The 72089-nt window shown below is 48.4% G+C and overlaps 3 protein-coding genes across 3 annotated transcripts in view; 2 read left to right on the top strand and 1 right to left on the bottom strand.

The window, feature by feature from the left end:
* The window catches only part of LOC143793543 (uncharacterized), a 122835-nt gene extending 116566 nt beyond the window's left edge, over positions 1-6269 (bottom strand). Inside the window, exons 1-4 of the mRNA XM_077280605.1 lie at positions 6136-6269; positions 5223-5369; positions 4730-4909; positions 2480-2603 (exon numbers count right to left, since the gene is read on the bottom strand). Coding sequence (XP_077136720.1) covers positions 2480-2603; positions 4730-4909; positions 5223-5312 — 394 coding nt within the window. The 5' untranslated portion in view covers positions 5313-5369; positions 6136-6269. The remainder of the gene's footprint in view (positions 1-2479; positions 2604-4729; positions 4910-5222; positions 5370-6135) is intronic.
* Positions 6270-14773: 8504 nt separating this feature from the next.
* Positions 14774-17298, top strand: LOC143793581 (gastrula zinc finger protein XlCGF66.1-like). The gene is made up of 4 exons (XM_077280657.1): positions 14774-14845; positions 15452-15598; positions 15915-16094; positions 16902-17298. Exons 2-4 carry the CDS (start codon positions 15509-15511, stop codon positions 17034-17036), a joined length of 405 nt encoding a protein of 134 aa, XP_077136772.1. The 5' UTR covers positions 14774-14845; positions 15452-15508; the 3' UTR covers positions 17037-17298.
* Positions 17299-42723: 25425 nt separating this feature from the next.
* LOC143793574 (uncharacterized) lies at positions 42724-69543 on the top strand. Its single transcript, XM_077280647.1, has 4 exons — positions 42724-42798; positions 42903-43000; positions 43123-43240; positions 68093-69543. The coding sequence occupies exons 3-4, from the start codon at positions 43174-43176 to the stop codon at positions 69058-69060; spliced, it is 1035 nt and encodes a 344-aa protein (XP_077136762.1). The 5' UTR covers positions 42724-42798; positions 42903-43000; positions 43123-43173; the 3' UTR covers positions 69061-69543.
* The last annotated feature ends 2546 nt before the right edge of the window (positions 69544-72089 follow it).

The following is a 72089-nucleotide window of genomic DNA, read 5'->3' as shown; positions in this document are numbered from 1 at the left end:
ACCAATCAGCGACGGCCACAGTCTGCCGCGAATTCTGGAATCATCATTGTCCATATACTACGGGGACATGCATATTCTAGAATACCCGATTCATTAGAATCGGGCCACAGTCTAGTATATATATAATTGTCTAAGGTGTACTTCCGTCTGTCTGTCCCGGATATTCATTGGTCACGGCCACTGTCTGTCATGGAAATCCAAGTCACTGATTGGTTGCGGCAAAACAGCCACGACCAATCAGCGACGGGCACAGTCCGATTAGTCCCTCCCTACTCCCCTGCAGTCAGTGCCCGGCGCCCGCTCCATACTCCCGTCCAGTCACCGCTCACACAGGGTTAATGTGTTATGATCTGGTGGCCAAGGAGCAGCATGAGACGTACTCTGGAGAAGGTGGGACCTGTACTGACCGTGGACCCTGAACCTAACACCGCAACTAGAAGTAGCCGTGGAATGTACCTGTCACTCCCTAGACATCTCGACACAGCCGGAGGGCTAAATACCCCTAGAGATAGAAAAGGGAAAACTATCTTGCCTCAGAGAAAATCCCCAAAGGATAGGCAGCCCCCCACAAATATTGACTGTGAGAGGAGAGGGAAAAAACATACGCAGACTGAAATCAGATTTTAGCAAAGGAGGCCACTTCTAGCTAAATAGAAAGGATAGGACAGAGTACTATGCGGTCAGTATTAAAACCCTAGAAAATATCCACCACAGAAAGTACAAAATCTTCACAGCTAACTAAAGGCATGGAGGGTATATCTGCATCTCCAGAGATACCAGCTTGGCTAAACAAATCCTTATACAGACCAAGCTGGACAAGACAAAAAAAAACATGGAAAATAACTGAACAATAAGGCCACAGCATGTGGACAGCAAAATAAAGGCCAGAACTTATCTTTGTTGAAAAGAACTGCAAAGCAGAAGAGACCAGGCTGGGATGTGAATCCTCCAGGAACAATGGACAACTGGCACTGACTAAAGGGTGAAGCAAGACTAAATAGCCCAGTCAGGATTGCAAAACGTGGAAACACCTGATGAATGCTGCGATCCAGAGACAGCAGCACTACCACTTATAACCACCGGAGAAAGCCCAAGAGCAGAATTCACAACATAATGCCAGTGGTAACAGACCTCGTTATGCCGCGGGTAACTCACTCCGTTACCGCCGCTATTAACCCTGTGTGACCAAGTTTTTACTATTGATGCAGCCTATGCAGCATCAATAGTAAAAACATCTAATGATAAAAATAATTAAAAAAATAAAAAATCATTATATACTCACCTTCCGCCGCCTTTCCCGCTCCTCGCGACGCTCCGGTGACCGGTCCATGCAAGCGGCAGGTTCCGGTGCTAAGGATGGTATGCGAGAAGGACCTGCCATGACGTCACGGTCATGTGACCGCAACGTCATCACACCCTGGGACCGGAAGCTGCCGCCTGCACCGCACACAGGCGACAGAACTACAAGGGGCCCTTTTTTAACCTGTGACATACGTGGCTGGGCAATATACTACGTGGCTGTGGTGTATACTACGTCACTGGGCAATATACTATATAACTGGGCAATATACTACGTAACTGGGCAATATACTATGTGGGCTGTGCAATATACTACGCGAACATGCATATTCTAGAATACGCGATGCGTTAGAATCAGGTCACCATCTAGTGTATGTATATATATATTTTTTTGTTTGTTTGTTTGTTTTGTTTATATATGTTTTCTTTTTTTTCTTTTTTTTTTCTTCTCCTCGCATATGTAAAAAAATTTTTTAAGATTGAATATTATTTTTTTTTTTATCTTTGTCCCACTATGGGACAATCATTGTTTTCCGGCTGAGCGCTTGTATAACATGGGGATGCAGCAGCATATCCATGCTGCAGAAACTGACAGAGAAATTTGCTCATCATGCACTGGGCATGACCAGCAAGTTTCCTAGGTCTGGTGACCCAGACGTCGTCATGACAATATTGGGTCACCATGGCAATCCTCTGTCAATCCTCTGCCAGCTCCCAAAATGCTGCGATCTCGTTGCATCGCAGCATACAGGGAGGTAAACTCCAGCAGTGCGTGACCGCTACTGGCAATTGGTGCCGGGTGTCTGCAGTCAGAATCAGCTGACACCCGGCGGTGATCGCCCGCGCAGTGTGTGCAGGAGATCACAATGATGGAATAATCTGTCCCTGGTCAAATAGGCCCAGTGCACATGGGCGGAATATTACGTCAGATGTCAGAAAGGGGTTAAATGGACTCTTGATGGCGATCAGCCAATAACTACTGATTAGACAATTAGAACGACAGAGGAGAAACCGCGACTCACAGATCAGAAGGAAATAATCAGGGAAATGAAAGCTGTTGTCAGACGGAGAAAATGTAGAGAAAACCAGAGCAAGTCTGGAGAAAACTCATCTATTATAGGACGACGCCGGAGAGACGTCATCACATCCACCGGAGCCAACAAGGAGCCTCGCTTCTCACCTCGTGGTGTAAGAGGCCGGAGCTCCTCCATCATCACGTCCTGGTACCGATCCTGGTGTCCTTCTAGATACTCCCACTCCTCCATGGAGAGATAGACAGCGACGTCCTGACACCTTATAGGAACCTGACAACAGCCACACCGTCATCACCCAGAATCCTCCAGTGCTGTATAATGTCCCAGCAGTCACCTCTCCTCTCATAACCCAGAATCCTCCTGTCCTGTATAATGTCCTAGCAGTCACCTCTCCGCTCATCACCCAGAATCCTCCAGTGCTGTATAATGTCCCAGCAGTCACCTCTCCGCTCATCACCCAGAATCCTCCAGTGCCATCCTGTATAATGTCCCAGCAGTCACCTCCTGCTCATCACCCAGAATCCTCCAGTGCTGTATAATGTCCCAGCAGTCACCTCTCCGCTCATCACCCAGAATCCTCCAGTGCAGTATAATGTCCCAGCAGTCACCTCTCCGCTCATCACCCAGAATCCTCCAGTCCTGTATAATGTCCCAGCAGTCACCTCTCTGCTCATCACCCAGAATCCTCCAGTGCTGTATAGTCCCAGCAGTCACCTCTCCCCTCATCACCCAGAATCCTCCAGTGCCGTCCTGTATAATGTCCCAGAAGTCACCTCTCCGCTCATCACCCAGAATCCTCCAGTGCTGTATAATGTCCCAGCAGTCACCTCTCCGCTCATCACCCAGAATCCTCCAGTCCTGTATAATGTCCCAGCAGTCACCTCTCCGGTCATCACCCAGAATCCTCCAGTCCTGTATAATGTCCCAGCAGTCACCTCTCCGCTCATCACCCAGAATCCTCCAGTGCTGTATAATGTCCCAGCAGTCACCTCTCCGCTCATCACCCAGAATCCTCCAGTGCTGTATAATGTCCCAGCAGTCACCTCTCCGCTCATCACCCAGAATCCTCCAGTGCTGTATAATGTCCCAGCAGTCACCTCTCCGCTCATCACCCAGAATCCCCCAGTCCTGTATAATGTCCCAGCAGTCACCTCTCCGCTCATCACCCAGAATCCCCCAGTGCTGTATAATGTCCCAGCAGTCACCTCTCCGCTCATCACCCAGAATCCCCCAGTCCTGTATAATGTCCCAGCAGTCTCCTCTCCGCTCATCACCCAGAATCCTCCAGTCCTGTATATTCTCCCAGCAGTCACCTCTCTGCTCATCACCCAGAATCCTCCAGTCCTGTATAATGTCCCAGCAGTCACCTCTCTGCTCATCACCCAGAATCCTCCAGTGCTGTATAGTCCCAGCAGTCACCTCTCCCCTCATCACCCAGAATCCTCCAGTGCCGTCCTGTATAATGTCCCAGAAGTCACCTCTCCGCTCATCACCCAGAATCCTCCAGTGCTGTATAATGTCCCAGCAGTCACCTCTCCGCTCATCACCCAGAATCCTCCAGTCCTGTATAATGTCCCAGCAGTCACCTCTCCGGTCATCACCCAGAATCCTCCAGTCCTGTATAATGTCCCAGCAGTCACCTCTCCGCTCATCACCCAGAATCCTCCAGTGCTGTATAATGTCCCAGCAGTCACCTCTCCGCTCATCACCCAGAATCCTCCAGTGCTGTATAATGTCCCAGCAGTCACCTCTCCGCTCATCACCCAGAATCCTCCAGTGCTGTATAATGTCCCAGCAGTCACCTCTCCGCTCATCACCCAGAATCCCCCAGTCCTGTATAATGTCCCAGCAGTCACCTCTCCGCTCATCACCCAGAATCCCCCAGTGCTGTATAATGTCCCAGCAGTCACCTCTCCGCTCATCACCCAGAATCCCCCAGTCCTGTATAATGTCCCAGCAGTCTCCTCTCCGCTCATCACCCAGAATCCTCCAGTCCTGTATATTCTCCCAGCAGTCACCTCTCCGCTCATCACCCAGAATCCTCCAGTGCTGTATAATGTCCCAGCAGTCACCTCTCCGCTCATCACCCAGAATCCTCCAGTGCTGTATAATGTCCCAGCAGTCACCTCTCCGCTCATCACCCAGAATCCCCCAGTCCTGTATAATGTCCCAGCAGTCACCTCTCCGCTCATCACCCAGAATCCCCCAGTGCTGTATAATGTCCCAGCAGTCACCTCTCCGCTCATCACCCAGAATCCCCCAGTCCTGTATAATGTCCCAGCAGTCACCTCTCTGCTCATCACCCAGAATCCTCCAGTGCTGTATAATGTCCCAGCAGTCACCTCTTCGCTCATCGCCCAGAATCCTCCAGTGCTGTATAATCTCCCAGCAGTCACCTCTCCGCTCAGCAGCTCAATCATCTTGTTGCTGAGCTCCAGGATCTTCTTGTTCCTCTCATGTAGCAGGGAGTGCGGGGGAGGCTCTGTGATGGGGCCCGGGCTCCGCCCTCCTGACTCCTGGAGATGGATGATGGGAGTCACACCGTCCCCCGGTGTCTTCCTCACTATTGTGTAATCCTGTGTATGGAGAGAGACACTTAGGGAGAAGATTCCTTCCCGACTCCAGATCTGACAATCAGTAGAAATCCCGGGATCAATAACCGTCTCCAGTAATCTGGGGCCATAACCGGGAATATTATCCCCCTCCGGACAGACATCCCGGCCCCTCTACAGCTCTTATAGGGAATCCCCATGACAACTCCTCCGGGCAGAGAGCTCCACACAATCACTGCTCTTACAGGAAAGAATCCTCTCTATTCTGGATTTCCTCCTCCCGATGTCGGAGTTGTCACAGAACACAATAAAGCTGATAGAAATGTAGAGGAGTTACCTCTCCGCTCAGCAGGGAGACGATCTCCAGGGCCAAGTGGAATAATCTTCTGGTGGTCTCATCCCTGTCCTCGTCCATCCTCGGGGTCATTCAGGAGGAGGAGGGATGAACACTGGATCACCTGGAGGGATCTCGTCCTGCCGGCGTCTTCATGATGAAGGAGAAGATGGAAATCACAGGGGACGAGAGAACGACAAGCACTAAATTCTGCCAAATATCAACATTACTGATGAGCGACTGTATTCGTTGCTCTAGTGACCTCTGAGTATTTGTTATTGCTCGGAGATATAGTTTTCATCGCCTCAGTTGCACGATTTACGGCTTCCAGATACGCTGAATACATGTGAGGAATGCCTGTTTGTTAAGGAATTCCCACATGTATTCAGCGTATCTGGAAGCCGTAAATCGTGCAACTGAGGCGATGAAAACTATATCTCCGAGCAATAACAAATACTCAGAGGTCACTAGAGCAACGAATACAGTCGCTCATCACTAGTCAACATTTATCAGGAAGAATCCGGAGGAAAAGACACAAAACTCCACCGCGGCCTCCTCCGCCGATCTGACCGCTCATTATCAGCCTCGTAGGGGGAGGACGGTCACCATGGTAACTACACCTCCAGGAGAGGACGGTCACCGTGGTAACTACACCGCCAGCGGGGGATGGTCACCGTGGTAACTACACCGCCAGCAGAGGCCGGTCACTGTGGTAACTACACCCCCAGCGGGGGCCGTGAGATGAGGAGGAGACGCTGCACACCCCCCATACAATGCTGCCCGTCCCCAACACTGAGGAGCCGCAGTCACACGGAGCAGGAGCCTCCACAGGAACAGCTCTGATCTCACCCCACACTCTCCTCTCACAGATTTACCACAAGCACCAAAACTCCACCAAACCCTCCTGTAATCTCACCGGAATGGCGGGAAATCTGCTGCTGGCTGACACCAGAGAACACGAGCTGCACACAACCAGGACGGAGCTGCTGCACTGAGAGCGGAAGGACCTGTGGTGACGTCACCGTCATGTGATCAGGGGGCGGGGCTCAGGGCAGAAGTGGTGAAGGAGCTGTGGTGACGTCACCGTCATGTGATCAGGGGGCGGGGCTCAGAACGAAAGTGGTGAATGAGCTGTGGTGACGTCACCGTCATGTGATCAGGGGGCGGGGCTCAGGACGGAAGTGGTGAAGGAGCTGTGGTGACGTCACCGTCATGTGATCAGGGGGCGGGGCTCAGGACGGAAGTGGTGAATGAGCTGTGGTGACGTCACCGTCATGTGATCAGGGGGCGGGGCTCAGGACCCGTGGTGACTGTTGCTAGTGCGGTCTCTGCATAGTTACTTGTCGGTTGTGTCGTTGTGTTCGGTATACGGCGCCGGTTCCTGACGTTATTTCTTTTTCCGTCTCTTGTGAGTAAATTGTTGCTGGAGACGAGTGAAGTCTTCTGCGGTTAGGACTGTATGAGCCCGGTCAGTTCTCCTGATAACTGCGGTCCTGAGGACTGGTGACTGTGGGGAATCAGTAACCTCAGAGGCGCCGCCCTCGTCCCTGTGTGTGATATAGTGGAACACTGGGAAGGAATGGGAGGAGCAGGGCTGCCACTAGGAATTTCGGGGCCCCATACTGGCAACATTTTCGGGGCCCCCTTGAGACTCCACCCAGGCTCCACCCAGCCCCGCCCCCACGCTCCACCCCAGCCCCGCCTCCACCCCAGCCCCGCCTCCGCGCTCCACCCCAGCCCCGCCTCCACACTCCAGCCCCGCCTCCACGCTCCACCCCAGCCCCGCCTCCACACTACAGCCCCGCCTCCACCCCAGCCCCGCCTCCACACTCCAGCCCCGCCTCCACCCCTCGCACTGCCCACAGCCCCACCGCTCTCTCTTGGAAAATCTCCACTTCTCCCCTATCACACATGAACAGTTCCCATCACCAGATCACACATAGAACCGGCAGATTTTGTTCTGGACAAAAGATTATTTAAGCCGCCACCATAAGAGTAGTGTCCACGGTCAGGAAACGCTCCGTGGGTTCGCAGCGTCAAACACGCAGCGTCCAGATGTTCCAGCATAGTGGGGGGATTTTATGAAATCCCGTGTCCACTATGCGTGGTAACACGCACCCGGCGGCCCTGCGGCTCCGGACACGCTGCGCGTCTTTTAACCCCTTCATGACCGTAGAATTTTCCGTTTTTTCCGTGTTCATTTTTCGCTCCCCTTCTTCCCAGAGCCATAACTTTTTTATTTTTCCGTCCATTTGGCCATGTGAGGGATTATTTTTTGCGGGACGAGATGTACTTTTGAACGACGTCATTGGTTTTACCATGTCGTGTACTAGAAAACGGGAAAAAAATTCCAACTGCGGTGAAATTGCAAAAAAAGTGCAATCACACACTTGTTTTTTGTTTGGCTTTTTTGCTAGGTTCACTAAATGCTAAAACTGACCTGCCATTATGATTCTCCAGGTCACTACGAGTTTATAGACACCTAACATGACTAGGTTATTTTTTATCTAAGTGGTGAAAAAAATTCCAAACTTTGCTAAAAAAAAAAAAAAAAAAAAAGCGCCATTTTCCGATACTCGTAGCGTCTCCATTTTTCATGATCTGGGGTCGGTTGAGGGCTTATTTTTTGCGTGCCGAGCTGGCGTTTTTAATGATACCATTTTGGTGCAGATACGTTCTTTTGATCGCCCCTTATTGCATTTTAATGCATTGTCACGGCGACCAAAAAAACGTAATTCTGGCGTTTCGGATTTTTTTCTCTTTACGCCGTTTAGTGATCAGCTTAATGCTTTTTTTTTATTGATAGATCGGGCGATTCTGAACGCGGCGATACCAAATATGTGTAGGTTTGATTTTTTTTTATTGATTTATTTTGATTGGGGCGAAAGGGGGGTGATTTAAACTTTTATGTTTTTTTTATTTTTTTCACATTTTTTTTATCTTTTTTTTTTTTACTTTTGCCATGCTTCTATAGCCTCCATGGGAGGCTAGAAGCTGGCACAGCACAATCGCCTCTGCTACATAGCAGCGATCATCAGATCGCTGCTATGCAGCAGAAAATCAGGTGTGCTGTGAGCGCCGACCACAGGGGGGCGCTCACAGCCACCGGCGATCAGTAACCATAGAGGTCTCAAGGATCTCTATGGTTACAATACTGAAGCATCGCCGACCCCCGATCATGTGACGGGGGTCAGCGATGACATCATATCCGGCCGCCCGGCCGGAAGCTTTAGTTAAATGCCGCTGTCTGCATTTGACAGCGGCATTTAACTAGTTAATAGCGGCGGGTGAATCGCGATTTCACCCACCGCTATTGCGGGCACATGTCAGCTGTTCAAAACAGCTGACATGTCCCAGCTTTGATGCGGGCTTACCACCGCGGAGCTCTGCATCAAAGCAGGGGAGCCGACATCGGACGTACTATCCCGTCCGACGTCAGGAAGGGGTTAAGATCGCAGCATGTCCGTGTTCCTTGCGGCGACGCTGCACCGCCGTAAGGTATAACACAGGGCCCTATGCGAGGGGTGCAATGATGCCGGATGTGTGCAATGAACACATCCGACATCATCGCATCCCAGAAGGGGGCGGGGCTTAGCGCCGAGCGGGTTTGCTGTTCCGACCAAACCGCCGGCCATCCTGATCGTGGACATATACCCTAACACGGTAGACACTTTTGGCCGGGCCTTACTCTGCTGTAACCTACTAAATATTTGTTAAAATATGCAATACAATTTAGGTATATTTTTATTTTTCAGTTTTTAAAATGACCAATAATATCACATACAAGGAACAAATACAACACCATGACCAGACACCATATTATTACCACATAGTGACCAAATAGCACATACAAGGGACAAATACCACCGCACCATGACCAGACACCATATTACCACCACAAAGTGACCGAATACTACAATACTGATCAGTAATTAAAAAAAAACAATACTATCACCATAAATGCCATTATACACAGGAGATCTGTACTTAGTATGCAGTGTCTGTGTACATGTAATACAGTGATCACCAGTGACATTATACACAGGAGCTCTGTATATACTGTATAGGTAATCCAGTGATCACTGGTGACATTATACACAGGAGCTCTGTATATAGTATACAGTGTATAGTGTCAGTGTATAGGTAACACTGACTCACCAGTGACATCTCTAGGTGAAGTCCTTCATCTTTCATCCCGCACAGACCGCCATCACTTCTTCCAGCCAGGACTCGTCTCTACAGGAAATAATACAGTTATCTCGAGCTCCGCTTGCAGAACACATTACTTAATTTTTCCCAACTTCTACATTACACCACATGAAGAAAAAGAGGCGACATAGTATCACTCTGCACAGTAACAGGACCGCCCCCCACCCCCCCCATTTAAAACAGTATACTCAAAAAATAAAATAAATAAGTCAAAGCAGTAATAATATCCCTTAATTAGCCCCTATGGAAATAATATCCCCATCCTAGCCCCCCGTGTATCTCATTCCTGGCTCCAGCCATATGTTCTCCCATCCTGTCCCCATGAGTATCCATCCTGCCCCATATGATGTCCTCATCCTGCCCCATCTGTCTCCATCGTATCCATCCTGACCCATGGTCCTGCATGATCTGTCTCCAATCCTGCCCCCAGTGTCTCCAATCATGCCCCCATGTCTTTCATTCTGCCCTGTGTCTCCAATCATGCCCATATCTCCGTTCAGCCCCCAGTGTGTCCAGCATCTCTGCCCCCAGTGTGTCCAGCATCTCTGCCCCAGTGTGTCCAGCATTTCTGCCCCAGTGTGTCCAGCATTCTGCCTCCAGTGTGTCCAGCATCTCTGCCCCAGCATGTCCAGCATCTCTGCCACAGCGTCTCCAGCATCTCTGCCCCAGCATGTCCAGCATCTCTGCCCCAGCATGTCCAGCATCTCTGCCCCAGTGTGTCCAGCATCTCTGCCTCAGCATGCCCAGCATTCTGCCCCGAGGCCCCCTGGATCGTCGCTTTTAAAAAAAAAAATCACAAGTTCTTACCTGGCCGTGCTCCTGCAGCGGGCAAAGCTCACTCCCTCCACGCAGGTGAAGCGTGCACTCGCCGGCGGCTGACAACGATGTCAGACGCCGGCGATGTGTGCTCTGCAGCTCAAGTCAGCTGCCAGCCTCCGATTGGCTGGCAGCTGTTAACTATTGACGTGCGGGCGTGGGCCTGCACTTCAATAGCGTTCCGCAGCCCCTGTAGGGGGCCCGATGAGCAGAGGGGACGGGGCCCGATGCGGGCCCTGTCTTCCCACCGGGCCCCATACGCCAGTCAGGGCAGTAATGCCCTGATGGCGGCCCTGGGGAGAAGTATCTGTAACTGGGAAGGAATGGGAGAAGTGTGTGTAACTGGGAAGGAATGGGAGAAGTGTGTGTAACTGGGAAGGAATGGGAGAAGTGTGTGTAACTGGGAAGGAATGGGAGAAGTGTGTGTAACTGGGAAGGAATGGGAGAAGTGTGTGTAACTGGGAAGGAATGGGAGAAGTGTGTGTAACTGGGAAGGAATGGGAGAAGTATGTGTAACTGGGAAGGAATGGGAGAAGTATCTGTAACTGGGAAGGAATGGGAGAAATGTGTGTAACTGGGAAGGAATGGGAGAAGTATCTGTAACTGGGAAGGAATGGGAGAAGTGTGTGTAACTGGGAAGGAATGGGAGAAGTATCTGTAACTGGGAAGGAATGGGAGAAGTATGTGTAACTGGGAAGGAATGGGAGAAGTATCTGTAACTGGGAAGGAATGGGAGAAATGTGTGTAACTGGGAAGGAATGGGAGAAGTATCTGTAACTGGGAAGGAATGGGAGAAGTATGTGTAACTGGGAAGGAATGGGAGAAGTATCTGTAACTGGGAAGGAATGGGAGAAGTATCTGTAACTGGGAAGGAATGGGAGAAATGTGTGTAACTGGGAAGGAATGGGAGAAGTGTTTGTAACTGGGAAGGAATGGGAGAAGTATCTGTAACTGGGAAGGAATGGGAGAAGTATCTGTAACTGGGAAGGAATGGGAGAAATGTGTGTAACTGGGAAGGAATGGGAGAAGTGTTTGTAACTGGGAAGGAATGGGAGAAGTATCTGTAACTGGGAAGGAATGGGAGAAGTGTTTGTAACTGGGAAGGAATGGGAGAAGTGTTTTGTAGCTGGGAAGGAATGGGAGAAGTGTGTGTAACTGGGAAGGAATGGGAGAAGTGTGTGTAACTGGGAAGGAATGGGAGAAGTATGTGTAACTGGGAAGGAATGGGAGAAGTGTTTGTAACTGGGAAGGAATGGGAGAAGTGTTTTGTAGCTGGGAAGGAATGGGAGAAGTGTGTGTAACTGGGAAGGAATGGGAGAAGTATCTGTAACTGGGAAGGAATGGACGACAGACGCCACAGCAGGGGCCGGCCCCGGAGTGCGACAGACGCCACAGCAGGGGCCGACCCCGGAGTGCGACAGACGCCACAGCAGGGGCCGGCCCCGGAGTGCGGCAGACGCCACAGCAGGGACCGACCCCGGAGTGCGACATGCCACAGCAGGGGCCAACTGTTGTGAATTCCGTTCTGGAGCTCCCTCCTGTGGTTGCTAATGGTATTTTTGTGAGATCTGCCCTTGGGCTCCCTCTGGTGGTTTCGAGTGGAACTGCTGCTCCTTTAGGTAGCTGTAGCAGCTACCTTCACTAATCGCCTTGCCTGGGTTTGTTATTTAAACCTGCTCTGGGCTTTAGTTCATGCCAGCTGTCAATGTTCTTGGTTGGATTTGGTTCTCTCCTTGGATTTCTCATATGGCCTGTCCTTGTCAGCAAAAGATAAGTTTTTGCTAGTTTTTGTTTGTCCATTTGCTTGGACTCTATTGCTCTGCAAATATGTCTCTTTTTGTCCAGCTTGTCACTATGTCATATTCAGGCTAGCTGGAAGCTCTGGGAAAGCAGATTTGCCCCTCCACACCGTGAGTCGGTGTGGAGTTCATTTTTGTAAACTCTGCGTGGATTTTGTAGTTTTTAATACTGACCGCACAGTATCCTTTTCTCTCTGTCTATCAAGTTTAGTATTGGCCTCCTTTGCTAATATCTGATTTCATTTCTGTGTACGTCATTTCCCTCTCCACTCACAGTCAATATTTGTGGGGGGCTGTCTTTCCTTTTGGGGTTTTCTCTGAGGCAAGATAGCTTTCTATTTCCTTCTTTAGGGGTTGTTAGTTCTTAGGCTGTGAAGAGGTGTCTAGGGAGAGTCAGGAACATCCCACGGCTATTACTAGTGTTGTTGTTAGGATTAGGGACTGCGGTCAGTAGAGATACCACCTTCTCAGAGCTCATCTCATGTTGCGTTTTAGCCACCAGGTCATATCAGTGTGGCCTCTTAACCACCAGGTCATAACAGCCGACCCTGGAGTGCGACAGACGCCACAGCAGGGGCCGACCCCGGAGTGCGACAGACGCCACAGCAGGGGCCGACCCCGGAGTGCGACAGACGCCACAGCAGGGGCCGACCCTGGAGTGCGACAGACGCCACAGCATGGGCCGACCCCAGAGTGCGACAGACGCCACAGCAGGGACCGACCCCAGAATGCGACAGACACCACAGCAGGGGCCGACCCCGGAGTGCGACAGACGCCACAGCAGGGGCCGACCCCGAAGTGCGACAGACGCCACAGCAGGGGCCGACCCCGGAGTGCGACAGACGCCACAGCAGGGGCCGACCCCGGAGTGCGACAGACGCCACAGCAGGGGCCGACCCCGGAGTGCGACAGACGCCACAGCAGGGGCCGACCCCGGAGTGCGACAGACGCCACAGCAGGGGCCGACCCCGGAGTGCGACAGACGCCACAGCAGGGGCCGACCCCGGAGTGCGACAGACGCCACAGCAGGGGCCGACCCCGGAGTGCGACAGACGCCACAGCAGGGGCCGACCCCGGAGTGCGACAGACGCCACAGCAGGGGCCGACCCCGGAGTGCGACAGACGCCACAGCAGGGGCCGACCCTGGAGTGCAACAGACACCACAGCAGAGGCCGACCCCGGAGTGCGACAGACGCCACAGCAGGGGCCGACCCCGGAGTGCGACAGACGCCACAGCAGGGGCCGACCCTGGAGTGCGACAGACGCCACAGCAGGGACCGACCCCAGAATGCGACAGACACCACAGCAGGGGCCGACCCCGGAGTGCGACAGACGCCACAGCAGGGGCCGACCCCGGAGTGCGACAGACGCCACAGCAGGGGCCGACCCCGGAGTGCGACAGACGCCACAGCAGGGGCCGACCCCGGAGTGCGACAGGCGCCACAGCAGGGGCCGACCCCGGAGTGCGACAGACGCCACAGCAGGGGCCGACCCTGGAGTGCAACAGACACCACAGCAGAGGCCGACCCCGGAGTGCGACAGACGCCACAGCAGGGGCCGACCCCGGAGTGCGACAGACGCCACAGCAGGGGCCGACCCTGGAGTGCGACAGACGCCACAGCAGGGACCGACCCCAGAATGCGACAGACACCACAGCAGGGGCCGACCCCGGAGTGCGACAGACGCCACAGCAGGGGCCGACCCCGGAGTGCGACAGACGCCACAGCAGGGGCCGACCCCGGAGTGCGACAGACGCCACAGCAGGGGCCGACCCCGGAGTGCGACAGGCGCCACAGCAGGGGCCGACCCCGGAGTGCGACAGACGCCACAGCAGGGGCCGACCCCGGAGTGCGACAGACGCCATAGCAGGGGCCGACCCCGGAGTGCGACAGACGCCACAGCAGGGGCCGACCCCGAAGTACGACAGACGCCACAGCAGGGGCCGACCCCGGAGTGCGACAGACGCCACAGCAGGGGCCGACCCCGGAGTGCGACAGACGCCACAGCAGGGGCCGACCCTGGAGTGCAACAGACACCACAGCAGAGGCCGACCCCGGAGTGCGACAGACGCCACAGCAGGGGCCGACCCCGGAGTGCGACAGACGCCACAGCAGGGGCCGACCCTGGAGTGCGACAGACGCCACAGCAGGGACCGACCCCAGAATGCGACAGACACCACAGCAGGGGCCGACCCCGGAGTGCGACAGACGCCACAGCAGGGGCCGACCCCGGAGTGCGACAGACGCCACAGCAGGGGCCGACCCCGGAGTGCGACAGACGCCACAGCAGGGGCCGACCCCGGAGTGCGACAGGCGCCACAGCAGGGGCCGACCCCGGAGTGCGACAGACGCCACAGCAGGGGCCGACCCCGGAGTGCGACAGACGCCATAGCAGGGGCCGACCCCGGAGTGCGACAGACGCCACAGCAGGGGCCGACCCCGAAGTACGACAGACGCCACAGCAGGGGCCGACCCCGGAGTGCGACAGACGCCACAGCAGGGGCCGACCCCGGAGTGCGACAGACGCCACAGTTAGTGTCTGCTGCTCTTCTGCTAAAAAGGGGCTGTGACGTCACTGTCACGTGATTAAATGCCACTGACTGAACTCAGAAAGGAAGAGCTGAAGGACCTGTGGTGACTTCATCATTATCAAATATCCTTCACCATTTATAAGCTCCACCCCCTGATCACATGAAAATGACGTGATCACGGGTTCTTCAGCTCTCAGCGCAGCAGCTCCATCCTGGTTGTGTGCAGCTCGTGTTCTCTGGTGTCAGCCAGCAGCAGATTTCCCGCCATTCCGGTGAGATTACAGGAGGGTTTGGTGGCGGTGCAGTTACCATGGTGACCGTCCCCCGCTGGCTGTGTAGTTACCATGGTGACCGTCCTCTGCTGGTGGTTTAGTTACCACGATGACCGTCCCCCGCTGGCGATGTAGTTACCACGGTGACCGACCCTCGCTGGCGGTGTAGTTACCACGGTGACCGACCCCCGCTGGCGATGTAGTTACCACGGTGACCGACCTCTGCTGGCGGTGTAGTTACCACGGTGACCGACCTCTGCTGGCGGTGTAGTTACCATGGTGATGGTCCTCCGCTGGAGGTGTAGTTACCACGGAGACCGACCTCCTCTGGCAGTGTAGTTACCTCGGTGGCAGAGTAGTTACCATGGTGACCTTCTTCTGCTAACAGTGTAGATACCCCGGTCCCCCGCTTATGATGTAGTTGCCACGGTGACCGCCCTCCGCCTCCGAGGCTGATAATGAGCGGTCAGATCGGCGGAGGAGGCCGCAGTGCAGTTTTGTGGCTTTTCCTCCGGATTCCTCTTGATAAATGTTGATATTTGGCAGAATTTAGCGATTGTCGTTCTCTCGTCCCCTGTGATTTCCATCTTCTCCTTCATCATGAAGACCCCGGCAGGACGAGATCCCTCCAGCTGATCCAGTGCTCATCCCTCCTCCTCCTGAATGACCCCGAGGATGGACGAGGACAGGGATGAGACCACCAGAAGATTATTCCGCTTCGCCCTGGAGATCGTCTCCCTGCTGAGCGGAGAGGTAACTCCTCTACATTTCTATCAGCTTTATTGTGTTCTGTGACAAGTCCGACATCGGGAGGAGGAAATCCAGAATAGAGAGAAGGATTCTTTCCTGTAAGAGCAGTGATTGTGTGGAGCTCTCTGCCCGGAGGAGTTGTCATGGGGATTCCCTATAAGAGCTGTAGAGGGGCCGGGATGTCTGTCCGGAGGGGAATAATATTCCCGGTTATGGCCCCAGATTACTGGAGACGGTTATTGATCCCGGGATTTCTACTGATTGTCAGATCTGGTGTCGGGAAGGAATCTTCTCCCTAAGTGTCTCTCTCCATACACAGGATTACACAATAGTGAGGAAGACACCGGGGGGCGGTGTGACTCCCATCATCCATCTCCAGGAGTCAGGAGGGCGGAGCCCGGGCCCCATCACAGAGCCTCCCCCGCACTCCCTGCTACATGAGAGGAACAAGAAGGTCCTGGAGCTCAGCAACAAGATGATTGAGCTGCTGAGCGGAGAGGTGACTGCTGGGACATTATACAGCACTGGAGGATTCTGGGTGATGAGCGGAGAGGTGACTGCTGGGACATTATACAGCACTGGAGGACTCTGTGTGATGAGCGGAGAGGTGACTGCTGGGACATTATACAGCACTGGAGGACTCTGTGTGATGAACGGAGAGGTGACTGCTGGGACATTATACAGCACTGGAGGATTCTGGGTGATGAGCGGAGAGGTGACTGCTGGGACATTATACAGCACTGGAGGATTCTGGGTGATGGGCGGAGAGGTGACTGCTGGGACATTATACAGCACTGGAGGATTCTGGGTGATGAGCGGAGAGATGACTGCTGGGACATTATACAGGACGGCACTGGAGGATTCTGGGTGATGAGCGGAGAGGTGACTGCTGGGACATTATACAGGACGGAACTGGAGGATTCTGGGTGATGAGCGGAGAGGTGACTGTTGGGACATTATACAGGACGGCACTGGAGGGTTCTGGGTGATGAGTGGAGAAGTGACTGCTGGGGCATTATACAGGACTGGAGGATTCTGGGTGATGACCGGAGAGGTGACTGCTGGGACATTATACAGGACGGAACTGGAGGATTCTGGGTGATGACCGGAGAGGTGACTGCTGGGACATTATACAGTACGGCACTGGAGGGTTCTGGGTGATGAGTGGAGAAGTGACTGCTGGGGCATTATACAGGATGTCACTGGAGGATTCTGGGGGATGAGCGGAGAGGTGACTGCTGGGGCATTATACAGGATGGCACTGGAGGATTCTGGGTGATGACGTTGATGGCGATGTCATTGTCAGGTTCCTATAAGGTGTCAGGACGTCGCTGTCTATCTCTCCATGGAGGAGTGGGAGTATCTAGAAGGACACCAGGATCGGTACCAGGACGTGATGATGGAGGAGCTCCGGCCTCTTACACCACGAGGTGAGAAGTGAGGCTCCTTGTTGGCTCCGGTGGATGTGATGACGTCTCTCCGGTGTCGTCCTATAATAGATGAGTTTTCTCCAGACTTGCTCTGGTTTTCTCTACATTTTCTCCGTCTGACAACAGCTTTCATTTCCCTGATTATTTCCTTCTGATCTGTGAGTCGCGGTTTCTCCGTTGTCGTCTTCATCAGTCTTGAGTCTTCGTTCTCGGCGGCTTCTTTCAGAATCTTTCTCCTTCCTTAGAGCATCGGTCACATTTTCTCTGCAGATGTCCCATCCTTCTGTCCATTCTCTCCTGTGAGTTCTTTCGGTCCCTAAGTCTGTTGTGGATTGTTACTCAGCAGAGTCGGGGTTAATTTACTGAGCACTATTCCCCCTAATCCACTGTCGCTTGTCCGTCCCTCAGAATCGGTGCAGGCTCAATGTTGCCATCAGTTGTGGTCGGCGTCCGGCTCCTCCCTCTTTGCTGACACTTGTGTCTCCTTCCTTGGTCTTCTTCTTCATTCTCTCTCTTCTTCTTTGTGACAAATCACTTTCTCCGTTCTGCGCACAAAGTCCTGGATAAATATCGGCACCGGACCGTCCCTCAGACCTGTAAACACGAGTCGCTGTCCTGACATAAAGATGGGACGTGGTGGAGCCGATCACCCGTCAGTCTGACATGGAGGCTTTCCAGCCGTTCTCCGGCCTCCGCGTCTATTCACCACTCGCTCTGCAGGCGTAGAAGCACAGAACTTTCTGTACTGGAGGAGAAGGTCGGATCACAGCGCACACTTTTTTTGTGACACGTGTGTGCTTCCCGCAGCCGTGGTGCTCTGATCAGTGTTGCTGATCACAGTTATTTAAAAGTGGAGCAGCGTAAAAAGAATGAATAATAGTGGTCATTACTGAGAAGCTTTATAATGTAGCCCCTTCCAAGAAGAGCTCATTTCAGCTGAGATAGTTTGTATCTCTAATCTGCCATTATTGGTCCAAATTAATATGAAATATAATACACTGTGTGCAGAATTATTCAGCAAGTTGTATTTTGATCACATGATACTTTTTATACATGTTGTCCTACTCCAAGCTGTTCAGGCTTGAGAGCCAACTACCAATTAAGTAAATCAGGTGAGTGCATCTCTGTAAGGAGGAGGGGTGTTGTCTAATGAGTGACATCAAAACCATATATAAGGTGTGCTTAATTATTACTCAACTTCCTTTCCTTTGGCAAAATGGGTCAGGAGAGCGATTTGACGGCTCTGAAAAGTCCACAATTGTGAGATGTCTTGCAGAGGATGCAGCAGTCTTAAAATTGCCAAACTTTTGAAGCGTGATCACCGAACAATCACGTGTTTCATGGCAAATAGCCAACAGGGTCGCAAGAAGCGTGTTGGACAAAAAAGGCGCAAAATAACTGCCCATGAAGTGAGGAAAATCAAGCGTGAAGCTGCCAAGATGCCATTTGCCACCAGTTTTGCCATATTTCAGAGCTGCAACGTTACTGGAGTAACAAAAAGCACAAGGTGTGCGATACTCAGGGACATGGCCAAGGTAAGGAAGGCTGAAAAACGACCATCTCTGAACAAGAAACATAAGATAAAACGTCAAGACTGGGCCAAGAAATATCTGAAGACTGACTTTTGAAAGGTTTTCTGGACTGATGAAATGAGAGTGACTCTTGATGGGCCAGATGGATGGGCCAGAGGCTGGATCAGTAAAGGGCAGAGAGCTCCACTCCGACTCAGATGCCAGCAAGGTGGAGGTGGGGGACTGGTATGGGCTGGGATCATCAAAGATGAACTTGTGGGACCTTTTCGGGTTGAGGATCGAGTGAAGCTCAACTCCCAGATCTACTGCCAGTTTCTGGAAGACAACTTCTTCAAGCAGTGGTACAGGAAGAAGTCGGTATCGTTCAAGAAAAACATGATTTTCATGCAGGACAATGCTCCATCACATGCCTCCAACTACTCCACAGCGTGGCTGGCCAGTAAAGGTCTCAAAGAAGAAAAAATAATGACATGGCCCCCTTGTTCACCTGATCTGAACCCCATAGAGAACCTGTGGTCCCTCATAAAATGTGAGATCTACAGGGAGAGAAAGCAGTCCACCTCTCGGAGCAGTGTCTGGAGGCTGTGGTGGCTGCTGCACGCAATGTTGGTCGTAAACAGATCAAGCAACTGACAGAATCTATGGATGGAGGCTGCTGAGTGTCATCATAAAGAAAGGGGGCTATATTGGGCACTAATTTTGGGGGGGTTTTGTTTTTGTATGTCAGAAATGTTTATTTCTAAATATAGTTATAGTTATATTGGTTTACCTGGTGAAAATAAACAAGTGAGATGGGAATATATTTGGTTTTTATTAAGTTGCCTAATAATTCTGCACAGTAATACTTACCTGCACAAACAGATGTCCTCTAAGATAGCAAAATCTCCACCCCAACTTCCAAAAATATTAAGCTTTGATATTTATGAGTCTTTTGGGTTGATTGAGAACATAGTTGTTGATCAATAATGAAAATAATCCTCTAAAATACAACTTGCCTAATAATTCTGCACACAGTGTAAATACGATGAGTCAGAGCAAAGGAAATACACACAGCCAGTGTCTGTCCGTGTCCGATCCTTGTCTGGTCTCAGATCCCGGTCACAAGTCTTTATTACAGCCACAGAGATGAGAGAGTGGGAGGAACGGCTTCTTACATCACATTACCTGAGAGAGAAGAGATTTAAGTTGGGAAAAACAAAATCGTAAATTATGGATTCTGTCAAAATTCCTTTCTCCCTGGTTCTACCCAGATTACTATACTTTCAGAGACAAAGGATTGTGTAACACTCAGACCCCTCTATATAGAGACAGCCCCCTGTGTTATTGCTCTTATGAATAACACTTATAAAGCGAATGCTAAAATGCAGAATTATCCGAGAGATATACAGGAAAGATATATATCTTTGTACCGTGTTAGCCAGTAGATAGAATAATATGTAGAATTGAGAGTCCTCAGTGGTTGATACCTTTTAATGGCTAACTGAAAAGATGGTAACAAATTGCAAGCTTTCGAGACTACACAGGTCCCTTCATCAGGCAAAGACTAATGCAAGTTCTGAAGAATCACATACTTATATACAGCACAGAGAGAAAGAAGGCAATAGATAATTCTGCTTCACGTCACATCTCTTATCATTATGTGAGAGGGATAGCCATAAATATTGGAACAGTTCATAGATAAGGAAAGCTTAATGTTTTATGGTCCTCTGAATGGTCTGGTTCTATGTTGTGATGACCCCAGAAGGTCTGAAGAGCAAATTCCTTAATTGATGTAAAAAGACATCCATGCGAAACATTAATTCCTGTACTGAGTGTGTCAAAGGGCCTCATGAGTTTATACTCACAGACTTTTCTGTCTTACTGAGATTTGAAATTACCTTTTAAAACAATATTTAGAATTGAGAGTCCTCAGTAGTTGATACCTTTTAATGGCTAACTGAAAATATGGTAACAAATTGCAGCTTTCTAGACTACACAGGTCTTTTCATCAGGCACAGACTAAAAGAAATTCTGGAGAATCACATATTTATGAAAAACACATCACAGAAAAATAAAAACATGGATAAGACAGGTGACATGAAGCAGAATTACCATGGGTGATAAACAGTTATGTCCGTAAATATTGGACAGTTCTTAGATAAGGATTGTTTTATTGTCCTCTGATTGGGGTTTGGTTCTGTTGTGATGACCCCACATAGTTTGAGTGGCAAATTCCTTAGTTCCTTAGTTGAGGTAAAAAGACATAAATCCATGAGACACATTCATTCCTGCACTAAGAGTGTCAAAGATCATCATCAGTTTATATTCCCATACTTTTCTGAAACTCTGAGATTTGAAGTTACCTTTTAATACAAGTGATTTCATGTCCATAATGTTATGATCCGGGAGACAAATGTATTGCCACAGGTAGATCCATTCTTTTTTCTCTTATTGTGTGGCGGTGAGAGTTCATCCTTGTTCTCAGTTTCTGCCCTGTCTCCCCCACATACAGACCCCCAGTTGGACATTTAGTACAAATAATTAGGTACACCACATTAGAAGTGACGCAGCTGAAAGTACCTGGGATCTTGTAGTCCTGATGTGAATTGGGGATCTTTATCTTGTCCGTGGTCATTATAAATGGACAGGTTTTACATTTTTTCTGATTGCAAGGAAAGGTTCCTGCAGCTGTTGGAGAGGACAGGGAGCTCTTGACAATGATGCTTCTTAGATTTGGGGGCTGCCTAAAACACAGTAGTGGGGGGTCTGGAGGATTGTAATCGGCATCTTTTTGCAGTAAAGGTTGTAACTTCCGTGCAGCTCCCCTTAGCACCTCCAGATTTGGATTGTAGGTAACTACTAGAGGTACCCGGTTATTTTCTTCTTTAGCTTTGTAATGTAGCAGGTGATTCCTTGATATTCTGGTGGCTCTTGTAATCTGGTTTTCAATTGTTCTTGGATGGTAGCCCTGATTCAAAAAGGTCTTTCTGAGGCGACCAAGGTGTTCATCCCTGTCCATGGGGTTGGAACATATAAGATTGTATCTGATGGCTTGGCTGTAGACAACAGAGTTTTTTTATGTGTTTTGGATGGAAACTGTCCCATTTAAGGTATGTTGGACGGTCGATTGGCTTCTGATACAGGGATGTCTCTATTTTATTGTTCTGCAGCTTAATGATGGTGTCCAGAAAGTTAATTTCAGTGCAGGAGTAGTTGAGTGTCAAGTTGATGGTGGGATGAAATTGATTAAACTGTTCATCGAACGTCTTTAGCTGTGGCTCAGACTCCGTCCAGATGATTAAAATGTCATCAATGTAGCGGTAGTAGGCCAGAGGCCTGATGGGACATGAGGACAAAATGTCGCTTTCAAGCTTAGCCATGAAAAGATTTGCATAATGCGGGGCCATTTTACTTCCCATTGCTGTGCCAGTCTCCTGTAGATAAATCTTCTTGTCAAATTCAAAGTAATTGCGGGTGATTGCTTGCAATTTTTTCAGTTAGCCATTAATAGGTATCAACTACTGAGGACTCTCAATTCTAAGAATGTTTCTATCCACTGGCTAACACGGTACAAAGATACATATCTTTCCTGTATATCTCTCGGATAATTCTGCATTTTAGCATTCGCTTTATAAGTGTTATTCATAAGAGCAATAACACAGGGGGCTTTCTCTATATAGAGAGGTCTGAGTGTTACACAATCCTTTGTCTCTGAAAGTATGATGACGCTAATGTGGCACCCCAGGAGTTCAGGTACCACAGTGGTATTGCCTTCCTCTCGGGGAGGGTAATGCCATGCCTGGAGACAGGAGGAATCCCTTTGGTAGGTAACCGTACATGCAACACATTCTGACTCCAGGCCAGCAGGGGGAGCTCTACACCCGACTTGAGGGGAGCTTTTCTCTGCTCGGGAAGAGGAGTCAGTTGCTAGGCAGTTACAGTTGACAGTTGGTAGCAGACAGTGAAGCCTGGGCCTCTCTAAGCTGAGCGCAGAGACCGGGCACCGGGAGCCTGAGGTCGTGAGGAACTACAGGTCCCATGGCAGAACCGGAGGGCAGGAAACTAAGAGGGACTTGCCTACATAATACCTGAGGTACAGCAGCAATCAGAGTCCGGAGACACCGTGGACACAGACCCCAAAGAGACAGCTCAAGTTGCCTACCGTGCAGGTACTGTCCCTGGACAGGGGATGAAAGAGGGCCTTGTTAGACAGCTACAGGCAGCAAGGGACTACAGACCAGTGCATAGTGGAAGGCTCCCAAACTGACCTGTCAAGGGGATTTCCTTACTAGCCTTCAGGCTGCCTGGACTCCATCTATACTGTACCTGTTGCCGGTACCCCGGACTGAGGCTGCTTATCACCAGTAAACCAGGTAAAGACTGCAACCCTGTGTCCTCCACTTATTTGTCAGCATTCACCATCCCTGCCAAACACTCCAGGAGCCCTGGGGACACCGCTTCACCTGTGGGAAGCGACACCATCTCTGCTGCAACACCATCACCCCAGAGGACCCCTTTAAGCAGCGTCGGTCACCTCTGACCAAGAACCACAGGTGTCGTCACGAACTTTCATTATTTCCACAACCCCTTTAAAGACCATCCTTTTTACTTGGGCGCCCAGGTCCACAGACCGGGGTCGCTTCCACTGTGCCCACTCCTTTAAGTGCAACCGAGCCCGGTACCGAGTACCCTACGGCCCTGATGGGCGACTCAACTTGGCGTCACGAACAGGATAGACCGACCCAGCAAGCAGGTCTTGTGCGCCTAAGAGACTGTGCTTAAAAGAAAGACTTTATTAAGTTGTATGCCAGAGACTTTAATGGGTTTCTAAAACATCGCCATCAAAATATCGCCATAACTGCGTCACCATAACTGCCGCCATCACTGCGTCACACGATGGGTGCACTTTGTTTTCAAAATAACCGCCAACAGCCGCCAGAAGGAGTGCCGTGAGGAGCGCAGGAAAGAGGAGTGTGCCATTTTGGGTGGAGCCTTAGGTGAGAGCCGTAAGTGAAGACGCTGCAAAGCCCTGGACAGAGGACCGGGAGAAGCACCCAACCGCACACGGAGGGACCGCTACAGACTCCAGAGGAGAAACGCCTCTATAAGGTTAGCAAGGGGACATGTCTGACCCGGGAGGAGAATTGGCGGCGGTCGCAGCCGCAGCCCCATCATGCCCCCAGGCCCTGCAGTGGACGCAGCCGCAGGTCCCATAATGCCACCAGGCCCCGCAGTGCTCACCGCACCTGCCAGCCGGCCGGACCCCACCGCAGTAACCGCTCAACTAATGCCGCTATCCATGCCTTATATACCTGGAGCGGCCTGGCTGCCACAATATTCAGGGGAGTCACATACACTGAGTGACTTTAAGGAAAGGCTCTGCAGCCCACTGAAGTATATCCCCTGACAGAGCATCAAAAGATCAGCATCCTAATTAGCCTACTGATTGGCGCAGTCCTAAGAGAAGTAAAATCCTGGCCGGATATGGAGAAAGGAACTGTTAAGCAGATATTTGCCAAACTTAAAAACACTTTTGACACCCGCACCGCTGCAGAAATCAAAATGAGGTTTTTCGGGTGTAAGCAAGGAACACAGGATAGCATACGTCACTATGCCCTTAATCTCCAGGAGGCACTACAGGCCATCAAACAGGTTGACCCTAACAGCGTGCAGGATGGGGACAGGCTCTTAAAGGAACAGATCATTGAAGGGCTCCTGTCCAACACCCACAGGACTCGGTTATGCATCCTGGCCTTGCAAAACCCTGACCTGGACTTTGCACAATTTAAAGACAGGGCCATCCTGGTGCTGCATGAACCTCAGCCCAGCCGCACAGTGCCCCCTAGGTGTCCAGCCCTCACGTACCACCAGGAGGTGGCACCCTCTCCATAGGTCCCCGTTGAGGCCGACACACAGATCCTGGATGATGATCCCTCCACAGAAATGCGCCTCCAGGTCCAGGAACTGACTAATAGCGCAGCAGCACTAGCTAAAACCGTGCAGTCACTGCCAGAATCCCCAAAGGACAAAATCAACCTGGCTTCCAGACCGGAGGATGTCCCCTGGTGACAGCAAAAGAGGATCTCGCAGACCAGAGGAAGAGACGACGACCGCTATCATTAGGACGGACGACCCATCTGCCGCCACTGCAACCATGCAGGACACATCGCAAGGTTCTGGCATTTAAACGAGCGACCCCTGGGGCAGAGGGCCAACCCCCAGGAGTAAGATGACCAGGCCCACAAAACTGGCGAGCCAAGTACGTCGGAGGATGACCTGTCCTCCCTATTGTGATCGACGGCATCCCAATGAACGCTTTACAGGACACCGGCTCTCAGATGACGACTATGCCTTACATCCTTTATAAATGGTATTGGGCTGACACAGACATTACCCATGGCCCAGATAGTGATTTGACAATAGTAGCCAGTAATGATCAGCCTTTGCCACAGGTGGGATACAAAGAGGTCACCATTAAGATGGGGCCGGTAGAATTGAAGGCCCAAGGATTGGTGATTGTTGATATTGACCGACGTGAATGTAACCCCGTGATGACCATTTGTACTAATGTCATTGAAAATTGTCTTGCAGAGGTTATTGTCTTGTTACAACAGGTGGCCGAAACTGCTGGTTCCAGTGAGCAGAGAGTCCTGCAAAAGGATATCAGAGCCCTGGTACAGAGACAGCAGGTAGAACTATCTGGTGGAGAAATTGGCAGAGTCACAGTGAGTGATCCAATCCCCATTGCAAGTGAAATGTTAATATGGTGTAGCAATAGGCCTCAGAGGTAGAGACTACCGGGCCCTGGTAGAACCTGTGTATTCAGACAGTAGGCCCACAATCCTGACAGTAGACATCAACAATCCTGGTTGATGTCCGCAAGGGGAGAGTACCAGTACGCGTCCTTAACTGTGGAGAGAAGGAGATATTCACACCTGGAGATGGCAAAACTAGGTGCCTTGGAGCAGCGATGGATGGCCTGGTTGTCCAACTATGAATTCACTATCTAGTACCGTGCAGGGCGCAAGAATGCAAATGCCAATGCGCTGTCTAGGATGCCCCTTTTACCAGAAGTGGGAGAAGATCCGGAAGCACTTGAAGAGACTGAGTTACCAGCAGGTACTGTCCCTGGACAGGGGAAAAAGAGGACCTTGTTAGACAACTACAGGCAGCAAGGGACTATAGACCAGCGCGTAGTGGAAGGCTCCCAAACTGACCTGTCAAGGGGATTTCCACCTGTCTTCAGGCTGCCTGGACTCCATCTACACCTGTTGCCGGTACCCTGGACTGAGGCTGCTTATCACCAGTAAACCAGGTAAAGACTGCAACCCAGTGTCCTCAATTTATTTGTCAGCATTCACCATCCCTGCCAAATACACTGGAAGCCCTGGGGATACCGTCTCTGCTGCAACACCATGAGCTTCTGACAATGATGCTTCTTAGATTTGGGGGCTTCGTAAAACACAGTAGTGGGGGGGCTGGAAATATGGATTGTAATCGGGCAGGCATCTTTTTGTAGTAAAGGTTGTAATTTCCGTGCAGCTCCCCTTAGCACCTCCACATTTAGTAGTCACCTACAATCCAAATCTGGAAGTGCGAAGGGGAGCTGCACGGAAATTGCAACAAGTACATGGGGGTGTAGATCTCCCAGATCAAGTCCACAAAACCATACAGTGCCATGCGAACATCAAAAGTATGGTACAAAAAGCCGGCCGTGCCCATTGTACAATGCTTTTGTGCTGCTCCGATCTGCAGCCAACACGGGGAGCTTCGTTCAGTTTCAGGAGGTAGTCACCAAGGCCCTAATGTTTGGCAGTCAGGAAGGTGAAGGTCCCAGCACTTCTAAAACTGATGGAGCCTGTAATGTCCAGGGCATAATGTTTCTGGTGAAGATCTCTAATCTGCAAGGAATGGAAGATCACAGAGAAGGTGCAGAGTATGCTCCAAGAGGGGAGTCCGAAAGGACACAACTTACCATTGTGAAACCCCCCTGAGAAACCGGGCCTTTACATTAAAGATTGCTTCAAAGTGAAACACACGTCCGCAAATTGATAACATTGGGTTTTACCCTGTTGACACTTTTATAATCTGATGTATTCCGCACATCTTACACATAACACCACATTATAAATCCATACACCAGTAACACCAAAAGCGTTATCATCATTACTATATCTATGCCTCTAGATACTTTTCTTGAGGGGTCTAGTTTCCACAATGGGGTCACTTGTTCCCTATTTAGGTTCATCAGGGGCTCTGCAAATGTGACGTGACGCCCGCAGACTATTTCATTAAAGTTTGTGCTCAAAAACATCTGTCCTTTCTGAGCCCTGCAGCATGTCCAAACAGTAGTTCCCATTAGATATAGGCTATCTGCATACTCTGGATGAATTGCAAAACTCATATTGGGGTCCAATTTCTCCTGTTACACTTGTGAAAATGAAAAATCTTGTACTAAAGCAACTTCTTTGTTGGAAAATTCTATTTTTTTTTTTCATTTTCACAGTTCAGCGTTGTAAAAAAAAGTGACGTGGTCCCCACCCAAAAAACGGTTTTGTAAATTTTGTTGGAAAAGTGAGAAATTGCTGATAAAATTTTAACCCTTTGTAATGGTTGCTTCGGTGATGTAAGCTCAGGAAAGCATAATACAGCACATATTGTGCCGAGAGAGTCATTAGGGCATTCCAGGGCCAGGTTTTATGAGCAGTCATAAGAGATGGGTGGGAATGACGGCTTACATATGCCAGCCCCAGGGCCGTGGTTTGGCAGATAAAATGGAGACCGAGTGTCTCATGCATGGTCTGTGACTGGAGGTGTGGAAGGCCATCTTTTGTTTAACCAGGTTTATGGCGTTAATAAACCTGACTGGACATTTTTATGAAACCGCTTCCTGTGCCTGCCTCAACCGCAGCTGACCGAGTGCAAAACCCTGCACCTTATAACTTCCTAACAAGAAAACATGATTCTAAAATGATGCAGATGTAAATTAGACATGTGGGAAATGTTATTTATTATATTTTATGTGACATGACTCTCTGGTTTACCCCTTCTACGTGATATGCCGGCTCCCTGACTGTGATGCGGGCTCACATGCCGAACCTGCATCTTTGCCGGCAGATTATGGCTGATTATCTTATGCCTCTTAAAGCCGCGGGTGGAGCTGAGCTTTTCGTGTGACTCTTAACCTGTCAAATGTCGCTGTTAATCCCTGACAGTGGCATTTACTGTGCGCTGGCAGGGGGTGCGTCGTTCCACCCCATGACTTGTCGTGACAGTCGGGTGTCTGCTGAAGACCCTCGGCGCCTGTCATTACAATCCTCCTGTGAGAGCGAGCCCATGGCCGGCGTTCATAGGCGATATGAATATCATAAGCAATCAGACGATTGCAGCTTAAAGTCCTCTAAGGGAACTATTCAATACGGTAACAAGTGGAAATTTTTTTTAAAAAACAAATAATGAAGAAAAGAAAAACCCACACACTCAAATCACTCCCGTTTTGCCCCATGGAAAATAAATCAATAAAAAATACACATATTTGGTATCGTTGTGTTTATATAAAAATATAAAATTAATTCAATAATCGGTCAACGACATAATGAGAAGAGAAATTGAAACATTGCAATAAAATGCAATAAGAGGTGATCAAAACATCGGATCTACTAGTTATGGAGCGAAACGTGCTGTCTGAGCCTGATCGGGTGTTATCCTAGGATCTGGCAGTGCTCGGATATTATGTTCCAGTCCCTGCGGCTGCATGATTGGCAGCTGTTAGACAGGAAACCCCCACACGTGTTGTCTAACAGTCGCAAATCATGCAGCCGCAGGGACTGGAACATAATATGCGAGCACTCCCAGATTCTCGAATAACACCCGATCATGCTCAGACGTTACCCGAGCACGTTTCGCTCATCACTGGTATCTACCCCAAAATGGTATCAATAGAAACTTCAGGTCAGTGCACAAAAAATAAGCCCTCAGCCAGCCCCATGTCCTGAAACATGGAAACGTTGTGGTTCTTGGAAAATGGCGACCAAGAAAGAGATTTTTTTTTTTTTGTAACGGATTTCAGAATTTTTTTTTAATAGAATCATAGAATGGTAGAGTTGGAAGGGACCTCCTGGGTCATCTGGTCCAACCCCGTGCTCAAAGCAGGATTCACTAAATCATCCCAGACAGATGTCTATCCAGCCTCTGTTTGAAGACTTCCATTGAAGGAGAAATCACCACCTCTCGTGGCCGCCTGTTCCACTCATTGATCATCCTCACTGTCAAAAAGTTTTTTCTATTATCTAATCTGTGTCTCCTCCCATTCAGTTTCATCCCATTGCGTCTGGTCTTTCCTTGTGCAAATGAGAATAAAGATGATCTTTCTACAATGTGAGAGCCCTTCAGATATTTGTAGACAGCTATTAAGTTTCCTCTCAGTCTTCTTTTTTGCAGCTAAACATTCCCAGATCCTGTAACCGTTCCTAATAGGACATGGTTTGCAGACCAATCACCATTCTGGTCGCTCTTCTCTGAAAGTGTTCCAGTTTGTTGATGTCTTTTTTAAAATGTGGTGCCCAAAACTTGACACAGTATTCCAGATGAGGTCTGACCAAAGAGTAGAGGGCAATAATGACTTCACGTGATCTAGACTGTATGCTTCTGTTAGCCCTATTCCTCCCATTCTGTATATGCTTTTTTTATTTGTATTGCCCAGATGTAGTACTTTGCATTTTTCCCAGTTAAAAATCATTCTGTTGGTTGCTGCCCACTGCTCCAGTTTATTTATATCTTTTTGAATCCTCTCTCTCTTCTCTACTATTAGCTCTCCCTCTTAGCTTTGTGTCATCAGCAAATTTAATCAGTGTACTCTCAATCCTTCATCTAAATCATTGATAAAGATGTTGAACAATACAGGGCCCAGGACAGAGCCCTGTGGTACCCCACTTGAGACATTCTTCCAACTGGATGTGCAGCCATTTACGACCACTCTTTGGGTCCGATCACTAAGCCAGTTATGAATCCACCTAACTGTTGCCTTGTCCATTCCATACTGAGCCATTTTTTCAATAAGGATGGTGTGAGATACTTTGTTAAATGCTTTGCTGAAGTCAAGATACACTATATCTACTGCATTTCCCTGATCCACCCAGTCAGTGATTCTGTCATAGAAGGAAATTAAGTTAGTCTGACATGACTTATTAGTTGCAAACCCATGCTGACTCTGTTTAATCCCTTCATTCTTATCAAGGTACTTACATACATGTTGTTTAATAATTTGTTCAAAGATCTTTCCTGGTATAGGCGTCTGTTATGACCTGGTGGGTACGGAGCGGTACTGAGATGACCTGGTGGGTAAAACCAATCATGGACTTGCTTAGAGGAGGTAGCAGCTCCACAGACAGTAATCACTGATATGACCTAGTGAATACGGAGCAGCACTGAAATGACCTAGTGGGCAAAACAAAAGTAGTACTAGCTTTGAGGAGGTGGTAACTTTACTGACCGCAATCCCTAATCCTAACACCAACACTAGAAATAGCCGTGGAGCGTACCTAACTCTGCCTAGACGCCTCTGCACAGCCTAAGAACTAGCTACCCCTGAAGATGGAAACGGAAAGCTATCTCGCCTCAGAGAAACCGCCAAAGGAAGATAGCCCCCCACAAATATTGACGGTGAATGGAGAGGGAAATGACAAACTCAGAAATGAAACTAGTTTTTTTTTAGCAAAGGAGGCCAGTACTATCTAAATAGACAGAGATAGAAAAGGTTACTGTGCGGTCAGTATAAAAACTAAAAATCCACGCAGAGTTTACAAAAATAACCACCACACCGACTCACGGTGTGGGGGGGCAAATCTGCGACCCCAGAGCTTCCAACTAGCCGGAATATTTCATAATGACAAGCTGGACAAAGAGACATAAATTGAACTGAACAAAAGGTCATAAGCAGGGAAACACCCAAAAACTAGCAGACTTATCTTAAGCTGGAAATGGAGTGGCCAACAGAGAACTTCCAAGAAAGGACAGAATCCACAGGAAATACATTGACAGCTGGCATCCACTACAGCCAAAAGCCCAGTTAAATAACAAGGCCAGGAAACCGATTAGTGAACGCAGCTGCTAAGTTCCACTTGAAACCACCAGAGGGAGCCCAAGAGCAGAACTCCCAAAAATACCATTAGCAACCACAGGATGGAGCCCAAGAATGGAATTCACAACAGTACCCCCCCCTTGAGGAGGGGTCACCGAACCCTCACCAGAGCCCCCAGGCCGATCGGGACGAGCCAAATGAAAAGCATGTACCAAATCGGCAGCATGGACATCGGAGGTAAAAACCCAAGAGTTATCCTCCTGGCCATAACCCTTCCACTTAACCAGATACTGAAGTTTCCACCTTGAAAGACGAGAATCCAAAATCTTCTCCACCACATATTCCAGCTCCCCCTCAACCAACACCGGAGCAGGAGGGTCAACGGAGGGAACCATGGGCACCACATATCTCCGCAACAAAGATCTATGGAACACATTATGAATGGAAAACGAAGCTGGAAGGGCCAAACGAAAAGACACCGGATTGATAATTTCTGAAATCCTATAAGGACCAATAAAACGAGGTTTGAACTTAGGGGAAGAGACCTTCATAGGAACATGACGAGAAGACAACCAGACTAAATCCCCAACCTGAAGCCGGGGACCAACGCACCGACGGCGGTTAGCAAAACGTTGAGCCTTTTCCTGAGACAATGTTAAATTGTCCACCACATGAGTCCAAATCCGCTGCAACCTGTCCATCACAGAATCCACCCCAGGACAGTCCGAAGGCTCAACCTGCCCTGAAGAAAAACGAGGATGAAAACCGAAATTGCAAAAAAAAAGGCGAAACCAAAGTAGCTGAACTAGCCCAATTATTAAGGGCAAACTCGGCCAACGGCAAGAAGGTAACCCAATCATCCTGATCAGCAGACACAAAGCATCTCAAGTAGGTCTCCAAGGTCTGATTGGTTCGCTTCGTCTGTCCATTTGTCTGAGGGTGAAATGCCGAAGAAAAAGACAAATTAATGCCCATTCTACCACAAAAGGACCGCCAAAACCTAGAAACAAACTGGGTACCTCTGTCAGACACAATATTCTCCGGAATACCATGCAAACGAACCACATGCTGGAAAAACAAAGGAACCAAATCAGAGGAGGAAGGCAACTTAGGCAAAGGTACCAAATGGACCATTTTAGAAAACCGGTCACAAACCACCCAGATGACAGACATCTTCTGAGACACAGGAAGATCGGAAATAAAATCCATGGAAATATGCGTCCAGGGCCTCTCAGGGATAGGCAAGGGCAAAAGCAAACCACTAGCACGAGAACAGCAGGGCTTAGCCCGAGCACAAATCCCACAGGACTGCACGAAGGAACGCACATCCCGTGACAAAGAAGGCCACCAAAAGGACCTGGCAACCAAATCTCTGGTTCCAAAGATCCCAGGATGACCAGCCAACACCGAACAATGGATCTCAGAAATCACCTTATTAGTCCATCTATCAGGAACAAACAATTTCCCCACAGGACAGCGGTCGGGTCTATCAGCCTGAAACTCCTGAAGCACCCGCCGCAAATCAGGGGAGATAGCAGAAAGAATCACCCCCTCCTTGAGAATACCAGCAGGCTCACGGACTCCAGGAGAATCAGGCAAAAAACTCCTAGACAAGGCATCAGCTTTCACATTCTTAGATCCCGGAAGATACGAGACCACAAAATCAAAACGGGAGAAAAACAAAGACCACCGAGCCTGTCTAGGATTCAAGCGCTTGGCCGACTCAAGGTAAATCAGATTCTTATGGTCGGTCAAGACCACAACACGATGCTTGGCTCCCTCAAGCCAATGTCGCCACTCCTCGAATGCCCACTTCATAGCCAACAACTCCCGATTGCCGACATCATAATTATGCTCAGCAGGCGAAAACTTTCTGGAGAAAAAAGCACACGGCTTCAACACAGAGCCATCAGAGCTTCTCTGAGACAAAACAGCTCCTGCCCCAATCTCAGAAGCGTCAACCTCAACCTGAAAAGGGAGAGAAACATCTGGCTGACGCAACACAGGGGCAGAAGAAAAACTACGCTTAAGCTCCTGAAAGGCCTCCACAGCCGCAAAGGACCAATTAACCACATCCGCACCTTTCTTGGTCAAATCGGTCAGAGGTCTAACCACAGTAGAAAAATTAGCAATGAAGCGGCGATAAAAATTAGCAAAGCCCAAAAATTTCTGAAGGCTCTTCACAGATGTGGGCTGAGTCCAATCATAAATAGCCTGGACCTTAACAGGGTCCATTTCAATAGCCGAGGGAGAAAAAATGAACCCCAGAAAAGAAACCTTCTGAACTCCAAAAAGGCACTTAGACCCCTTCACAAACAGTGTATTAGTACGAAGAATCTGAAATACCATCCGGACCTGCTTCACATGAGTCTCCCAATCATCGGAAAAAAACAAAATATTATCCAAATATACAATCATAAATTTATCCAAATCCTCCCGGAAAATATCATGCATAAAGGACTGAAATACAGATGGAGCATTAGAGAGCCCGAAAGGCATCACAAGATATTCAAAATGGCCTTCGGGCGTATTAAATGCTGTTTTCCATTCATCACCCTGTTTGATGCGGACCAGATTATACACCCCTCGAAGGTCAATCTTGGTAAACCAGCTAGCCCCTTTGATCCGAGCAAACAAATCAGAGAGCAAAGGCAAAGGGTACTGGAATTTGACCGTGATCTTATTGAGAAGGCGATAATCTATACAGGGCCTCAAGGAGCCATCCTTCTTGGCAACAAAAAAGAACCCCGCTCCCAACGGTGACGAAGACGGGCGAATATGCCCCTTCTCCAAGGACTCTTTTACATAAGTCCGCATAGCGGTATGCTCTGGCACAGACAGATTGAAAAGTCGACCCTTAGGGAACTTACAGCCAGGAATCAAATTAATAGCGCAATCACAGTCCCTATGAGGAGGTAGGGAACTGGACTTGGGCTCATCAAATATATCCTGGAAATCTGACAAAACTCAGGAACTTCAGAAGAAGGGGACGAGGAAATTGACATCAGAGGAATGTCACTATGTATCCCCTGACAACCCCAACTAGTCACGGACATAGATTTCCAATCCAGCACTGGATTATGTACTTGTAACCATGGAAACCCCAGCACAACCACATCATGCAAATTATGCAACATCAAAAAGCGAATATTTTCCTGATGTGCTGGAGCCATGTTCATGGCTAACAGTGTCCAGTACTGAGGTTTATTCTTGGCCAATGGCGTAGCATCAATCCCCCTCAAGGGAATAGGACTCTGCAACGGCTCCAAGGAAAAACCACAGCGCTTGGCAAATTCCAGGTCCATTAAGTTCAGGGCAGCGCCAGAATCCACAAATGCCATAACAGAAAAGGACGACAATGAGCAAATCAGGGTAACAGACAAGAGAAATTTAGGCTGTAAAGTACTGTTGGTAACCGACTTAGCAACCCTCTTAGTTCGCTTCGGGCAGTCAGAGATAGCATGAGTAGCATCACCACAGTAAAAACACAGCCCATTCCGACGTCTGAACTCCTGCCGTTCTGCTCTCGTCAAAACTCTATCGCATTGCATAGGCTCAGAACTCTGCCCAGAGGACACCGCCATATGGTGCACCTCCTTACGTTCACGTAAGCGCCGATCAATCTGAATGGCCAGAGACATTGATTCGTTCAAACCAGCAGGCGTGGGAAACCCCACCACAACATCTTTAAGAGCTTCAGAAAGACCCTTTCTGAAAATAGCCGCCAGGGCATCTGTTATGACCCCAATGGCAGAGGGTCTCAGGAATAATGCTAAGTCAGTAAATACAGAAAACCAGCTCATAGGGCAGTGGTCACTGGGCTGACCATATAACTAATCCTAGCACCACAAATACCAGCAGCCGGGGAACGTTCCTACGTTGATCCTAGACGTCTCGCGCCAGCCGGAGAGCTAACTACCCCTAGAAGGGAAAAGAAAGACCTTTCTTGCCTCCAGAGGAAATACCCCAAAAAGTTGGATAGAAGCCCCCCACAAATAATAACGGTGAGGTAAGAGGAAAAGACAAACATAAGAATGAGCTAGGAATTTAGCAAAGAGAGGCCCACTAGCTAATAGCAGAATATAGAAAGATAACTTATATGGTCAGCAAAAAATCCTATCAAAAATATCCACACTGGAAATTCAAGAACCCCCGAACCGTCTAACGGCCCGGGGGGAGAACACCAGCCCCCTAGAGCTTCCAGCAAGGTCAGGAATCACATTTAGTACAAGCTGGACAAAAATGATAGCAAACAAATAACCCAAAAAACAAAGGAGCAAGACTTAGCTTAATTTAGCACGAACCAGGACCAGCAAACAGGAGCAAACAGAATGTGTCTGATAACACCGATGCCAGGCACTGGACTAAGGTTCCAGGAGGTTTATATAGCAACACCCCTGAAGTAACGACCCAGCTGGGTGCAAACAGAGGGAAGGAAATCCCAGAGTCATATCACTAGTAACCACTAGAGGGAGCCAAAAAAGTCTAATTCACAACAGTACCCCCCCCCCTTAAGGAGGGGTCACCGAACCCTCACCAAGACCACCAGGGCGATCAGGATGAGCAGCGTGAAAGGCACGAACCAAATCGGCCGCATGCACATCAGAGGCAACCACCCAGGAATTATCCTCCTGACCATAACCCTTCCACTTGACCAAATACTGAAGCCTCCGCCTGGAGAGACGAGAATCCAAGATCTTCTCCACCACGTACTCCAACTCGCCCTCAACCAACACCGGAGCAGGAGGCTCAGCAGAAGGAACCACAGGCACAACGTAGCGTCGTAACAAAGACCTATGGAACACGTTGTGAATGGCAAACGAAACCGGAAGATCCAAGCGAAAGGACACAGGATTAAGGATTTCCAATATCTTGTAAGGACCGATGAAGCGAGGCTTAAATTTAGGAGAGGAGACCTTCATAGGAACAAATCGAGAAGACAGCCACACCAAATCCCCAACACGAAGTCGGGGACCCACACCGCGGCGGCGGTTGGCAAAACGCTGAGCCTTCTCCTGTGACAACTTCAAGTTGTCCACCACATGATTCCAGATCTGCTGCAACCTATCCACCACAGAATCTACTCCAGGACAGTCAGAAGGCTCCACATGTCCCGAGGAAAAACGAGGATGGAAACCAGAGTTGCAGAAAAATGGCAAAACCAAAGTAGCGGAACTAGCCCGATTATTTAGGGCAAACTCAGCCAACGGCAAGAAGGTCACCCAATCATCCTGATCTGCCGAAACAAAACACCTCAAGTAAGCTTCCAGAGTCTGATTAGTTAGCTCAGTTTGTCCATTAGTCTGAGGATGAAAGGCAGACGAGAACGATAAATCAATGCCCATCCTAGCACAAAAGGATCGCCAGAACCTGGAAACAAACTGGGATCCTCTGTCAGACACAATATTCTCAGGAATGCCGTGTAAACGAACCACATTCTGAAGGAACACAGGAACCAGATCGGAAGAGGAAGGCAGCTTAGGCAAAGGCACCAAATGGACCATTTTTGAAAAGCGATCACATACCACCCAGATGACAGACATACCCCGAGACACCGGGAGATCAGAAATGAAATCCATGGAAATATGTGTCCAAGGCCTCTTCGGGACAGGCAAGGGCAAGAGCAACCCGCTGGCACGGGAACAGCAAGGCTTAGCTCGAGCACAAGTCCCACAGGACTGCACAAATGACCGTACATCCCGTGACAAGGAAGGCCACCAAAATGACCTAGCCACCAGATCTCTGGTGCCAAAAATTCCCGGATGACCTGCCAACACCGAGGAATGAACCTCGGAAATGACTCTGCTGGTCCACTTATCAGGAACAAACAGTCTGTCAGGTGGACAAGAGTCAGGTCTACCAGCTTGAAATCTCTGCAACACACGTCGCAAATCAGGAGAAATGGCTGACAAAATAACTCCTTCTTTAAGAATACCAACAGGTTCTGTGACTCCAGGAGAGTCAGGCACAAAGCTCCTTGAAAGAGCATCAGCTTTCACATTCTTTGAACCTGGTAAATACGAGACCACAAAGTCAAAACGGGAGAAAAACAATGACCAGCGGGCCTGTCTAGGATTCAAGCGTTTAGCAGACTCGAGATACATCAAATTTTTGTGATCAGTCAAGACCACCACACGATGCTTAGCACCCTCGAGCCAATGACGCCACTCCTCAAATGCCCACTTCATGGCCAGTAATTCCCGATTGCCCACATCATAATTCCGCTCAGCAGGCGAAAACTTCCTAGAGAAGAAAGCACATGGTCTCATTACCGAGCAACCAGGGCCTCTCTGTGACAAAACGGCCCCTGCCCCAATCTCAGAAGCATCCACCTCGACCTGAAAGGGAAGTGAGACATCAGGCTGGCACAAAACAGGCGCCAAAGTAAACCGGCGCTTCAACTCCTGGAAAGCCTCCACGGCTGCAGGAGCCCAGTTAGCAACATCAGAACCTTTCTTGGTCATATCCGTCAAAGGTTTAACAACGCTAGAAAAATTAGCGATAAAACGACGGTAGAAGTTAGCAAAACCCAAGAACTTCTGAAGACTCTTAACTGACGTGGGTTGAGTCCACTCATGAATAGCTCGGACCTTGACTGAGTCCATCTCCACAGCAGAAGGGGAAAAAATAAACCCCAAAAAGGGAACTTTCTGTACTCCAAAGAGACACTTTGAGCCTTTAACAAACAAGGCATTCTCACGCAAAACCTGAAACACCATCCTGACCTGCTCCACATGTGAGTCCCAATCTTCAGAGAAAACCAGAATATCGTCCAGATAAACAATCATAAATTTATCCAGATACTTCCGGAAAATATCATGCATAAAGGACTGAAATACTGAGGTAGCATTAGAAAGCCCAAAAGGCATCACCAAGTACTCAAAATGACCTTCGGGCGTATTAAATGCAGTCTTCCATTCATCACCTTGCTTAATGCGCACAAGGTTTTATGCACCACGAAGATCTATCTTGGTGAACCACTTGGCACCCTTAATCCGGGCAAACAAGTCCGACAAGAGAGGCAAAGGATACTGAAATTTTACAGTGATTTTATTCAGTAGCCGATAGTCAATACAAGGTCTCAAAGATCCGTCCTTCTTAGCCACAAAAAAGAATCCCGCACCAAGAGGGGAAGAGGATGGACGGATATGCCCCTTCTCCAGAGACTCCTTGATATATGAACGCATTGCGGCATGCTCAGGTACTGACAGATTAAATAATCTTCCCTTAGGAAATTTACTACCTGGAATCAAATCTATGGCGCAGTCACAGTCCCTATGAGGAGGCAGAGCACTGGATCTGGACTCACTGAATACATCCTGATAATCAGACAAATACTCAGGAACTTCCGAAGGAGTAGAGGAAGCAATAGACACCGGCGGGGAATCAGCATGAATTCCCTGACAGCCCCAACTTGACACAGACATTGCCTTCCAATCCAAGACTGGATTGTGGGTCTGTAACCATGGCAGACCCAAAACGACCAAATCATGCATTTTATGCAGAACAAGAAAACGAATCACCTCCCGATGTTCAGGAGTCATGCACATGGTCACCTGCGTCCAAAACTGCGGTTTATTTTCCGCCAATGGCGTAGCATCAATACCTCTAAGAGGAATAGGATTTACTAACAGTTCAAGAACAAAACCACAGCGCTTGGCAAATGACAGATCCATAAGACTCAGGGCGGCACCTGAATCCACAAACGCCATAACAGGGTAAGAAGACAAAGAGCAAATTAAAGTCACAGACAAAATAAATTTAGGTTGCAAATTACCAATGGCGACAGGACTAACAACCCTTGTTAGGCGTTTAGAGCATGCTGATATAACATGTGTAGAATCACCACAGTAAAAACACAACCCATTCTGACGTCTATGATTTTTCCGTTCATTTCTAGTCTGAATTCTATCACATTGCATTAAATCAGGTGTTTGTTCAGACAACACCACCAGAGGATTAGCGGTTTTGCGCTCCCGCAAACGCCGGTCAATTTGAATAGCAAGCGCCATAGAATCATTCAGATTTGTAGGAATGGGGAAACCCACCATCACATTCTTAATGGCTTCAGAAAGGCCATTTCTGAAATTTGCGGCCAGAGCACACTCATTCCACTGAGTAAGCACGGACCATTTCCGAAATTTTTGGCAATACACTTCAGCTTCATCCTGACCCTGAGAAATAGCCAGCAAGGCTTTTTCTGCCTGAATTTCAAGATTGGGTTCCTCGTAGAGCAATCCGAGCGCCAGAAAAAACGCATCAATATTCGCCAATGCCGAATCTCCTGGCGCTAGCGAGAAAGCCCAATCCTGAGGGTCGCCCCGTAAAAAAGAAATAACAATTTTAACTTGCTGAGCAGAATCTCCAGATGAACGGGGTCTCAGAGAAAGAAACAATTTACAATTATTCTTGAAATTCCTAAACCTAAATCGATCTTCAGAAAACAATTCCGGAATAGGTATTTTAGGTTCAGACATAGGACTACTGGTAACAAAATCTTGTATACCCTGCACACGAGCTGCCAGCTGGTCAACACTTGTAATCAAGGTCTGCACATTCATGTCTGCAGCAAGCACACGCCACTCAAAGGTAAAGGGGAGGAAGAGAAGGAAGGAAAAAAAAACTCAGAATTTCCTTTCTTATTATCCCACTTCTGCAATGCTTTAAACATTCAATATGGGCCTGGCATACTGTTATGACCCCAATGGCAGAGGGTCTCAGGAATAATGCTAAGTCAGTAAATACAGAAAACCAGCTCATAGGGCAGTGGTCACTGGGCTGACCATATAACTAATCCTAGCACCACAAATACCAGCAGCCGGGGAACGTTCCTACGTTGATCCTAGACGTCTCGCGCCAGCCGGAGAGCTAACTACCCCTAGAAGGGAAAAGAAAGACCTTTCTTGCCTCCAGAGGAAATACCCCAAAAAGTTGGATAGAAGCCCCCCACAAATAATAACGGTGAGGTAAGAGGAAAAGACAAACATAAGAATGAGCTAGGAATTTAGCAAAGAGAGGCCCACTAGCTAATAGCAGAATATAGAAAGATAACTTATATGGTCAGCAAAAAATCCTATCAAAAATATCCACACTGGAAATTCAAGAACCCCCGAACCGTCTAACGGCCCGGGGGGAGAACACCAGCCCCCTAGAGCTTCCAGCAAGGTCAGGAATCACATTTAGTACAAGCTGGACAAAAATGATAGCAAACAAATAACCCAAAAAACAAAGAAGCAAGACTTAGCTTAATTTAGCACGAACCAGGACCAGCAAACAGGAGCAAACAGAATGTGTCTGATAACACCGATGCCAGGCACTGGACTAAGGTTCCAGGAGGTTTATATAGCAACACCCCTGAAGTAACGACCCAGCTGGGTGCAAACAGAGGGAAGGAAATCCCAGAGTCATATCACTAGTAACCACTAGAGGGAGCCAAAAAAGTCTAATTCACAACAGGCATCCTCATTCCATTTTGTAAGCACAGACCACTTTCTAAATTTCTGACAATATATCTCTACTGCTTCCTGACCTTGACATAGAGCCAGCAAAATTTTTTCTGCCTGATCCACAGAATTGGGTTCGTCATAAAGCAGTCCCAGTGCTTGAAAAAACGAATCTATATTGAGCAATGCAGGATTGCCTGGCTCAAGGGAGAATGCCCAGTCCTGCGGGTCGCCACGCAGCAGAGAAATAACAGTCTTCACCTGCTGAATGGGGTCACCAGAGGAACGGGGTCTCAGAGCAAAAAATAATCTGCAATTATTTTTAAAATTCAAAAACCTAGATCTATCCCCAGAAAACAAATCAGGAATAGGAATTCTAGGCTCAGAAACAGGAGTTTGAATAACATAGTCTTGGATACTCTGTACCCTTGCAGCGAGATGATCAACACGCGCAGACAAACCCTGAACCTCCATATCAGCACCAAGCTCCTGCACCATCCAAAAATCAAGGGGAAAAAAAAGGACAAAACAAGCAACACCAAAAAAAAAAAAAAAATGACTCAGAACTTTCTCTTCCCTGTTTTGAGATGCATTTAACACATTGTGGGCCAGCTGTACTGTTATGACCTGGTGGGTACGGAGCGGTACTGAGATGACCTGGTGGGTAAAACCAATCATGGACTCGCTTAGAGGAGGTAGCAGCTCCACAGACAGTAATCACTGATATGACCTAGTGAATACGGAGCAGCACTGAAATGACCTAGTGGGCAAAACAAAAGTAGTACTAGCTCTGAGGAGGTGGTAACTTTACTGACCGCAATCCCTACTCCTCACACCAACACTAGAAATAGCCGTGGAGCGTACCTAACTCTGCCTAGACGCCTCTGCACAGCCTAAGAACTAGCTACCCCTGAAGATGGAAACGGAAAGCTATCTCGCCTCAGAGAAACCCCCAAAGGAAGATAGCCCCCCACAAATATTGACGGTGAATGGAGAGGGAAATGACAAACTCAGAAATGAAACTAGTTTTTTTTAGCAAAGGAGGCCAGTACTATCTAAATAGACAGAGATAGAAAAGGTTACTGTGTGGTCAGTATAAAAACTAAAAATCCACGCAGAGTTTACAAAAATAACCACCACACCGACTCACGGTGTGGAGGGGCAAATCTGCGACCCCAGAGTTTCCAACTAGCCGGAATATTTCATAATGACAAGCTGGACAAAGAGACATAAATTGAACTGAACAAAAGGTCATAAGCAGGGAAACACCCAAAAACTAGCAGACTTATCTTAAGCTGGAAATGGAGTGGCCAACAGAGAACTTCCAAGAAAGGACAGAATCCACAGGAAATACATTGACAACTGGCATCCACTACAGCCAAAAGCCCAGTTAAATAACAAGGCCAGGAAACCGATTAGTGAACGCAGCTGCTAAGTTCCACTTGAAACCACCAGAGGGAGCCCAAGAGCAGAACTCCCAAAAATACCATTAGCAACCACAGGATGGAGCCCAAGAACGGAATTCACAACAGGCATCAGACTCACCGGCCTATAGTTCTCTGAGTCCAACTTCTTCCCCTTTTTGAAGATAGGAACAACATTTGCTCTTCTCCTGTCTTCTGGGACTTCTCCTGTTCTCCAAGAATTTTTGCCATTTAACTGTAAAAAGAAACCGGTACATGTTTGGTATCTGCCTACTTGTGTACTTACCTGGAGGATCATATTGCCAGGTCAGCTTCACTGTATAGTGAACATGGTAAATAAAAAACTAAAAAAAAAAACAAATGTGAAATTTACACTTTTTTTGCAACTTTCCCGTTAAAAACGAGCCCTTGTATTGCTATAGGGATGGAAAGTAAACCGTTACGGCTATATCGAGGTGGATGTTGAGATTTATCTCTATTTGAAGAAGAGAAAAAAACGCAGCAACTCGTCTTTTAGTGTGAGGATGGCAGGTTCTCTCTTCTTACAGTGATCCAAGAGGACCCTCTCCAGGAGGGAGGCCATGTCCTCATGGTGACATCATGATCTCTCAGAAAACAATCACTGGTAAATGGTAACCGTCCTTCCCCCAATCTCCATAATGCCAAATTAGGAAAGAAGAAACCGCTGGATAGAAATGTGGAGCTTTCTCCAGCTCCTCTGTGGTTCCTTCCCTGGTGGAGAGGAAACTAGGAGAAGTTGTGTTTCTTAGTACGGCTCCTCCATCTGACTGACGAGGGTCTTCTCTGTCCCTCTCTTCAGGGTCTTCATCCTCCGAGTGCTGAGCAGAGAGCATTAGGCTTTGGCCTCGCTGATTATCAATTCATACTTGAGGCTCACAATATGCTGGGACCTCGGTACCGGTGGTGAGGACCACAACAATGTAATTTAGTAACTGATACATAAACCTAGAATTACCAGTTCTGAGAGACGTGTCTCATATATAGACAGATATATGGCAGGTCATGTATTCAGTCTGTGTGTCTACACAGATGGATCCAGGAGGAGAAATCCACCAGAGAGATGTCCCCGTCCTCTGTATCCCCAGGACTGTCCGGAGGAGAATCACAACATCCCGGAGGATCATCAGGTAGATGACACTGAAGCCCCCACAACATCTGACCATGAAGTGATGGGACCTGAGCTCATCTTACATTTCTCTTACATTTTTCTTTTTAGGGTGAAGATCTGATTGACATTAAGATTGCACATATACATGGAGCTCAAGAGGCGATCGCAATATGGGCCGGTCAGCAGGGTGAGCAGGGGAGACTGTCATGTCTGTTCTGTGGTCACCTACTACTACTCCCATCATCTCATCATCACGACACAATCTATTCCATCACTGTGTGTTTCCTACAGATGGATCCAGGAGGAGAAATCCACCAGAGATATGTCCCCGTCCTCTGTGTCCCCAGGACTGTCCACAGGAGAATCACAACATCCCAGAGGACCATCAGGTAGACGGTGCTGAGCCCTGTACCGGATCTGTATATGGGGGGACATTTCTGATCGAGGTCATAGATGTCACAGATTTTGGTGGTTTCTTGTATTGTGCTGATTGTTCCATCTGATATATCAGGAGGAAGATCCGACTAAGAATAAAGTGGAGGATGAGACAGAAGAAGAAGCGATGATGAGGGGGGATCAGCCGTGTGTGAGTGACGGGAAGGAGGAGATTCCTGTAGATGCTTCCACAGGTATATAAGAATGACCAGTGGGGTGGTGGTCATAATGATGATGATGATAATGATAACCAGCACGTGATGATGATGACCAGTATGTAATAATGACAGTGGTGTGTGGAGTCTCCGATACAGTGAAGCGTTATCCGCAACAGAAGAGCCCGGTGATGGCGCGGCTGCTCCTGTAGAGTCTGGCGGTGCACCGATGAATAACGGGGCCGCCTTCACACCTCTTCTTACTGAATTATAAAGCACAAACTTAGTTTTCCTTTGTGATCATTCCTTCCATTCTTTCAATCCATATTTTTCCTCCACAAGTCCCGTGCTGCCATATAAATGACTGTGCTTGTGTTCCAGGTTATGAATCTCCCCATCTCGGTGATGTAGCAGCCTCTGCCTGGTGCTGATGAGTGATGACACATGTAGAGTCGTCCTACCTGTCACCTGTGTTTGTCTCCAACACTGAGGCTGGCGTTCTGGTCCCTCTGCATCTGGAGTGCACAGACAGAAATCGCCTCCATCAGCCCAAGGGTGTTTTTAGTTAGTGTTGGTTCCTACCTGCCCATTTAAAATGTAGGCTTGTAGCCCGGGAGAGGGATGTTGGATAAATATTAGGATAGGATCCATCAGAGGGAGGTCACCTTGCCTTGGTTAATGGGCACACATGAATTAGCAAATTTATGCGCTAAGAACCTTCATTTTTGTAAGTACATTCTATTTAGCAATAATGCATTTCAGATCTCATGTATTAATAATAATAATAATAATAATAATAATAATTTTATTTATATAGCGCCAACATATTCCGCAGCGCTTTACAAAATATAGAGGGGATTTGTACAGACAATAGACATTACAGCATAACAAAAATCACAGTTCAAAACAGATACCAGGAGGAATGAGGGCCCTGCTCCCAAGCTTACAAACTATGAGGAAAAAGGGAGACACGAGAGGTGGATGGTAACAATTGCTTTCGTTGTTCAGACCAGCCATAGTGAAAGAATCGAGTGTTCATGTAAAACTGCATAAACCACTTAACAGCCTAAGTTTATAGCAGTACAGACACAGAGGGCTATTAACTGCATAAAGTGTATGAGAACATGACGCGAGGAACCTGATTTTGGTTTAACTTATATGAATAGGCCACACAGGGATAGTTAGGTTAATGCATTGAGGCGGTAGGCCAGTCTGAACAAATGCTTTTTTAGGGCACGCTTAAAACTGTGGGGATTGGGAATTAATTGTGTTAACCTGGGTAGTGCATTCCAAAGAATTGGCGCAGCATGTGAAAAGTCTTAGAGATGGGAGTGGGAGGTTCTGATTATTGAGGATGCTAACCTGAGGTCATTAGCAGAACGGAGAGCACGGGTAGGGTGGTAGACCGAGACCAGGGAGGAGATGTAGGGTGGTGCTGAGCCATGGAGTGCTTTGTGGATGAGGGTAGTAGTTTTGTACTGGATTCTGGAGTGGATGGGTAACCAGTGTAATGACTGGCACAAGGTAGAGGCATCGGTGTAACGGTTGGTGAGGAATATGATCCTGGCAGCAGCATTCAGGACAGATTGGAGCAGGGAGAGTTTGATAAGAGGGAGGCCGTTTAGGAGAGAGTTACAATAGTCCAGACAAGAATGAATAAGTGAAACAGTAAGAGTTTTTGCAGAGTCGAAAGTAAGAAAAGGGCAAATTCTAAAAATGTTTTTGAGATGCAGATAAGAAGAGCGAGCCAGTGATCGAATGTGGGGGTGAATGAAAGCTCGGAATCAAGTATGACCCCAAGGCAGCGGGCATGTTGCTTTGGAGTAATGGTGGAACCGCACACGGAGATGGCAGTGTCAGGCAAAGGTAGGTTAGTAGAGGGAGAGAACACGAGGAGTTCAGTTTTTGACAGGTTCAGTTTCAGATAGAGGGAGGACATGATGTTAGAGACAGCGGTAAGACAATCACTGGTGTTATCTAAGAAGGTCGGCGTGAAAGCAGGAGAAGAGGTGTATAATTGGGTGTCATCAGCATAGAGATGGTACTGGAACCCAAATCTACTGATTGATTGTCCAATAGGGGCAGTATACAAAGAGAAGAGGAGGGGGCCTAGGACTGATCCTTGAGGAACCCCAACAGTAAGGGGAAGGTAAGAGGAGGAGGAACCAGCAAAACATACAGTGAAGGATTGGTCAGAGAGATAGGAGGAGAACCAAGAGAGAACGGTGTCCTTGAGGCCAATGGAGCAGAGCATAGTGAGGAGGAGCTGATTATCCACAGTGTCGAATGCTGCGGAGAGATCCAAGAGAATTAGCATGGAGTAGTGACCATTAGATTTAGCTGTTAGTAGGTCATTAGAGACTTTAGTGAGGGCAGTTTCAGTAGAGTGTAAAGAGCGGAAACCAGATTGAAGAGGGTGGAGAAGAGAGTTATCTGAGAGATAGCGGGTAAGACGGGAGTGGACCAGGCGTTCGAGGAGTTTATAGATGAAGGGAAGATTAGAGACAGGTCTATAATTAGCGACACAGTTTTGGTCGAGGGATGGTTTTTTAAGTAATGGATGTATGATGGCATGCTTAAATGAGGAGGGAAAGATACTGGAAGAGAGAGAGGTTGAATATTTTTGTTAAATGAGAGGTGACAGCAGTGGTAAGGGACTGGAGGAGATGTGACGGAATGGGGTCACTGGTACAAGTAGTCGGGCGAGAAGATGCAAGGAGCCTGATTACTTCTTCTTCTGTAACTGGTTCAAAGTCAGAGAGTGAACTGGATGCAGTGGGGGAGGGAGGACAGTGCATGGTATGAAGGGATTGGGAGATAATTCCCTGTCAGATGTGGTCATTTTTTTCTTTGAAGTAATTGGCCAGATCGTCAGCGCAGAGATCTGTGGTTGGGGCCTGCACTCTTGGGTTGAGTAGGGAATGAAAAGTGTTATGACCTGGTGGTTAAGGAGCAACACTGATATGACCTGGTGGTTAAAGAGCAACATAGGACAAGCTCTGAGGAGGTGGTATCTTTACTGACCGCAGATCCTAATCCTAACACCAACACTAGTAATAGCCGTGGGATGTTCCTGACTCTCCCTAGACACCTCGTCACAGCCTAAGAACTAACTACCCCTAAAGATGGAAACAGAAAGCTATCTTGCCTCAGAGAAAACCCCCAAAGGAAAGATAGCCCCCCACAAATATTGACTGTGAGTGGAGAGGGAAATGACATACACAGAAATGAAAACAGAATTTAGCAAAGGAGGCCAATACTAATCTAAATAGACAGAATAGGAAAGGTCACTGTGCGGTCAGTATTAAAAACTAAAAATCCACGCAGAGTTTACAAAAATGATCTCCACACCGACTCACGGTGTGGAGGGCAAATCTGCTTCCCCAGAGCTTCCAGCTAGCCTGAATATATCATGATGACAAGCTGGACAAAAAGAAACATAACATGGGCTGAACAATAAGTCCACAGCAAATGGACAACCAAAGAACTAGCAAAGACTTATCTTTTGCTGAAATGGACAGGCCATAGGAGAAATCCAAGGAGAGATCTGAATCCAACCCAGAAAACATTGACAGCTGGCATGAACTAAAGACCAAAGCCAGGTTAAATAGCAAAGCCAGGAGAGACGATCAGTGAAAGCAGCTGCTACAGCAAAACTCAAGGAGCAGCAATTCCACTCGAAACCACCAGAGGGAGCCCAAGGGCAGAACTCACAAAAGTACCATTCACAACCACAGGAGGGAGCCCAAGAACGGAATTCACAACAGAAAAGTGTCAAAGAGAAGTTTAGGGTTATTGGACAGTGAGGTGATGAGGGTGTTAAAATGTGTTTGTTTGGAGAGGTGAAGTGCAAAGTTGTATGTTTTAAGCATCAACTTATAATGGATGAAATCTTCGGGTAGATTAGATTTTCTCCACAGACGTTCGGCGCACCTGGAGCACCACTGTAGGAAGCGTGTTTGCAGTGTGTGCCACGGTTGTCGCCGCCTGTGCCGAGTTGTTCTATGTATAGTAGGGGCAGTTTCATCTAGGGCACTTTGCAGGGTTTCATTGTAATGCTTCAGTGCAGAATCAGGACATGAGATGGAGGTGATAGGGGCCAATGAGGTCTGCAAGTTCTTCACAAGTTTCTGGGTGTTAATGGCCTGTATGTTTCTATAAGTGTGGAAAGTGGGGGTGACCTGGGCGGGATGGCAGTTCTTGATACGGGAGAGGGGAGTTTGTGAAATCGTCCACTGAGCCAAGCCGGGAGAAGACCCAAGTCAAGGGAGTTTCCGTCTTCATGCGTTGGAGAGTTAGTATGCTGTGAGAGGCCGAAAGAGGAGGTTAGAGATAAAAGTTGAGAAGCAGATGGGGAGAGGGGAAACTCAATGGGGATGTTGAAATCACCCATGATGAGGGTGGGGGTGTCACTGGAAAGTGTGGAAGCCAGGTGGCCAAGTGATCCAGGAACTGATGAGAGGGGCCGGGAGGACGATACACCACCGCCACTTGCATGGAGAAGGGGATGTAGAGTCTGACCGCATAGACCTCAAAAGAAGGGAAGAACTTTTGTCAACATAACACAGTAGTGGTGTCCGCTCCAACAGCAAAAATCAGAGTAAATGATAAATTATCAGATAGCTTTTCACTGTATAGAGGTACGAGGCAGGGGTGTCCATTGTCTCCACTGCTTTTTGCTTTGGCTGTGGAACCCTTGGCTGCTAAAATTATGGGAGCGCGAGAGATAAAGGGATTTGTTTATGGGATGAAGGAGAAGAAAGTGGCATTATATGCCGATGATATTTTGCTTTTCTTGGAGGACTCAGGGGTGAATTTGAAAAATGTGGTGGCTTTAATTGAGGAATACGGGAAATTTTCAGGATTCACAATCAATTGGGACAAATCATGCGTTTTGGCGATAGATGAGGATAATGAAGGTATTGGAGAGGTGGAAATCTCTACAAAATTGAAAGTGGTTTCAAAATTTAAGTATTTGGGGATACACATTGCCCTTCCTCTGTCGAGTTTTGAGGAACTTAATTTAAGCCCGTTATTGCCAAAAATACGTTCCAATATTTCAGCGTGGAATAATCTACATCTTTCGGTAGTTGGAAGGGTGAATCTCTTGAAGAAGATTGTGATGCCCCAGTTGCTATATGTGTTACATAATTCTCCTATTTGGATCCCGCAGTGTAGGTTTCGTAGGATTAAATCGCTGTTTGGTGAACTAATATGGGGAGGAAGGTGTTCAAGGTTCAAACAGGAAATATTGCAGAGGCCGAAGACGGAGGGTGGCCTAGTGCTCCCTAATCCCTGGTTATATTTTTTATCAGCACAGTGCCAGCATCTTGGAAGTTGGGGGGAGGAAATGGGGAGGGGCCAATCGCCTAGCAGTTTGAGGTACTTAATGAAGACATCGCCGTTGAGTCAGAGTTTAGAAGGGGGCGTTTTCTAAAATTGGGATCTCAATATTACACTATCAATTAATTCATAAGGTTTGGGGAAAAGTTAAGCAGATTTGGGGAGTGAATGGCCTGACCAGTAGTGTTGAGCGATACCGTCCGATATCCAGAAGTATCGGTATCGGATTGGATCGACCTATATCCAAAAAATATCGGATATCGCCGATACCGATACCCGATGCCAATGCAAGTCAATGGGACACAAATATCGGAATGTAAATAAGCCCTTTCTGTGCTTCTACATCCTGTTCCAGAGGGGGGGAGAGTGTGGGGGAGGTGCGTGGGCGGACACTGTGCGTGTCTTTGTGTGCGGGTTGGGTCTGTGCGGGCTACTGGGGCTCTGTGCTGCCTGCCGGGGCTCTGTGCAGCCTGCTGGGGCTCTGTGCGGGGCTCTGTGTGGCGTGCCGGGGCTCTGTGCAGGCTGCCAGGGCTCTGTGCAGCGTGCCGGGGCTCTGTGCGAGCTGCCGGGGCTCTGTGCGGGCTGTCGGGGCTCTGTGTGGGGCTCTGTGCGGCGTGCCAGGGCTCTGTGCGGGCTGCCTGGGCTCTGTGTGGCGTGCTGGGGCTCTGTGCGGGCTGCCTGGGCTCTGTGCGGGCTGCCGGGGCTCTGTGTGGCGTGCTGGGGCTCTGTGGAGGCTGCCGGGGCTCTGTGCGGGGCTCTGTGCGGGCTGCCGGGTCTCTGTGCAGGGCTCTGTGCGGCGTGCCGGTGCTCTGTGCGGGCTGCCGGGGCTCTGTGCGGCATGTCGGGGCTCTGTGCGTGTGTGCTGGGGCTCTCTGCGTGTGTGCAGGCATCGTCTGATGGGACTACAAGTCCCATCGGGCTATGCCTGCTACAGTGACAGTGATTGACACATTAGCCAATGACAGGACAATATTAGTCCCATCATCCGGCTAATGTGTTAAATGTAAAAAAAAACCAAACTACTACATACATACATACTACATACATACTACATACATGCTACATACATGCTACAAACATTCTACATGCTACATACATGCTACATACTGTGAGGCAGTGACCCCTGGTACAGCTAGGGGGCGCTGTATGTGCTCTGCAGAATGTGCATGGAAGCGTAGTGAGGCCATGAGGGCGTACTACAGACACAGATGTGGCTGTAATTAGAATAGTGAAGCAGTGACTGATTAAAAAGCCCTGTAGTAGTGGGGGAGGGGTGTCAGTGTGTTCTTGGAAACAGACAGGGCAGTTGTCTGCAGAGCTCTGTCTGTGTGGAGCAACACAGAGGCTAAGGCTGCTTTCACACATCAGGTTTTTCGCCGCATGCCAGATCCGGCTTATTTTGGAAAAACCGGATGAAACGGATCCGTTTTTTAGCCGGATCAGGTCTCCGGATCCAGCGAGAAACCGGATCCGTCCAATCCGGTTACCATCCGTTTCGTCCGGTTTTCTATCCATTTTTTACGGATCCGGCATGAAAAAACTCCCCCTGAAAGGCTGAAAAGGTGATTGGCCTGCTGAAAACTATATATACAGTGTTCAAAGCGCATCTGTAACAGTTTGGAGAGGAGCAAGGTACAGAGCAAGATGGACGGCATTATTGCGAAGATTCTGCAGAACAACGTGGATTTCATCGTGGAGGCGAATCGATTGAAAGCAATTGTTATTGAGAAGGAGCGAGAGAGACAGCGCATCATGCGTCTGCACCGACGCCGTTTGTGGATCCACCCCATCACGGCACAGAGAATGACCCGGGGAGTCTTTTCCACTTTGTATATGGAGCTACGAGGTGACCCTGACAAGTTTTTCAGCTACGTGCGGATGAAAGCTGAGAACTTTGATGTATTGGTGGAGCGGGTTGAACATCTGATAAGAAGGAGTGATACCTACTGCAGATTCTCCATTACCCCGGCTGAGCGTCTGATGGTCACTCTTCGGTAAGCATTTTTTTGGGATCTACTCTTGTAGGGCACTTTCGTTGATATTTTGAATTTGCAGTAATTTCTACCTTGCTTTTGTTCACAGATTCCTAGCAACTGGTGAATCCCTGTCTTCACTACATTTTCAGTTCAGACTGGGAATTTCGACCATATCTGGAATAGTGAGGCACACTTGCCGTGCACTATGGGACTCTCTGCATGAAGAATACATTCCACATCCCACAATGCAGACATGGTTGGAAGTAGCTGACAGATTCCTGGAAGTGTGTCAGTTTCCCAATTGCTTGGGTGCGGTGGACGGGAAACACATCCGTATCGTGAAACCGGCTGGTTCTGGATCTCAGTTTTTCAACTATAAGAAGTACTTTTCCATCGCGCTGATGGCCATCGCTGATGCGGATTACAAATTTGTAGCGGTGGACATTGGGGCGTATGGCCGTTCTAATGATTAGCAAGTTTTCAAACTGTCTTCTATGGGGCGGCATTTATATGGACAAACCTTTCAATTTTCCCCCCCAAGACCACTGCCTCAAACCTCAGAGCCACCAATGCCATTTGTTTGTGTTGGGGATGAAGCTTTTCAGCTTTCCAAGCATCTTTTGAAACCTTACTCCAGCCGTGGATTAAACAATACTAAAAGAATTTTCAACTACCAACTCACACGTGCACGGAGAATGGTGGAGTGTGCATTTGGGATCCTAACCGCCAAATGGAGAGTTCTCCTGACATCCATTAACTTGAAGACAGACACTGTGGATGAGGTGGTGAAAGCGTCTGTTGTCCTACACAATTATGTTATATCCAAGGAACAGCTTTCCATTGAGGACCACTCTGCCGAAACCACCTTGACGGATTACAGCAACCAAACGTACAGAAGTTCTGCCACTGTTTCCAGAATACGTGATCACTTTGCAGAATATTTTATTTCACCCGAAGGAAGAATACACTGGCAGGATGAGAGAGTTTAAACACTTTGTATGTAACCTAGTAATAACTGTTACCTTTACCCATGTTGTGTACCTATTTGGTTTTACCTTTTAACCATGTTGTGTACCTGTTTGGTTTTACCTTTTAACCAAGATCTGCATCTGTTTGGGTTGTACCCAAAGTATTTTACCTTTTAACAATAAACCCTGTGTAACAAAATTGTTATTTGACACAAACGAATAAATACAAGATAGTTGTAAACAAAAACTTTTTATTAAAAATTTTCTTAATCAACAAAAATTTTTTGTAAACTGAATAAATAATGCAGCATATATACACTAAAGGTTTTCGTACGTCGGGGTGGAGATACTGTTGGAGGGGCTGTCGGATAGGGACACTTCGACAGTGGGAGTGTGCAGAGAGGAATGTGTTGGTGGTGGGAAAGGATCAATAGGTAGTGGTGAAGGAGTGGAAAAAGCAATTGAGCGGGTGGACAAGAAAGTGGGATTGAGGTTAGGAATTTGGTAGGATGGAGGGGTGTAGGTTATGTTTAGGGAGGATTGGGAGGCAGAAGGAATGATGGTTGGAGAAGAGGGTTGGGAAGAGGGTGATAGAGGCTGTTGGATGTGGGCAGGGAGAGGAGGAGATGATGAAGTAGATGGGAAGTTGTAAGGGTCGGGATCATCATATGGGTGGGAAGGGGCACGGGTGGGAGGCTGGTAGTGTGGCTGGTGGGAAGGGGCACGGGCGTGAGGTTGGTAGTGCGACTGGTGGGAGGGGCACGGGCAGGAGGCTGGTATTGTGACTGGTGGGAAGGGGCACGGGAACGCTGGAAGTGTTGTGGAGTTTGGGACGGGGCACGGGCACGATGTGGGTGATGGTGATGTTGGTGGGATGGGTCTCGGTCTGGTTGGCGGTACGGGTCAGGAGGATGGTAGTGGCTGTAGTGATGGACAGTGGAGGAAGGGGGGGCAGTTGAAGCATGGGTGGCAAGAGTATCTCCTCTTGAGGCTATGAGCGCTAGAGTGGACTGGCAGGATTCCATTACTTGCATCTGCTGAGAAGTAGATAGCGCCTCCATTTGCTCAAGTACCGACTGGAAAAAAGTATTGTTCGGTGACTGTCTTGCCTCTGAACGCATCGTTACCAGAAGTGTATGCATCTTGAGAATACTTTTATTTATAAAATTAAAACCTGCAGCCATTTGCTCGGACAAAACTTTCAAACAGTTCTGGAATGATGCGTTCAGGTGTAAGAACTCGGGCGCATAACTCTGTACCTGACCCCTCTGCCGAAGGCACCCCGATGCTACAGGTGTACTAGAGGTGGCTGCAGCAGAGGGGTGGGGTACAGGAAACGCTATATCCTCACCAGCAGATACATGCAATGGAACCGGCCAGGATGCTCCAGCGCTCGTGGATGGGACAGAGGGATCAGAAGTGTGGGAAGGTGCAGAGTGGGAAGATGCAGAGGGGGAAGGTGCAGAGGGGTTCTCACTGTCAAAGTGTCCCTCGGTGGCGGCCTCCTGATGGATCGCCCCAGAAGGGTTCAACTGTGCTGCAGGCTCCCGAGTGCTCCCGACGGTTCTGTGGAAGAAAAGAGAAAAACAAAAAATTAATATACTGTCATTGCATGGCCCTGGCTGAAAGAGCAAAAGAGGTTTAGACATGTAAAACATTAGTGCATGTGGTGGGTAATATTTACCTTCAGGTGACCATCGTTGACCTGAGGAACGACAGGGCCCTTGCATATTTGTATGTGCTCCTGCGTCCTCCAGATCCACTCGGGGCCCGCATCTCTTTGTTGAACTCCTTCTTAAAGCGATCCCTGATCGACCGCCACCTTTTCACAATCCGCTCACCTGTTAAGAAAGGAGAAACACAACTTTGTTAGAAACAGCATTTTAGATTGCATCACCAAAACTGAAATGAGGATACTTACGTTCTTGAATCTGGGCCTGGACATCAAGGTCCTCCCACCTTGCTATCAGTTCTCGGCAGATTTGCTCCCAGAGTCGACGGGTCACTGAGAGATCAGCATGGCGGCGGTCAGCCATGTTCCACAGCGGCTCCCTGTCTCTGACAAGATCGATGAGGAGGTCAATATCAAGGCCGACCTCCTCACCGTCAGAATCCGGATTACGCTGTGAAACCTGTTGGAAAAGGGGAAAACAAATTAACACAAAATTTGAAACATTGCTAACCTCCAAGGAAAAAAAGAAAAAACCTACACGATGACGGCCGCCACGAGTGTTACGCCGACGACCCTGAGAGCCAGTGGAAGAACCTCTTGCTTGAGCACCAGATTCCGAACTCTAGAAGAAAAATAAAAAAAATTATGTGCTTGTTGGTAGCCTTTCTATGTGTTGTGTGACATGTGTTATCTATAATAAGTTTTGTATGTGTTGTGTGAGCTTAGAATGTATCAGTTTCTATGTGTTGTGTTCGAAGTATCTTGTGTTATGTGTTGTGTGTTGTGTAGGGTGTGGTTCCACAATACATGACAGATATATACCAATTGTGAGCCCTCTCCATGTGTTTCTCCACCCCTTCCCTCTTCTTCGGGGAGCACCTCTTCAACTGGGGAAGCAGCTTCAGCAGCTTCCTACAAAGATGAAAGATTACAAAATACATTAGATGCACACTCACACACACACTCACACACACACTCACACACACACACACACACACACACACACACACACACACTCACACACTCTCAGACACACTCACACACACACACTCACACACACACACACTCACACACCCACACACACTCTCACACACACACTCACACACACACTCACACACACACACTCACACACACTCACACTCACACACTCTCAGACACACTCACACACACACACACACTCACACACACACACTCACACACACACTCACACACACACACACTCACACACACTCTCACACACACTCTCACACACACTCACACACACACACTCACACACACACACTCACACACCCACACACACTCTCACACACACACTCACACTCACACACACACACACACTCACACACTCTCAGACACACTCACACACACACACTCACACACACACACACACTCACACACACACTCACACACACACACTCACACACACTCTCACACACACACTCACACACACTCACACACTCACACACACACACTCACACACACACACACTCACACACACACTCACACACACACACACTCACACACACTCTCACACACACTCTCACACACACTCACACACACACACTCACACTGACACGCTCGACAACGATGGAGCAAGATAGCTAGATTATGTTCATATTTACCTCTGTGCGTCGCCGACGCGGAGGAGGAGGGCTCCCAGAAGAAGACATGGCTGCTGCTCAGGTACGGCTTGGCTGTGTGGCAGGTTTCTGGCTCTGTGGCAGGCAGGCTCTCTGGCTCTGTGGCAGGCAGGCTCTCTGGCTCTGTGGCAGGCAGGCTCTCTGGCTCTGTGGCAGGCAGGCTCTCTGGCTCTGTGGCAGGCAGGCTCTCTGGCTCTGTGGCAGGCAGGCTCTCTGGCTCTGTGGCAGGCAGGCTCTCTGGCAGGTTTCTGGCTCTGTGGCAGGCAGGCTCTCTGGCGCTCTGGCAGGCAGGAGATTTGGCTCTGTGGCAGGCAGGCTCTCTGGCAGGTTTCTGGCTCTGTGGCAGGCAGGTTTCTGGCTCTGTGGCAGGCTCTCTGGCTCCTTCTGTCTTGGCAGGGTGTGGCAGGGTGTCGGCTCTTTTGCAGGCTGGAAATGAATGAAGGTCTCAATGGCACTGCTTTATATATAGTCCTGGGGGCTGGCCCATAGTTATTTGAGCATGCTCAGTTTAAAAAGCCGGATCCGGCCGCCGGATCCGCCTTTTTACGGATCAGGCGCAATCCGGCGTCCATAGACATGCATTGTGGCGAAAAGCGGGAAAGGCCGGATGCGGCCTTTCCGGCTTTTTCACCGCAGACAAAAACGTTACAGTAGACGTTTTTTCCATACGCTGGAATCTAATGTACGCCGGATCCGCCATCACACCGGAAGGAACGCTGGGCCATCTGGCACCATCCGGCGCCAATACTATTCAATGGGGGAAAAGCCAGATCCGGTTTCTCCGGTTTCCAATTCCGGTTTTTGGCGGAAGAGGCGGAATTTGCCTGAAACAGAAAACCTGATGTGTGAAAGCAGCCTAAAGGAACCAGAGAGAGCTCTTCCGGGACCCTAGAGTCGCCCCTCTCCTAGTGCGCCCCCCATGTCTTCATAGGTGATGTATGTGAGACAGCCCGCCTGAGACTGACTGTCCTGCCGTTGGTTTGAAGTATTGCTTGGAGCTAGATATATAAATACTTCCTCGGCGTTCCGGCCGCCGGTTGTGCGCCTCAGTAGGATGTTGCCTCGGTCTTACAGCACGACTCCTACTGGTATTTCTCCTCTTGCTTTGATCTCGTTTCTCACTCAGCACAATCTATCTCGCTTCTAATCCTTTCTTAGGGCACCGCCGCTATACTGAGCAGGCACGGTCCCGTGACGTTCTTTCCTGTCGCCAGGCCTCTGTCAGGGTCCCAAACCTGACAGGGACCCTACCGAATCTTCCCCCACAACACCCTCTGCCACAAGGTGTTGCCGGGTCCAACCCAGTCAGCTTTCTCCACTAACTTCCTGCCTGACCCCCAGTTTTCCCACAGTGGTGAGGAGTGGCCTAATAAATAGCACCCTTAGCTCCCCCTGGAGGCCCGACTGTGAAATGTATTGGTGTATGTGATACCTGGTCAGATGAACTCCTTCAGTGCCATCAGACGTACCATAGCCCCCCTTAGCGGCGGAGCCACAGTACTGCAACGACCAGGACTCTGGGGCGCTGCACTCCCCCCCGGTTAAATCCAATACTCCGGGACTGGGAAGAAAACAACAATACAGGTTAGCAAAAAGACATACAATTTTTGTGAGTGCAATAACAGTAAGCATATTTGAACAGAGCTTCCCTTTATGGGAGGTGAGGACACTTAAACGTTACAAACATGGTTAAATATTATAGCAACATGCTATAAATAACTTTCTTTTACCCAACCGGGTATTCTACTTAGTGCAAAATTTTTAAGACATTAATTCAACATTGCCTTTAAGGATGTACACTCTAAATCCACTAAAGACCTTCTTATAACACATTATAAGGCTTGAGCAACTGTGCTACATTCTCCTACTTTACATCTGCAGGACCGCCTGTCCTAACGGCTCCAGACCTACTGCCTCTACTTTCTATCACAGGACCGCTCCTTTCAGCCCGAGCCTTCTGTCCTTCCACTACTATACACAGTATAGAACATGTTTTTCTTTCAGTTTGAGATCACTGAGCCATCTCTATATGGCTCCTAAGAGGACTCGCCACTAACCCCTACGGGTTCACTTCCTATCCTCATCCTTCCATTAACATTATTGAACATTTCTTACAATCAACTAGTTGGATACATATAACTTTTACATGTAAGCATCATCATCATTTTCTTTTTGTCAAGACATTATTGCCATCTATCTGTCTTAAAGCAATACCATTCTTTAAGTGCAACAAGTGAACATCCCCTTTAAGAGGGGATCAAGTCTCTATGAGGTAGCACATCTTCTCAAGCTACCAGTCCGTACTCAGCAAAGGCTCCGGTGCGGTATCTTCGCAAAGAGTCCTTCTTTAAGTAAAACCAGTAGGGAGCACCTTTAAGAAGGTGCAAACTATTTACAAGTAGTTCGTATCATGCACTGTTCATGATTCCAGCAGTTCTTGATAATGGAACGAAAAGGTAGAAAAACAAAACCAAGCAACAGAAACAATAGGGATCCCGGGTCAACAAAGGGATCCCTTTAAGCGTTAACCCTGGAACGGTTTAGCAGCAACATAACAGGAAACAAACAGTTAGAAGAACTATGTACATTTTCAGAGTTTTAAGATCTTACTTACTCAAACCACTCAGGAGGCAGCACCGGCGGAGGCAACCCCTTTGGGTATTGCGAGCCGCCCGGTACTGCATAAGGGGGTCTGTTGTCCCATCTGGGGGTCTGCGTACCCACAGTCTTCAGTTCTTGGGCAGTAGACACGCTGGTTACCTGAGGAGGTGCCTGCGTGGCCACGACAGCGGTGGAGGTCATAATGCGGCAAGTCATGGTCTTCACAATTGTGCCTGTTGGGGTGACCACGGTGGTCTCAGTGGTAATCGTGGGCCGGCCACAAGGGGGCACCTTGGCCACGGGGGACAGCCTTTCTGACACCCTAGGCAAGGGGGTCACGGGGCTGCGCCTCTTGTGGACGTTCAGAGCAAACCACCCCTTCTCTCCAAGGTGCCGGGTGTAAATGACATCATCCCCTGGATAAAGATCCCGGCCTGGGTGGCCCTCTCTAAGATGCGACTCCACATCCCGCCGGTTAACAAAAACTTCGGCATATAGACCCGGTTCTTTTATAAAGCCCCAGCCTCCACGGAGCTTAAAGTCAATGACGGTGCCCTGCCTGCGCGGGGCCTGCTGAGCGGTGGAGTCCTTGCGGGCCCGGTCCTTGACCGCCAAGTCTTTTTGATGGTGGGCCTCTAGCCCGGCCTGGTATTCTTCCCGTTGCTTCCCCCACTGCTGCTCGAGCTGAACCCAGTATTCCTCCCAGCTTAGGGCCTGTACCATCTCCCCCTCTTGGGTCTTCACCCCGGGGAACTCCATAAGGTCAGATCCTGGGTTCACCCAGCGGCACACTGTGCGCTCTGCGCGGACTTCACACAGCAGAGCAGTGGGTCGAAGCGGGGCTTCTAAGCGGTGTTCCATGCCCGTGGGATCCTCCCATGGCAACAGGCGCTGAAGTCTATGGGTCCCAGGGAGAGGGGGTGCCGCAACGGGGCCTACTAGCAAGCCCTCGGCCGGCGGAACAGGGTCGGCGGACTCACCAGCCGATGCAGGCTCTTCCTCCGCGACGGGTTCCTCTGGCGGTGTCAGCGAGGACCTCCGCAGCAGTATAAGATCCGATGCTGGAAGGCTGCTGCCCGGCGCCGCCTGGTGCGGAGCCTGGGCCTTCACATTCAGCTGAAGGAGCTGGTCGAGCAAGCTCTCCATCTCGACCTGCAGGAGTTCGGTGCTGTCCACGAAGAACTGGCTGCTGCGCTCGTCCGGGTAGTTGGGGGAGACTTCCACTTCAACCCCACTTTCAGGTTCAGAGCTGCTGGCCATGGCGTCCTCCACGTGGGTCGCTTCCTGGTCTCTTTCCCGCTCTCTCCTTCGTGGGCGGTGTCGTTTTCTCGGTCTCCGCCCTCCATTGAGGATCAGGAGGCGGATCTCTGCTGCTGACGGACACGTCCTCACGGTGCAGAAATATTTAGACTGGGCAGCCATTGTCGTTCGCGCTCTCCAGCTTGTCCACGCCTACTCCACGCCCCTCTTCTTCTCCTGCGCTCTCCTCAGCGCTGTAATGGCGGCGGATTTTGGCGGTAAATGGCGCAGCACAGTCCTTGCAATAAAGTACAGTCCAAGCACAATAAATCACAGTTCCAAGGCACACATGACCTGATTCTTCAGGCTTAAGTAGATCCTGTTCATGACGCCAAGTTTGTAGCGCCCCCACTGCCGCAGGGCCGAGGGGTACCCGGTACCGGGCCTCTGAGTCTCTGCTCCGGGGTTGTCACGGTGGCTAGTCCCCGGTCCGTGACCCTGCCGAGGGGCGCACAGTTGAAGAATAGATGCGGATGGTGGTAGTGGTGCGGTGTAGTCCCGGTCGCAGTAAATAACGAGGACACCAGGTTGCAGTCTCTTTACCTCTTTACTGAAGGTCTCTGGGTCCTCAGTCCGGAATACGGTTCACCAGGCTGCGCAAGTCCGGCCGGTCCAATGGCACCTCCAGAGTTCTCTTTGCAGGTGGAAATCTGTGCCTTCCTGCTAGCGCTATGTGTTGTGGTCCTCCCCTGCTGTGCTTACGGGATAGTACCCCACAACTGTTGTGTCTGTTTCTGATGTTCCCTCACAACTCGTTCGGATGATGTTCTTCTCCTCCGTCCCTCCCTGATGTTCTGGTTAGGACGGCACCCGTATGACGAGTAGGCTCGGAGCTCTTCCGGGACCCTAGAGTCGCCCCTCTCCTAGTGCGCCCCCCATGTCTTCATAGGTGATGTATGTGAGACAGCCCGCCTGAGACTGACTGTCCTGCCGTGGTTTGAAGTATTGCTTGGAGCTAGATATATAAATACTTCCTCGGCGTTCCGGCCGCCGGTTGTGCGCCTCAGTAGGATGTTGCCTCGGTCCAACCCAGTCAGCTTTCTCCACTAACTTCCTGCCTGACCCCCAGTTTTCCCACAGTGGTGAGGAGTGGCCTAATAAATAGCACCCTTAGCTCCCCCTGGAGGCCCGACTGTGAAATGTATTGGTGTATGTGATACCTGGTCAGATGAACTCCTTCAGTGCCATCAGACGTACCATAGCCCCCCTTAGCGGCGGAGCCACAGTACTGCAACGACCAGGACTCTGGGGCGCTGCACTACCACTGCATCACATATGGTGGAAAGAATATGAGGCCAGTGAACTAAGGCATACCCCCAGAGAGTGCTGCAGATTGTTGTGCAAGTCTGCTGGAAAAATGGAGGAACTTTTGGAGCAGGTTGTGCTCAGTCAGCAAAGGCTTCAACAAGAGACGCTGCAGTTTCAACATTCCCAGCAAGAGATGTTGCAGCAGCAGCAACGGCAGCAGGAGACACTGCAGAGGGAGCTAGCAGAGCTTCAACGATATAAAGTGGAGACCCCTAATGTGAGGGGTGAACAGCAGAGTCCTGAAGAGACCCCAAAGGTAAGGTAAGGGGCGATCATTGGGTGTACCAGTGGTCCTATGTAGAGACTCGGTCTGCCAGGTCTCAAGCAAGTGACTTGTTGCAATTGGTGGAGGAGTGGCTCCAGCCTGAGTTCTGTTCTCCCTATGAGATGATGGAGAGAATCGTGGCTGATCGGATGGTGAGGGCTCTGCCGGCCGACATGCAGCTTTGGGTCGGGCTGAGGGACCTAGGCCACCTGGAACTGCTGATAGAATTGATTGAGCGGTATAAGTCCACTCAGGACGTTGCACCAGAGCCCGGGCATGGGGCTAGTAACTGTTCGGTAACATCTAAGCCCATGGACTGTGGGAACACTGGTCAGGAGTCTATGTGTCCCAGCCTGTCTGTATCACCACTACGGGCACAGCTGGCGGCGAACCAGAATTGTGCCAGGTACTAGTGAATGGGTGCCGAACAGAGGCTCTCCTGGACACGGGGAGTAAAGTGACTCTGGTCCATCGTTCCCTTGTTGCTGGGGATAACACCAACGGACAGAAAGTGGAGGTGATGGGTATCCATGGGGAAATCCGGGAGTACCCGACCGCGGAGGTCAATGTTTCTACACCATGTGGAGACATTAGACATGTGGTGGGAGTGGCAAAGACCCTTCCCTATGGGGCTGTGTTGGGAAGAGATTTTCCCCGGTTTTGGTCCCTGTGGGAGACCAGGGTAAACCCTCTCATGGAAAAAGTTATACCGGGTGCAGAACCCAAAGATGTTGAAATACCTGCCATAGGGGTCGCCAACCTAGGGACAGAGTGTAATCCCGATAGGCTCCCCCTAGAGGTAGCGGCAGGAGAAGCTAAAGATGTTGTTTCGGGAGTAGAACCCGAAGATCCTGAGAGGTATGCCACAGGGGTCGCCAATTTAGGATTAGAGTGTAATCCCGATAGGCTCCCTCTAGAGGTTGTGGCAGTAGAGGTTGTGGGGACCCCATTGAACCCTGAGCTGGAGGTGTTCCCTGGTAAGGTTGGGACAGCTCAGATCCAGGGTCCCTTTCGGAGATGCAGATATAAAAGACGCAGGTATGAGAAGAGCCGAGAGTGTATGATCACAGAGGCAACTGGGGACGTGCGCACTAGGAACCCTCTAGCACCGGTCAAGGATGGGGCCGTGGGTCAGGTTAAATTAGATAGAGCGCTCGCTAGACAGCAGTGTCGGGAGGCTCCGGTTCGGGTGCGGCATAGTACAGATATATGCTCAGAGTTGCCAGCGCGGTCTGTGGCATTTCAGCGTGATATAGTCTCTGAGGCACGGGTAAGGGTACAGAGGAAACAATACCAGGGGCCCGAAAGCAGATACTTAGGTGACAGGATGACCCGTGGGGTTAGTGACCCTGAAGTAAACAAAGTAAAGACCACCCAAAACTGGCCCAAATCTGCGGTTAATCAGAAAAGAGGGTTTGGCTTCTGCAATGGAGATCAGGGTGGGTGGTCCCGTAATGAAATATGAAGGAGAAACGCAAAGGGGAGGGATGCGTGCGTTGATTGATGGTTCCGGTCCCTACTTTGGTTTCTTAATGTAGTGAGCGGGCATGTCAGGGGGGCATACCGATGCCCTGTCTTTCGCCCTTACGGGGTAACAAATGTTCAACCCCACAGGTATGAACGGGGGGGAGGATATGTGAGGCAGTGACCCCTGGTACAGCTAGGGGGCGCTGTATGTGCTCTGCTCTGCAGAATGTGCATGGAAGCGTAGTGAGGCCATGAGGGCGTACTACAGACACAGGTATGGCTGTAATTAGAATAGTGAAGCAGTGACTGATTAAAAAGCCCTGTAGTAGTGGGGGAGGTGTGTCAGTGTGTTCTTGGAAGCAGACAGGGCAGTTGTCTGCAGAGCTCTGTCTGTGTGGAGCAACACAGAGGCTAAAGGAACCAGAGAGACTAACACCCTGCGTCTTGGGCTGTCTTATGTGTACCCGGCTGCACTCCAGAGGATAAAGAGTGCAGTGCGCTGAGTGAGTACAGAGACTTGTTACCGGTGTGCGGTCACCCAGGGAAACTGGACAGAGGGAAGTTCGGCCTGTGTATTGACTGCATCATATAGCCATGCATTATTAATGTGCCATTTCCGGGGCGGCTGCGGACTGGTATTTGTAGCAGGGGGGGGGGCAATATCCATGGCCCCTATCTAGGCTATGAATATCAGCCCACAGCTGTCTGCGTAGCCTTTCTGGCTATAAAATATAGGGGGACCCCACGTCATTTTTTGGGGGGGTCCCCCTATTTTAATAGCCAGTAAAGGCTATGCAGACAGCTGTGGGCTGATATTCATAGCAGGCTACAAATATTGGACCCTGGCCATCGGCTTTCCCCCTCTGGCGCAGAAAATTGCGTGGGAGCCCACGCCGTTTTTTTCCTTTTTTAAAAAAAATTCAACGCTCATTAAGGCCTCTTTCATACTTGCGTCGGTACAGATCCGTCGCTATGCGTCGGGCCGACATACCGACGCACGTTGTGAAGTTTGTGCACGACGTGCGTCGGGCCGACGTACCGACGCACGTTGTGAAGTTTGTGCACGACGTGGGCAGCGGATGCAGTTTTTCAACACATCCGCTGCCCATTCTGAAGTCCGGGGAGGAGGGGGCGGAGTTTTGTCCGCGCATGCGCAGTAGAAAATGGCGGACATGACGGACAAAAACAACGTTCACTTGAACGTTTTTTCGTGCCGCCCTTCCACCAAAACAGGACGGATCCGTTGCACGACGGACGCGACGTGTGGCCATCCGTCGCGATCCATCGCTAGTACAAGTCTATGGATAAAAAAACGCATCCTGCGAGCACATTTGCAGGATCCGTTTTTTTCCGCCGGATCTATGGGGCCATAACTGCATGGAGCATTATATGGAGCATCTATGGGGCCATAACTGCATGGAGCATTATATGGGACATCTATGGGGACATAACTGCATGGAGCATTATATGGGACATCTATGGGGACATAACTGCATGGAGCATTATATGGAGCATCTATGGGGCCATAACTGCATGGAGCATTATATGGGACATCTATGGGGACATAACTGCATGGAGCATTATATGGGGCATCTGTGGGGACATAACTGCATGGAGCATTATATGGGGCATCTATGGGGCCATAACTGCATGGAGCATTATATGGGACATCTATGGGGCCATAACTGCATGGAGCATTATATGGGGCATCTATGGGGACATAACTGCATGGAGCATTATATGGGACATCTATGGGGCCATAAAGAACTGCATGGAGCATTATATGGGACATCTATGGGGCCATAAAGAACTGCATGGAGCGTTATATGGGGCATCTATGGGGCCATAACTCCATGGAGCATTATATGGGGCATCTGTGGGGACATAACTGCATGGAGCATTATATGCGGCATCTATGGGGCCATAAAGAACTGCATGGAGCATTATATGGGGCATCTGTGGGGACATAACTGCATGGAGCATTATATGGGACATCTATGGGCCATAAAGAACTGCATGGAGCGTTATATGGGGCATCTATGGGGCCATAACTCCATGGAGCATTATATGGGGCATCTGTGGGGACATAACTGCATGGAGCATTATATGCGGCATCTATGGGGCCATAAAGAACTGCATGGAGCATTATATGGGGCATCTATGGGGACATAACTGAATGGAGCATTATATGGAGCATCTATGGGGCCATAACTGCATGGAGCATTATATGGGGCATCTATGGGGCCATAACTGCATGGAGCATTATATGGGGCTTCTGTGGGGACATAAAGAACTGCATGGAGCGTTATATGGGGCATCTATGGGGCCATAACTCCATGGAGCATTATATGGGGCATCTATGGGGACATAACTGCATGGAGCATTATATGGGGCATCTATGGGGCCATAACCGCATGGAGCATTATATGGGGCATCTATGGGGCCATAACTGCATGGAGCATTATATGGGGCATCTATGGGGCCATAACTGCATGGAGTGTTGTGAATTCCGCTCTTGGGCTCCCTCCGGTGGCTGTAAGTGGCACTGTTGTGAGTTCTGTTCCTGGGCTCCCTCCGGTGGTTATAAGTGGTACGGCTGCTCCTTGGATTTAGCAGTCAGCAGCTGCTTCCACTGATTGTCTATTTGGGTTCAGCTATTTAGCCTGGCTCTATCCTTCAGTTTGTGCCAGTTGTCAATGTTCCTGGTTTGATTCACATCTCTGCTTGGATTTCTCTGCTATTCTGACCAGATCATCAAAGATAAGTCCTGGTTTGGTTCTTTGTAGTCCATATGTTGTGGACTTAATAGTTCAGTACATGTTATGTTTTTTCTAGTCCAGCTTGTCAGTATGGATTTATTCATTTAGCTGGAAGCTCTGGAGAAGCAGATTTATCCTCCACACCTTTAGGGTACCGTCACACATTGAAGTTTCCATCGCTACGACGTTACGATTCGTGACGTTCTAGCGATATCGTTACGATATCGCTGTGTCTGACACGCTACTGCGATCAGACACCCTGCTGAGAATCGTACGTCGTAGCAGATCGTTTGGAACTTTCTTTTGTCGCTTGATCACCCGCTGACATCGCTGGATCGTTGTGTGTGACAGCGATCCAGCGATGTCTTCGCTTGTAACCAGGGTAAACATCGGGTAACTAAGCGCAGGGCCGCGCTTAGTAACCCGATGTTTACCCTGGTTACCAGCGTAAACGTAAAAAAACAAACCGTACATACTCACCCGTCGGTGTCCTTCAGGTCCCTTGCCGTCTGCTTCCTGCTCTGAGTGCCGGCCGGAAAGTGAGAGCAGAGCGCAGCGGTGCTGCGCTCTGCTCTCACTGTACGGCTGCACTCAGAGCAGGAAGCAGACGGCAAGGGACCTGAAGGACACCGACGGGTGAGTATGTACGGTTTGTTTTTTTACGTTTACGCTGGTAACCAGGGTAAACATCGGGTTACCAAGCGCGGCCCTGCGCTTAGTTACCCGATGTTTACCCTGGTTACCCGGGGACTTCGGCATCGCTCCAGCGCCGTGATTGCAACGTGTGACCGCAGTCTACGACGCTGGAGCGATGATTATACGACGCTGCGACGTCACGAATCGTGCCGCCGCAGCGATGAAAATTTCAATGTGTGACGGTACCCTTAGTCAGGTGGTGGAGATTTTTGTAAACTCTGTGGTGGATTTTTCTAGTATTTTAATACTGACCGCACAGTATCCTGTTCTGTTCTTTCTATCTAGCTAGATTGGCCTCCTTTACTATATCCTGGTTTTATTCTGTGTATGTCATTTCCCTCTCCACTCACAGTCAATATTTGTGGGGGGCTGCCTATCCTTTGGGGATTTTCTCTGAGGCAAGATAGCTTTCCTGATTCTATCCTTAGGGGTATTTAGTCCTCCGGCTGTGACGAGGTGTCTAGGGAGTGACAGGAACATTCCACGGCTACTTCTAGTGTTGTGTTAAGTTCTGGGTCTGTGGTCAGTAAAGGTACCACCTCCTCCAGAGCACGTCCCATGTTGCTCCTAAACCACCAGATCATAACAGTGGAGCATTATATGGGGCATCTATGGGGCCATAAAGAACTACATGGAGCATTATATGGGGCATCTATGGGGCTATAACTGCATAGAGCATTATATGCAGCATCTATGGGGCCATAACTGCATGGAGCATTATATGGGGCACTTATGGGGCCATAAAGAACTGCATGGAGCATTATATGGGACATCTATGGGGCCATAACTGCATGGAGCATTATATGGGGCACTTATGGGGCCATAACTACATGGAGCATTATATGGGGCATCTATGGGGCCATAAAGAACTGCATGGAGCATTATATGGGGCATCTATGGGGCCATCATAAACTGTATGGAGCATTATATGGGGCTCCTGATTCAATATGGATATTCAAAAACACTTAACCTACTGATGTCTCAATTAATTTTACTTTTATTGGTATCTATTTTTATTTTTGACATTTACCGGTAGCTGCTGTATTTTCCACCCTAGGCTTATACTCGAGTCATTAAGTTTTCCCAGTTTTTTGTTGCAAAATTAGGGGGGTCGGCTTATACTCAGGTCGGCTTATACTCGAGTATATACGGTAACATAGTCAATATCTTTGTAACTCGGAGCGTCTTAAAAAAAATTAAAATTCCTGCTATTCTATTTGATTGGGCTAAACCTCTATTCCTTTAATGTCTCCGCCACCTCCCCCAATACATCCTACATTATTCTTAGTTGTTTTCCTTCATGTAGAATGAACCTACAAGGACAGAAAGGGTTTATTTTAATTCCGATATTTTTGTCCCATTGACTTGCATTGGTATCGGGTATCGGTATCGGCGATATCCGATATTTTTTGAATATCGGCCGATCCAATCCGATACTGATACTTCTGGATATCGGAAGGTATCGCTCAACACTAGTTATAAGCCATCAGTGATATATAGTGTTATAAGCCATCAGTGATTATATAGTGTTATTAGCCATCAGTGATTATATAGTGTTATAAGCCATAAGTGATATATCGTGTTATAAGCCATCAGTGATTATATAGTGTTATAAGCCATAAGTGAGGCATTTTACATGGTAACGGTATTTTTCATTGATATCATATGTTATACAGAACTTAATCAGATTTTATTATACTCTGTTTAAGAGATATTCAGATTTGTTTCTTCTGGAGCGCATCATGTGAAATCTCTACTCTGCAGTCTAGTTGGGCTTTCTTCAGAGTCTTCTCTGGGGACATTCGCTTTCATAAAAACCACAAAAAGGAAAAAATCCTCCAATATTCAAGAAAAGCCAAAAACAGGCAGAGATGCTTACCTGCCTAACTAGACCTCAATACAAATGCACTAACAGGGTGCAGCGGACTCAAGTAAAATGGCAACTGCACAGGTGCAATAATACCAAATGAGCCTTCCAATACCAAACCAGCCTTCAATCAGGGATTGGCCGTGTGGCACACCAGTGCAAAAAAATGTATAATCTGTATGTGGCAATTCATTTTCACCCCTCCCAGATGCTGCTAATCACAGCTCAGCATCTGATCTCGCAGTCTGAGGCTGCCAAGCTGTCATTGTCAGCATCTGGGCAGGCTGGAGAAAGCGCAGGTCACCAGAGATGACTGAAGAATGCAGAGATTTCACATAGTGCGCTCCAGGAGGAACAAATATGAATATCTCTGCAATGGTGTGACACAGCGTGGAGCAGACAAGAGCACATGAACCAGCAGAGATCAGGGATTTTTACAAGGTATTGATCTCAATTTTTTTGTTTTCTAACAGTTGACAGGTCCTCTTTAAAGTGTGCCTGTAATTAGGATTAACCTCTTCATGTCCCTGCAATGCTTTTGCAGTCTTCTAAGGTTTCCTATCGTACCCTTCGGGATACTGAGGACATGATTACGGTAGCTGGAGTTCGACTTCTGGATGTAGGGCCACCTTTGTGACTAGTTAATCTCATTTACATACAGTATTAAATATTAAAACTCAATTTTTAATTGCATGGACACTTTTCTACACTAAGGGCATGATAGGAAACTTGAGAGAGAGAAATGGCACTGGTGGTACATTAAGGGGGTAAATCCTGATGGCGGGGTCACTTTAAGATCTGTTTATTTGCAGTCTAATCTCTGCCACCCCTGACTTGTGCCAATGTCTCCAGTTTATAAGTGTTCTTCACTTTACCCGTCATTGTGTTAATGTTATGGCATGTAGTTGTCTTCCTTATTACCGGTACTTTCATTGACGGGGGTCTTCATTGAGAGCTCTATGAAATAAATGTAGAAATCTCTTTTGTGTTGTTAAAAAAAACACATCCAATTTATCTTTCATCTTTATAGGAAAATCTTGGGATAATAACAGTTTATTACTAAATTGTAAAAAAGAAGATATCAGGAAGCACTCTAATGGAGAAAACCTCATTAATCTTCGTAGACCTCCTGGACTTCACAGCACTTCACTTTCGTATAATCCTCCTAATCATGAGAAATCCTCATCTGAGCAATCTCGTATTGTTACCACAGTTCCAGGTGACAAAATGGTTCCAAGATTTCAGTGTGACAAGCAACTTACTAAAATCTCAGATTTTTTAACACAAAGAAAGTACAAAAGAGAGAAGCTATACCCCTGTTCAGAGTGTGGGAAATGCTTTACAAGTAAATCAAGATCTGTTACACATGAGAGAATTCACACAGGAGAAAAGCCATTTTCGTGTTCAGAATGTGGGAAGTCCTTCACAGATAAAAATATTCTTAGTAGACATCAGATAATTCATACAGGAGAGAAGCCATATTCATGTTCAGAATGTGGAAAATGCTTTAAAAATAAAGGGAGTCTTATTACACATCAGAAAATTCACACAGGAGAAAAGCCATATTCATGTTCTGAATGTGGGAAGTCCTTCACAGAGAAAAATAATCTTATTAGACATCAGAGAATTCATACAGGAGAGAAGCCATATTCATGTTCAGAATGTGGGACATGTTTTAGACAAAAAGAAATTCTTGTAACACATCTAAGAATTCACACAGGAGAGAAGCCATATTCATGTTCTGAATGTGGGAAGTCCTTCACAGATAAAAATAGTCTTATTAGACATCAGAGAATTCATACAGGAGAGAAGCCATATTCATGTTCAGAATGTGGGAAATGCTTTTCATATAAAGGTAATCTTATTTCACATCAGAGAATGCACACAGGAGAGAAGCCGTATTCATGTTCAGAATGTGGGAAATGCTTTTCATATAAATGTAATCTTATTTCACATCAGAGAATGCACACAGGAGAGAAGCCGTATTCATGTTCTTAATGTGGGAAGTCCTTCACAGATAATATTCTTAGTAGACATCAGATAATTAATACAGAGGAGAAGCCATATTCATGTTCAGTATGTGGGAAATGCTTTACAAATAAATTCAATTTTGTTAGACATGAGAAAATTCACACAGGAGAAAAGCCATATTCATGTTCAGTATGTGGGAATCACTTTACATTTAAATCCAATTTTGTTAGACATGAGAAAATTCACACAGGGTAAAAGCCATTTTCATGCTCGGAATGTGGGAAGTCCTTCACATATAAAGGGAGTCTTATTACACATCAGAGAATTCATACTGAAGAGAAGACCTTAGAGTGTTGTACATGTATTTTCAGGGCAGTTGAAGCCGTTGGATCACTTTAAATTTTTGCGGAATCTATTTGGTTCCAAATCTTATTTAATGGGCAAATCGAATCCAAAACACATTTTGAAAAGAAAAATATTAGGAAAAAAAAATTAAAAAAGGCATAGTGGCTGCTGAGCTCAATAAAATGTTTTTGTTTCTTTAGATTTTAATTCTTATCTCCATTGTCAAGGTCATAGCTTGTAAAGTTTAGGATAAAATATATGATAAGCCCAACTGAGTGTTATCAGATTTGTCTCTAGGGGTGTGTACTTCTTCCTCTGCATGATCTTGAGCAGTCATAAGAAGGCGGCAAAGCACTGGAAAAAAGAACACCCCCCACAAAATAATAACCTGATAGTATGTTCTCACTGATCTTCAGAATTTAATCAAAAATATTTCATTCAGTATATACATTGCTCAAAAAATAAGGAGAACACTTAAACAACACAATGTAACCCCAAGTCAATCACTTCTGTGAAATCAACCTTTCCAGTTATGAAGCAACAGGTAGAAATAATCGGCATTTAACCAGACAATCATAAAAGGAGTGGTTCTGCTGTGAGTGACCACAGACCATTTCTCTGAGCTCATCCTTTTTGGCTATTGTTTTGGTCGTATTTTGGCATTGCTCTCACCCCTAGAGGTAGGATGAGGTGGTGTCTACAACTCACAGAATTTGCTCAGGTAGTGCAGCTCATCCAGAATGGGACATCATTGCAAGTTGTGGCAAGAACGGTAGCTGATTCTGTCAACACAGTGTCCAGAGCATGGAGCAGATATCAAGAGACGTAGAGAGGGCTGTAGGAAGGCATCAATCCAGCAGCAGGACCACTATCTCCTCCTTTATGCAAGGAGGAGCAGTGCCAGAGCGCTGCAAAATGACCTCCAGAAGGCCACTAACATCCATTTGTTCCTTTTGCTCAAACGGTCATAAACAGACTTCACGAGGGTGGTATGAGGGCCTGATGTTCAACTTAACCCAACATTGTGCGGGGCGAGAGTGGCAGATTCAACATTGGTGCCCTGTGCTCTTTTTGGATGAGAGCAGTTTCACACCGCACATGTCACAGAGTCTGGAGATGCCATGGAGAACATCCTGCTGCCTGCAACATCCTCCAGCATAACCACTTTGGCAGTGGGTTCTGTGCAGCCAGATCCTGGGTGTGAGTGATCCCTGATCAAACAGATCCTGGATGTGGCTGATCCCAGTGCAGACTTGCATAAACACCATCATGAACAGTGGTCGATGAGATAATCTATCCAAACAGGCCAATATAACTGTATATAAACATGTGATCTGTAGGACCATGTATCTGCGATGTATCCATCATGTATCCACCATATACCTGCACTAGTCCACATGCACATAATTACGTTACTCAGCAACAGCTCAAATACATAGTGGTCAGTAGGACGAGTTGTACAACTAGATTGAAATCATATGTCAATATCTGTTGTCAAAAAGTGCACACATTCTAGACAGGATTTTCCCTTGTATTAGTAGAACCTTTTTACATGTTGCACATGTATCCATGTGGTGTCAAAGGAAATGGACAAAAATCAAAATAAATTAAATCAACGTATAACTAAATTTCATCAAGATAGATAGAAAGCGCAATGATCTCACCTCATCAGTCCGTATCCTCAAAGCTATGGTAGACGAGATTCCTCGTGTCTCATCCATTTTCATATCTCAAAGGACCGGAGTTATCTGTATCTGCAATCAGACAGTGGGTTCATGAAACTGTCTGTCCCTGAGCCCCAATAACTCTGACGCTTGCAAGGGCAGTCCACAGCGGACCCTCACAATACTGTCTCAGTTATTCCTTTTCCCCATGCACCTCCCGAGGCATTTCTTCCATCATGGATTCCTCAGGGCAATAGCTCATAAGATGTGATAATGACGATAATGTCCAGTGTGTGATATCATGTGGAGTCTCCGGTGCAGTGAAGCTTTATCCGCTGTCCACATCACAGCAGAAGCGTCCGGTGATGGCGCGGCTGCTCCTGTACAGTCCGGCGGTGCACCGATGAATAACAGGGTTGACTTCACACCTCTTCTTAATGATTTAAAAAGGACAGATTTAGTTTTCCTTTACCTTTGTTAATATTCCTTCCATCCATATTTTTCTTCCACAAGTCCCATTCTGCCATATAAATGACTGAGCTTGTGTTCCAGGTTATGAATCTCCCCGTCCTATGGATCTCGGTGATGGCTCTACCTGGTGCTCACAAGTGACGATACGTCACGTCTAGAGTCATCTTACCTGTCGCCTCTGTTTGCCTCCCACTGTCTCCTACACTAAGGCCAGCGTTCTGGTCCCTCTGCATCCAGGCCGGCCACCTGCTGGCATATGGTAAGTCAGTAAGTCCCTGCTATGGAGGTGTGGGTCAGGCTGTCATCCCTCTCCCACTATGGAGGCCATCTTGGATGTAGGAGGACTAGAACACAGGTCTCAGTTGGAGGACAGCAGAGGACACCAGGTAGGTGACAGTACATGACAAATGTTTAGTCCCTCCTCTGTGCCGGGGTGGAGAATTGCCTTATCATAAGAGATTACGAGCTTGTATCTACAAACAGCTGTGATGGCCACATTTATAGTTGTCGTTATCTGACAATCATGTTGGTTTTTGATACCTGGTTAATTCAACGTATAGACATGGAGACAAGATA

Source organism: Ranitomeya variabilis, chromosome 1, assembly GCF_051348905.1.
Source record: "Ranitomeya variabilis isolate aRanVar5 chromosome 1, aRanVar5.hap1, whole genome shotgun sequence".
NCBI lineage: Eukaryota > Metazoa > Chordata > Amphibia > Anura > Dendrobatidae > Ranitomeya > Ranitomeya variabilis.
The sequence above is the reverse complement of the archived record's forward strand: the minus strand, read 5'-3'. Positions and strand labels throughout refer to the sequence as shown.

Excerpts from the sequence above, each read along its gene's own strand:
- LOC143793581 (XM_077280657.1), top strand. The coding sequence starts at position 15,509 with ATGACCCCGAGGATGGACGAGGACAGGGATGAGACCACCAGAAGATTA. Across the intron at positions 15,599-15,914 it reads TCTCCCTGCTGAGCGGAGAG|GATTACACAATAGTGAGGAA; the intron begins GTAACTCCTCTA and ends CTCCATACACAG. Across the intron at positions 16,095-16,901 it reads TTGAGCTGCTGAGCGGAGAG|GTTCCTATAAGGTGTCAGGA; the intron begins GTGACTGCTGGG and ends TGTCATTGTCAG.
- LOC143793574 (XM_077280647.1), top strand. The coding sequence starts at position 43,174 with ATGATGAGGGGGGATCAGCCGTGTGTGAGTGACGGGAAGGAGGAGATT. Across the intron at positions 43,241-68,092 it reads TCCTGTAGATGCTTCCACAG|GAAAATCTTGGGATAATAAC; the intron begins GTATATAAGAAT and ends TCATCTTTATAG.